Source organism: Rhipicephalus microplus, chromosome X (genome assembly GCF_043290135.1).
Source record: "Rhipicephalus microplus isolate Deutch F79 chromosome X, USDA_Rmic, whole genome shotgun sequence".
NCBI classification, from domain to species: domain Eukaryota; kingdom Metazoa; phylum Arthropoda; class Arachnida; order Ixodida; family Ixodidae; genus Rhipicephalus; species Rhipicephalus microplus.
In genome coordinates this window covers 416,626,596-416,698,684 of record NC_134710.1, presented here as the reverse complement: position 1 = coordinate 416,698,684, position 72,089 = coordinate 416,626,596, and the positions used below count along the sequence as shown (strand labels likewise).

The window sequence follows — 72,089 nt, the reverse complement described above, 5'->3', positions numbered from 1 at the left end:
CGAACGATGTTCGAAGCTTTGTAGGCCTTTGTTCTTACTTTCGTAGATTTGTGCGGAATTTTGCTGACGTCGCAAGACCGCTCACGGAACTACTAAAAAAAATGTGACTTTTGTGTGGGGACCTGAACAAACCAGAGCATTCGTTGAACTGACGAGTAGACTTACGACGCCACCGATACTCGGCCACTTTGATATATGCGCTCCAACGGAAGTGCGTACCGACGCCAGCGGCCACGGCATTGGAGCCGTTTTGGCACAACGACAGCATGGCTGCGAGCGCGTTATTGCATACGCTAGCCGCCTTTTATCACCAGCAGAGCGAAATTACTCCATCACAGAACGCGAATGCCTCGCACTCGTCTGGGCAGTGGCTAAATTTCAGCCGTATTTGTATGGACGCCCGTTCACGGTTGTCACTGATCACCACGCCTTATGCTGGTTGTCGTCCTTAAAAGATCCTACTGGACGTCTCGGCCGGTGGGCTCTACGGCTACAAGAATATTCCTACACGGTTGTCTACAAATCAGGTCGCCACCATGAGGATGCTGATTGCTTGTCGCGTCATCCAGTAGACCCAGCAGACCTTTCTGAGAGCGATGAGTCTACTTGCGTTTTGGCACTTTCCGCGTTTAGCAACATCGGAGATCAGCAACGCCGTGATCCTCACCTCAGAGATATAATCCTTCGGCTTAGTGGTCCCATAACTCCTCCGTCTCTCCGTATGTTCCTGCTCCAAGATGGCGTCTTATATCGCTACAGCATGCATCCTGACGGACCTGAGCTGCTTTTGGTCATACCACAATATATGCGTCAGACTGTCCTTGCACAGTTGCGTGATATTCCGACAGCTGGTCACCTGGGAGTTTCAAGAACTTATGACCGCGTTCGACGTCGCTTCTTTTGGCCCGGTATTTACCGATCCGTCTGCCGTTACGTCGCCTCACGCAAATCCTGTCAACACCGCAAAAAACCAGCAACCCTTAAAGCGGGACGCCTTCAACCCATTCAGATCCCATCCGAACCATTTTATAGGGTAGGTGTTGACTTACTAGGACCGTTTCCTTTATCGGCGAGCGGGAACAAGTGGATAGCAGTCGCCACGGATTACACCACTCGGTATGCCATCACACGGGCTCTTCCTACCAGTTGTGCGACCGACGTCGCTGACTTTCTTTTAGAAGACGTCATATCACACCACGGCGCTCCTCGGGTACTGCTTACCGATCGGGGTCGCTACTTTTTATCACAAGTTATCCAAGATATATTGCACTCTTGCGCTACAAAGCACAAGTTCACAACGGCGTATCATCCTCAAACGAACGGGCTCACGGAGCGGCTAAATAGAACCATCACGAACATGCTCGCCATGTACGTTTCTTCCGACCATCGTGACTGGGACTTCGCCCTTCCATTTGTAACATTTGCTTATATTACGTCTCGGCATGACACTGCAGGTTTCTCGCCATTTTTCCTCCTGTACGGCCGTTGGCCACACGTCAGAATATGCCCGCGATGTGACTTCTAGAGCTCTAGAGGCACGTGAGATTGCTCGCCGGCGTCTGAGCGCTTCGCAGGAACGACAACGACAGGTCTACAACGCGTGCCATCGTGGTGTCCACTTCAGTCAAGGTGGCACAGTCCTTCTCTGGACGCCGTCGCGGCGAGTTGGCCTGTGCGAAAAGCTGCCTTCACCGTACTCGGGTCCGTACCGTGTGGTGCGCCAAGTCACTGACGTGACATATGAAATTGAACCTCTTAACGCCACCAGCGCGCGATCGTGTTCTGACATTGTTCACGTCACTCGGCTGAAACGATTTTACTCAGACCAACCAAGCACCGAGACGGTGCCTTCGCCGCCGGGGGTGATGCTACGGGGCGCCACAAATGAACATTCTAGAAAAGAGGACGATGTTTAGCGCGAGCTCGTGCAGACCGGCCTCCATATTGTATGCCTGCCTGTTTACCAAAAGTAAAGGCATTTTTCAGACGCCTTCTCCCCGTAACAATATGTTAGCACTCTCCTATATTCTCAAAAAACCGAATTAAAGGGCCACCGAGGTGCGAAGAATCGCTCTCATCGCCAAAAGTGTTCTTTCCGGTACCGTCTCTCTCGGGGATCATCTCAACGACCGCCATGTTGGTTGTACCGTCACAAAACCCTCATCGCACCATCAACCTGTTCCCTTATCACTTCCTCTTTCATGGCGCCGCTCTATACGTGTCACGTGTTTGATATCGTGCGAAGACCCGGTTTTCTTATATTCGGAAACCGTCCCCATGTACCGGTTCTGCTTTGCGTAATTTTCCAGCAGGCCTTCATGGCCCTCAGTCCGGTGAGCCATCTATTGGCTTGACTCGAGGAAAACATAATCAGTCCCTCTCCGCCAAGCGCTCGCTCCACGGTGTTCGCTCACCTAAAGAGTTTTTGCACCGTGGCCTGAAAAAAAAAACGTGCTTTTGGCATGTTAAAGCTTTTATATTTTTTTCAGTGTTCAAATGTGCTAGATAATGTAAACATTTTCGATAAGCATGGCTGATAACCAGCTTTTGTTAAGTTATGCGAAAATGTTGGCTATGTGGAGCTAACTGCTGCTTGCTTGTTATGTTGGGTATTGGCCTGTGAGGGGATTATTAACTCACCGTTCAGTAGCGTTCGGTAGTGCTGTCAATCTTGTACACTTCTGAGTAAGGTGCTAAAGGTAATTTATAGTTGGCTAGCCCTGGCTAATGCTCGTTTTTGTTGGTGGATATCAGGAAATTTTTTTACGAGCTTGTTCTGCATCGTAACATGTACCACATGTGCTCAGCTCGGATAGTGATACGTTAGTTTATTGTTGCTAATACCAGAAGGATAGCAGCAAGCGAACAGGGCATGCGTCTCTACTGGATGAGAGTAGGGGGCGCGCGCAAACGTGGCTGTGGAAGCTACGTAGAACCATATCCATCCATCAAGTGACCCAGTGCACTTCGAGCGCGTTTTAAGCTATCATTCTGCCAACTACTCGTTTTGCACGATGTCGTCGATGCTCTGATAGCGCGTTGCAGAACTTGCTGCTATTCAGCAGAAAGAGCTGCTTGTTGCCTCTTGCGCAGGACATCAGTTGCATAGGTGCTTGGGATCTGTGGTGCTATGCAGGATGAGTAGAGCATCTCGGGCAGACGAGTTAACTCCGAGCTCACTCGGTGGTGGCCATGGTATGAAGACAGTGCAAGGCGCGTGATAGTAGCTTTGATTCACTCTACCTTTGTCGTTGGGAACGTTGTGAGGCATTCGCAGCTTTTTAAAAGAAACAACACTTGCGTACACTTCCGCGTCATCACTCAGTCAACATTTTTTTGCCAACAAGTGTGTGCTAGGGAGCGTTTATCCTCTTTCGAACAGGATCTTTCAATCCACCTGCTGTACAGAAATTTCCACAGTCAAAGGCAGTAAGGGTGAAGATGCAGCACTCTCGTGCTGCTCTTTTCGCTTCTATCAAACATTGCGGATAACTATAACAAGTCATCAACAGTCGATCTCGCATCAACCTGGCAACGTGGCTCTGAGTGGATACCTCGTTAGCGCGATGAAATTGAATGCCCCATTAGTCTCCAAAAGGACGAACCACACACCCTTTCTACCTCTTTTGGCTTTAAGCCAAGTGTTACGAGAAGGACCAGCTGTTCTCGTTTTTGTGTAAATAGGGTAGTTGTCCACCTATAGTGGGCTTTAGAGGCTTTTTGGTTACCCAGGGGTTAAACTGTAACTCGTAGTATTCCGTAACACATCATTTACGTTGGAGCAGAGACGTAAGTTTTATGAAAACAAAATACATGAAACAGGGTGATGATATGTCAATATTATACGAAACGTATTAGACGTTCGCGTATTCAAGTGGTGTAAAAAAGCTTGCATATAGCATGTTGAATAGCAGAAGTATATATGTAACCACTATAATTCTTGTAGTAAAGCAGAGCTTACAGTGCTGCCACAATTAACGCTAGCCTGACCCGAGTAACCTAACCCCAGTCATACAATTAGATATTTACGTTTCTTTTCTTGTCAAGAAATTGTATAAACTGCATTGTAAGCACAGTTTGTCATGACATTACATCTGCTTGTGATCGTTTTACAAAGCTGCTTAAACAACGGCTAGCTTCGATCCCGGCCGGTCTCCAGTTTTCCACTTGGTATTCTCCTAGGATTTCGGATTTTCATGATGCTGTCGCATTCAATTGATCAACCTTTATCGGCGTTGGTGTCTAAATATGAACTGTTAATGGCCTGTATATCAAGAAATAGAAACCTCCGCTAAGCAGCTGCATGTTACGGTGCCTCAAGTTTAAATCATACGTGGAATTGAATGTGGGGCTTTGGTTCTATTGTTTCCAAGGTTATATGCAAAGTCCGCAGGCTTTGCGTACAGGCTCCAGCCCTGCTTCTTGCTGGTAAAGCAAGGAAAACTGTCGGTTAGTGGTGTCTGATATTCAAGAGCCTTCGTACTCAGGGGTGAAGTACGTATTTGGCTAAACATCGTGGTTGAGCGTATAATTAGATGACAAATGTCTCCAGCAGCTCCTAAAATGGCTCAACGAACGTGAGGTTGCTGGGGCGTTACGTTTAATGTGTGCTCTTTAAACGCAGCCTGCTCCATTTTCGTCGGTGTCCGTTTGGTCAACACGGTACTAACCAGCAGCCTCGGTAGCCCCGCTTCTCCCGTCTATTTCTGAGCGGAAGTAGCGAGAGAGTTGCGGAATTCGGCGACCCTCAAGCGGAGCAGTGCGTCGCGGTTGGCAACAGCCGTTCGTGCAGCTGTGTCGCCGACGACAGCCGCGTCGTCCAGCAGAAGAACCGGCGCCCGCAGCAGAGGGGCTGAAAACTGTGCCTCGATCCCCAGCCGGAGATCGAGACACAGTTGTCGATCGCAAACTGGTGAAGAAATACGGCTAGTATATTCTGTCAGTATTGAAATATGTGCGAATTTGTTTGTTTCTTGTATGCGTGTAAAATATAAGTACATGATTGGCCAAATATGTTTCACTGTCAACTTACCTTGAAGTCAGTATGTTCACATTATAGATGGGTACGTAAAAGAGAAGAGATGAGCACTGTCTGTTTTAAAGCGTGAACTGCGTACTTTAACGCGTGTGAGTGATTTGTGCTGTCTCTTGCATCCCTAAATTAGAATGAGCCAAGACTAAATTAACAAAAATATGAAGAAGTTGTGAAGATGCGTTAAAAGAAAAGATAGATTGTGGGGAAGGGGTTTTGTTTCACCACATCGTGGCGGTGACAAGAGAGTACTAGCTAAAGAACGGTTGATTTCGAGGTGATAAATGCAGCAAGAATTCTCACGATGACAGCCTTCAGTCTCAACCATTACGTTGTCTTTTTACCATGTAAGACAGATTAGAGAGAAATGTCCTTCTACGCGCTAAACATAGGCAGCAAAGAGACAGCTTTAGGCACCCAAATTTATAAATATAGGTGCAACAAAATTTTGCCTAAAATTCAAAGTTTCGATGAAAGAGCTCTGTCTAGGACAAAAAGCAAAAAAAAATTTAAAGTTTATGATGCCATAAAAGTACCAATGGTTTAACATAGCAAGGCACTGGTATTTTTTTGGTTTTGTAAAGATGATATCTGAAGCTTTATGATTATCAGGAAAAAGAAAAGGTTTTCAATAGCTGCGGAAAACTAAAAGGGAGTGGTATTTCGGTTAGCGACGACTATTCAAAAGAGACACTGAGTAAGCGCAAGCTGCTCTGGAAGTCTGCGTTGAAAGAAAAAAAAAGAAGGCTCGCGCGTGCGCTTGAACCGAGACATGCTTACTGTAGATAACAACAGATACGTATGGGATTATTCTAAAAATAGCCGTGTCAGGATCCGGCAGTTGCCGAAAATCAAAGGTGCGCCGCCAAAGGACACACCAAGAGATAGTGGCCAGTGAAATACCGTCATCCAGGATACCGATTTTCGACTTATAAACGTTATAAAATACGTGACGACTTATAAAATATGTGATGTATGTATGCTCGAAGTCTCGTGAATAAAGTCGGTGATTTAGAATATGTGCTCGCTAGTTATGACCCTCACGTGGTTATTGTTACCGAAACGTGGCTGTGACCAGAAATACAAGATTACGAGTTATTTCCTCCAGGTTTTAAGATAATACGTAATGATAGAGAAAATAGAGGAGGAGGAGTTGCAATCATAATAAAGGAAAATATTGAATTCGTAACCATGAATAGTATCCCTAATCACGAGAGCGCTTGGTGCCAAGTGAAATTAGGAACCAATTTAGTCGTAATAGGAGCAATCTATAGAACCCCTAACACATCAATTGAATACTTAGAGGCGATTCAGCACTATATAGAACAACAGAAGACTCGAAACCAGTGGTTAATAATTGCCGGTTATTTCAACTTGCCTGGGGTTGATTGGAAATCACTTACCATAGAGTCACGGGAACGAGCTGACTGTGAAGTGCTGCTTGACATTGCTTTCGCTAACGATTTAACGCAGTTGGTACAGGAAGGCACTCGCAAAACGGGAACAGCGCAGGCTATATTGGATCTAGTATTTCTTGATGGACGGTTTGAAGATTATCAGGTAGCAGTAGAAAATGGCATATCGGACCATCAACTAGTATTTGTACAAATTAAAGCCGACGTTGCTGCATCAAATGTTAAAGAATGTATTGCGCATGTCCCCAATTTTGATAAAGCTGATGACACGAGCATCATTGACTACTTATCGTTCCATCTAGACAGTCTGAGCTCTGATGATGCCGTCAATTCTTTGTGGACAAAATTCAAAACCATTATTTTTCACTGTGTAAATTCATTCGTACCAATAAGAACAAAGAGAAAAAATAGGCGTAATCCCTGGATAACGCGAGAGATAGTTCGTCTGAAGCGAAAAATAGGACGGCAAAGGAAAGTAAAAAATCATGAAAAGATATCAAACTTATCTTCACAGTTGCGTACAACGCTGAGGCAAGAAAAACAGAAATATTACGAGGAAACACTTACAAACTTCATGGTGTCTTCCCCGCAAAAGTTTTGGCGTCATTTGTCACAAACACCTTAAAGCCAATACAGCATTGTTGTTGACGACGAAATCATAACCGACTGTTCGAAAATTGCGTCTTACCATAATAAGTTCTTCCAGTCTGTCTTTTCAAATGATTCCGAATGTAGTGCTTCAACTACAGCAACATCATTCTCTTATATGTCTGACATGCCAGAAGTACGCATTAGCTATGAAGGAATACTATCGCTCCTGCTAAACATTAAAGAACATAAATCTGTTGGTCAGGATGGGGTTCCAAATGCTTTCTTGCGTAGATACGCTGAATGGGTTGCCCGATACTTGGAAATAATCTTTAATGCCTCCTTGCAACAAAAACGGGTCCCAGCCGACTGGCTTGTAGCAAAAGTGGTCCCGGTACACAAAACCGGAGACAAGCAGAATATCAAAAATTACCGGCCAATCTCCTTAACCTGCGTCTGCTGCAAACTCCTCGAACATGTTATATCCAAAGCTATATATCAGTACCTAGAAAAAACAAAACTACTACATCCTAACCAACACGGCTTCCGACAAAAGCTATCAACCGTAACGCAGCTTCTTGAGACCATCCAAGACTTTTCAAAAGCAATAGATAACGAAAGACAGGCTGATGCAATATGCCTTGATTTCGCAAAAGCCTTCGATAGGGTTCCTCATAACGAATTAAGAAATTGAAGCAGATTGGCATAAATAACAATGCAGTAGAATGCGTCAGGTCATATCTGACATGTAGGACGCAGTATGTGAACATAAACGGATACAAGTCTGATCGTTTACACGTAACAGCCGGAGTCCCTCAAGGGTCCGTACTCGGACCGGTGTTATTTCTCGTTTTTATTAACGATATTTGTTCCGACATTATTCAAAATATTACTGTTAGACTGTTCGCCGATGATTGTTTACTTTATCGAGAAATATGTAACCATAGTGATCAAAAAATACTCAGCGATGCCTTGGCATCTATTGACAAATGGTGCGAAACATGGAAAATGCAAATAATCAAAGAAAAAACGGTTGTTTTGCGAGTTACAAACAAAGTAAAGCACGTCAAAAATTTCGAGTATCAACTAAGTTCCACTGCGTTAGCTACCGTTAACAGATGTAAATACTTAGGAGTAACAATATCTGAAGACCTGAACTGGACCCAACATATCAGTAATATTTGCTCTACTGCTGAAAAGAAGTTATGGTTCTTACGTCGCAAATTAAAACTGGCTCCAGCCCCCGTGAAGTTAACAGCGTACTGAACAATAGTAAGGCCTACACTGGAATACGCAAGCATCATATGGACCCTTATCAAAAAGGATTAATTAAAAACATCGAGCGGGTACAAAAAAGGGCGGCTAGAATTATTCTTTCAAAATATTCTCGTAAAGATTCTGTAACACAGATGCTGCAAGAATTAAATTTACAGCCCCTCGTGAACCGCCGTCGCATAGCCAGACTTAAATTCTTGTTCCTGCTTTCCCAAAATACATTTAACTTTGATACAGAGCAGTACCTAATTCCCCGTCAAGTGCGGAGCCTATGAAGTGACCACCTCAGAAAATATCTAGTTCCTCAATGTCGTGTGAGCACATATGCATACTCTTTTTTCCCTAGAACAATAAAAGACTGGAATGTATTACCCGATGCTATACGTGATTCTCAAACTGCAGAACATTTTGAAAACAATGTTACGAAATATTTTCTAAGTGAATCTTCGTAAATCGTGATTGCTGTTTTTGGTGTGTGTTCCTGTCATCTTTTGACTATGAATTTATTTGCTGTAACTTGTCTCATGTACGTTGTAGGATGTAATATTGGGAAGTGTATTTTGTGATGTATGTGATGTAGCATGTAAATCGTAGAACGTAGTATAGTGACGTATTCCTTTTGTATCGGCTATGCATTTCTTTTTTACGCATGGCATGACGGTTGTTATGTCAGTTTTTTACCCCACCCCTGTGTCACAGAACGAGCGCTAAAAATGGGCGCGCCGCCAAATTCTTGCGGTAACGCGCGAAAGAGACGCCGGGAGGTCAAAAAAGAAAAAAAAAAGAAAACAGACATCCAAGGCTCCCCGGCCGCGCGACTCCCTCTCCCCGCGGAAGCGTGGCTTCGCCGATGAACCTCCTCACCCCACATCGGCGGCCGAGATAGCCCGCGAAAGTTCTAGAACGAAAGGGGCGTGGTCATACCGAGTTGAGTCATCGGCCGCGGAGGGCATTCCAACCGTCTCGCCCTCTTCCCAGCCTTCGCTGCGTATCGCGCCGACGAAATGACGAGAACCGTCTGGAATGTCGCACGCAAGGTATTTAACCGAGCAGCCGAGATGAGAAATCAGGAGAAGACGGAAGTTAACGCCAGAGCGCTTAGGGTATACCGCCGTGTAGTTGGTGAAGGTGTTGTCCGTAGAGACAAAGCAGGAGATGAAGAGGATTTCCACCTGAGGGGTGACGACTCGAGCTACAGGCAAGAGTATGCGTTTACCGCTATCGAGCGAAGACGCGTGGCGACAGCTGCGTGTGTGAAGCCGACGTGTTTCGGCGAAGAAGTTTGAAGCTTGGAGAGTGGCTTATTGAAGACGGGAGGTTTCCTGGAAGAGAAACTTCGAAAGCTGCGGAACGACAACAACGCTGGACTTTGAGTGAGTGATTCTCGGAAGAGTATCATCTAGACTTTGGTTCCAAGAACTTTGGACTGGATAGGTTTTCTATCTCTTTAGTCTTTAAGTGTCTTGGTCGTTCAATGCATGAGACTGCATTGTAGCGCGTATTGTTGTCTGTGTCCGTTGTTTTGAGTGTGGCTGATTGTACTGTGTAGTACGTTGTTTGATTGGTGACGTATTGTATGTAACTATTGTGGAGTGTACATTCTTGTGTATTGTTTTCGATCTGCCATTTTTGAGAATATAATATTTGTTTTGTTTATCAACTCTCGGCTCTGACTTGTTCTTTGGGCCACAGCCGGCGTCCGCTGGCGCGCCAAAAAGGACCACTTCTGATTCAGACTGATTTAGGCAGATACTTTTTCACGCGGCAAGGTTTTATTTGCGAGTTGCGAGACACCATGGATCTCGAAAAGTTAGTCGCCCTTGGTGAGAAGATGGGTCTTTCTGGCGCCGAACTACGGAAGTGGGTAAGCCAGAAGGAGAAAGAGGCAGCTGAGAGAGCCAAGGAAGAAAAAGCAGCTGAGTTGGAACGAGAGAGGTTGGCAGCTGAGAGGGCCAAAGAAGAAAAAGCAGCTGAGTTGGAGAGAGAAAGGCTGGCCGCTGAAAGGGCGAAGGAAAAAAGAGAGCAACAATTGAAGTAGGAGTTGGAGAGAGAGAAGTTGGCAGCCGAAAGGGCGAGAGAAGAAAGAGAAGCGGAGATGGCTGAAAGGGAACGGCAGCGGCAGCACGAGATGGAACTCGAGCGGCTCCGTTTGCAACAGCGAAGTGAGACTCCGGTCCAAGCTAGAGTTGAAAGCAGCGAACGGGAGGATCATGGCTTCCGCTTGAACCCAAGCAAGTTGCTCGTGGCGTTTGATGAAAGGAAGGACGACCTTGACGCGTACCTTCACCGATTTGAGACGATTGCGAAGAGCTAGAATTGGCCGGAACATCAATGGGCAACTGCTTTGAGTACTTGCTTGAGTGGTGAAGCGCTCAGTGTGTACGGTAGGCTGACGCCGACCGATGCAGCCAACTATGCAAAGGTGAAAGCTGCTTTGCTGAAGCGATTTAGATTTACCGTGGAAGGTTTCCGGGACAGATTTCGGACAGGAAAGCCAGCTGATGGTGAGACGGCTACGCAGTATGCCGCCCGACTTTGTCATTATTTCGACAGATGGATTGAACTTTCAGGGACAGCGCAGGAGTACGATGAACTTAGAGAGCTCCTAATTAGAGAACAATTTCTTACTAGTTGCCACCCAAGCCTGTCGCTGTATTTGAAAGAGAGGAAGGCTGAGTCACTTGAAGGAATGCTTGAATTGGCTGATGAATTCTTGGAAGCGCAAGGTGGAACTAATTTGGCAAAGATCAAGAAGGATTGTCCCGATGATTCGTAGAAACTGGCTCCCGAAGAAAAGAAGCGTGCACCTGAGAGCATTCCGCGATGTTTTCTGTGCAACCGAGTGGGTCATCGCGCGAAAAACTGTCGAACGATCTTTACGAGCCCTACGGCAGTAAAATGTTTTAAGTGTGGTCAGACTGGGCACAAAGCAGACGCTTGTGGGAACGGAGTGAGTCAAACTCACCAGGTATCCTGTGTGCAAGTGGCACCGAAATCTGATAATAATGCCGTCACCGATGGATTCGTAGAGTTGGTGAATGGGGAGAAAATTCCTATTGCGGGTGCTGTAATGTCAAAACAGCCAACCGGTGTTACGAAGGGAATGCCAACGCTGCCCGGAAAGGTTGCAGGCAAGAAGATTACGGTTCTAAGAGACACCGGTAGCTCCACGGTTATCGTGCGGAGAAATTTGGTACGGGAAAGTGACTTGACAGGCAGAACGAAACCGGTTTGCCTAATTGACCGTACGGTTCGGATGCTTCCCGAAGCAGAGATTGAGGTGGAAACCCCGTACTTCAGCGGGAAGGTTACTGCTTTATGCATGACGACCCCCCTTTACGACCTTGTCATCGGAAACATCGCCGGGGCGCGAGGACCGAAAGATCCGGAATGTTTGGGAGAAGACCCTAAGATAGAGCCCTCGCCAACCCAGCGACCGCGAGATACAGTGGAGGAGCATCCCGTGACGGATCTCACTAGAGCCCAAGGTGAAGCCGCGGCGCAAGAGACAGCGAATGAGAAGACGATCGTGTTGAATGAGTTCACGCGCTGGGCAGCTGGACGTACGTCGGCACGACCCCAACCGACCGACAGTGTAAAGGAGACGGAGTCGGCCAGCCAGGCCAAATGTAGAGACATGAACAAGCTGGTAAATAAACAGACCGGACCCGTCGAACGTCATGACCCGTTAGCAGGGTCGGAAGTGATAACGATGGCTGAGACGCTGTCTCAGATACCGTCGTTGGAAAAGGCTCACCGAAAAAGAACAAGCAAAAACAAGAAGAGATCGAGCGAGCACCGCAAGAAGGGACGCAAGCGCAGCTCGAAATGCACAGGATAGGTGTTGAGGTCGAATCAGAATGTGTTTGGCAGTGCTGAGGGCCATAAGTTGTGTTAATGTTGTGTTATTCTGTGTCACAAGTGTCGAAGTGTTTGTGCTGTGATGTGATGTATAGTGTTGTATAATTGTTGTAAGGAGAGAACTTAGTACATTTGCATTATTGGGAATGTGTGGTGGAGTGTTGTACTCGTGTACCTGTGGTTATATTTCATGTGTTGTGTAATTGAATTACAATGTACAATTGTATTGAGTGAACTATTGCGAATGTGACGTGTCATAAGCGACGAACTATGTTACAGTCTTTCAGAGTGTGTGGTGACTGTTCGCGCTCGTTTGTGTGGTTCTGAATATTATGAGATAATATTCTTAAACTGGGGGGCAGTGTCACAGAACGAGCGCTAAAAATGGGCGCGCCGCCAAATTCTTGCGGTAACGCGCGAAAGAGACACCGGGAGGTCAAAAAAGAAAAAAAAAGAAAACAGACATCCAAGGCTCCCCGGCCGCGCGACTCCCTCTCCCCGCGGAAGCGTGGCTTCGCCGACGAACCTCCTCACCCCACATCTGCGGCCGAGATAGCCCGCGAAAGTTCAAGAACGAAAGGGGCGTGGTCATACCGAGTTGAGTCATCGGCCGCGGAGGGCATTCCAACCGTCTCGCCCTCTTCCCAGCCTTCGCTGCGTATCGCGCCGACGAAATGACGAGAACCGTCTGGAATGTCGCACGCAAGGTATTTAATCGAGCAGCCGAGATGAGAAATCAGGAGAAGACGGAAGTTAACGCCAGAGCGCGTAGGGTATACCGCCGTGTAGTTGGTGAAGGTGTTGTCCGTAGAGACAAAGCAGGAGATGAAGAGGATTTCCACCTGAGGGGTGACGACTCGAGCTACAGGCAAGAGTGTGTGTTTACCGCTATCGAGCGAAGACACGTGGCGACAGCTGCGTGTGTGAAGCCGACGTGTTTCGGCGAAGAAGTTTGAAGCTTGGAGAGTGGCCTATTGAAGACGGGAGGTTTCCTGGAAGAGAAACTTCGAAAGCTGCGGAACGACAACAACGCTGGACTTTGAGTGAGTGATTCTCGGAAGAGTATCATCTAGACTTTGGTTCCAAGATCTTTCGACTGGATAGGTTTTCTATCTCTTTAGTCTTTAAGTGTCTTGGTCGTTCAATGCATGAGACTGCATTGTAGCGCGTATTGTTGTCTGTGTCCGTTGTTTTGAGTGTGGCTGATTGTACTGTGTAGTACGTTGTTTGATTGGTGACGTATTGTATGTAACTATTGTGGAGTGTACATTCTTGTGTATTGTTTTCGATCTGCCATTTTTGAGAATATAATATTTGTTTTGTTTATCAACTCTCGGCTCTGACTTGTTCTTTGGGCCACAGCCGGCGTCCGCTGGCGCGCCAAAAAGGACCACTTCTAAATTGTCCACGCTTTCGTGGTGCGGTTCGGGGGGCCAATACTTCGGCCCTTTGAATTAGCCCGGCGATCGCCTCCCTAATAAACGGGACATGTGAGACAGCCTGTAACGGCCCAATCGGCCAACAGTACCTGGAAATAAATAAATAAATAAATACTAAAACAAATATCTCCTGTTAAAGTCTACGAATGTGTGTTTAGGCTTTACGAACTAATAAAGATGCTCCTGGGTCTCTTTTTTTTTTCGGTGTAGCGAAGAAGGGCACCACAGTAGCCAGAAAGCCAGAATGGCCTGTTTATCCTCGTTAAAACCGAGTCTAATTGCGCAGGGTAAATTTCTACTCTGTATGTCAACACCGTTAAGGACCACTCACCTGGTTTGGGCATTTGAAGCCGGCTAGTGCCAAGCATGCACTGGGCGCTGAAGATTATTTCTGCCAGATCTGCAACACTGGCCACCCCGTAAAGAAGTGGAATAACAGACTGAACACTACTTGCTTTTCACCTTACAGGTGCGTGGCCCAAAATAAGCAGGTGACGTACAGCAATGTATGGTCCTGCGTACGTCACGGTAGTACGTGACACTGAGAGAATTATTCGAGGTCACCTGGGTTATCTGTGCAATATTTCGATTGGTGAGAAAACTGAAATTGATAGAAATATTAAAACATAATAAAGGAATCTGTGCTTGTTAATAATATGACTAAAGATGTACTTCGAATCGACCGAGATGCGTGATTACTGACTCAGAGACTCGGCCCGAGCTGGTTGGTAAAGTTTCATAATAAAAACGGTAAGTCGGCAGAGACGGGAAAAAGAGGACACACACACATTGCTACTTTCAAAATATATTTATTGGGACAAAACATGCCTTACATGCAGTCTCTTTACTAATGAATTGGCAACTTTGCATGATTGAGAAGTTTCCCTTTTTATTTCAATGCTCTCCGTCTCCCATTTTTGTCCTTTGACTTTGACAATTACAGGCTCATATTCAATTAACTGTTTAGAAAACTGAAGTCTCGCGAAAAAATATTTGTTTCCTGCGATTTGAGATCACGCAATTTGGTACGCATTAATTTCAAATACGTACATGGAACTATCATTAGGCAATTAGAAATGAAACATTACCCAAAAAAGAGTATTTAAAACTGAAATTTTAATTTTTAATATGATTAACTTACACGGAATCTTGACAAAATAAAAATTGTTTGAAGAAAAGAAAACACTGCTGTACGACCACCCCGAACGCACTGCGTTAAAATAAATATTCGGGAATTTTATTGCGAAAACTGCTTTCTATATGAAGCCATATTCAACGAAAAACGAGTATTTGGGCAAAACGTATGCACGAAATAAAGACGAACAAAAGGTGTAATACAAAAGGTGTGAGGACGACCTTATAGTGTCATATTAGTGATTGTCCTGCAGTTCGAAGTGAGGTGCTCTTTCGAATTTTACTATATATAGCTTTAACACAACCATCAACTCAAAAAATTATACTGATTGCTCTTGATGGCATGCTGAAATTACTACAGTACGAAAGCGGATGAATAGAGACGCCTCGTTTGATTTACATCTTGCAAACGTTGTTTAGACACCGGAAAAATTACCGAACAAGATCATTTACTCTAGGTACATGGAACAACAGCCTTAGATTATACCGCATAGATCATTGATGAACTAGTCTGATGTTAATAAAAGGACCCCTCTACAGTTCTTATATTTTCATTATTTGGGAGGGTAGTGCTGAGGCGCACACGCACAGTGACACTTGGTAGACATCACGGCCGATTTGGTGTCTACTGTCCTCGTTTTCCTTAGCGCTTCCACACAAAATGATTGATCATGAACCAGCCAGCCCAAAACAAAGTATTCATAAAGCGAGATTTCCCATAATATTGTGGTAGCAACTATATGGGCACTCTTGGCTGGGATTTGCCGCCGGCATCGGCGTCGCCGTCATTCACCGTATACGTATACGTATCTGTATATTTGAAAACGCAAGAAAAAAACATTCCAGAAAAAAGACTCTGGTGCGCGGAGTCGAAACATGGGACCTTTGATTTGTGTTTGCGAGGCGGTAGCCCCTGAGGCACGAAGAAGCACCTCCTTGGATGCTGAAACGGCAAGCTATTACTATTTTCCACTTACCAGTGGTGATCGGCATCTCCGGGGGAACTATCGTGTGTTCAGCATTACCAGCGAGACGGTGCAATGAGCGCGCGTCCCAACATTGTCACGAGGCGGAGGCACACGCTCTCACCTGCCACGCCTACTTTGCCGCGCGAAGAGGGGGCTGGTTGGATGCTCACGTGTGCGGTTGGTTATCTCGTGGTGGGGACAATTGTGCACTCTGGACTTTCACCTCAACGACCTTGCTGTGGTTGGCGGGGGCACAAAGGTGACTGCAATCGTTTCAGAGTATCCGTTTGCGAAAAGGGTGCACTATACAGGCGCACCGAACTAACAGCTGAGACGCTTATTGACGTTCAGCTCTACCTGTGACTACGTTTCGTGCGTTATTTGTGCATGACAAACACAGGGCATGCTTTCATCTGCTTGCCAGGCTGCGCGTGTACGGTAGCAAATGTACGGTAGCAAAACGAAAATTGAAACCAGCACTGATGATTTTTATATCATGAGAGGCGCGTACTTTGAATATTACGGCGTCATTTCGAATAAATGTCTTGGGTCACTCATGAGCAGCCACATTTGGACCTCTAGGTCGAGTAGTGCTTCTATAAAACATTTTAAACTGTGAGTGAAGGCAAACATGTTGAGGGGTTTCTGACAATACGAAATATATCGACTTCCTTCTCACCAGTACAGAGGCGTAGAGGCGGCTGTTCTGTATGACTTTGGAATGTAGTCACAGTGAAATGGAAGCTTCGAAAGAATCTTCGGCGAGCGCAATTGGCCCAAATATGCTGTCTTATGCGGCGTACTGCGGCGTGACTGAATCATCGAGTGTCACGATTCCTTAGTGCGAATTTCTAGCAGCTTTGATTTCCTGCAGCTTTTTAGATAGGAACCATCTCATGATCGACATTAATCTTGTGGGCGGCGTGACCACACTTACTGCGCATGCACGCTCCCTCCCCCTCAGCTCGGTCTTCTTACGCTGCCCCACCCTCTCTCCTCTCGCAACGCTGACGCTGACAGCATCTGCTAACCTACGGTTTCTCAAGACTATGTCTATCCTCTAGGCATTCCTTCGAGCTGCGCTTACCATCTCATTGTGCACGCGCGTACCGTCTCTTTTCTCGCCTCTCCCCTGCTCGCCCTCTCCCACACCGCAACGCCGGTGCAGGCCGCGTCGTCAGTGCGTTTCCTGAATAAAAAAAAGTGACTGCTCGCGCTGCCCGCCCGTTCACTGGCCACCCGTATATATAGGAACTGGATCTGGACCTCCAAGGTATTGACGACAGGATATTTGTCCAGTGCGTTGTGGAACAATGAAAATTCGCAGCGTGCTTGTTAACTAAAATTGGACTGCGGGTCTCTATGTCGAGTAGGGGTCCTCTGTCCCTCACTGCCCATTAGTAGCGATTGGCATGCTATAGAATTGGAAACACCGATCATCGCTGCCTGCTTCGCACATCCCCAGGTTTCTCTCCTGCGCAACGCCGCGATGAGCGCCAGCGTCAACGTCGCCGCCAGTGTAAGCGGAGCACTTAATGCTTTGCATCTACACATGGTTCTCTTTAGCGGTCACGGTGTAATTATGTTCTGTATTAGGTTTGATCTGACTTACTCAGTCAATGAAAATGCTAATCTTCTTGAAATATATTTTCTATCTTGTTTGACGTACGAATGAAGAGTTGTGGTTCAACTTCTTTCAGCTGGCTCTTTATATTAATCTCAAGTTTTACGGCCTAAAAGCATTGTATGAATATGAGAAGCGCCGTTGTAGAAAAATCTGGCAATTTTGTCCATATGGAGTTCTTTGACGTGCCCTGACATCGCCCAGTACACGGACATTTAACTTAACAGGTCCATAAAACTCGAATTCTCCATCCAGCAATCTTTTTTGGTGGCCCGACCTTCTAGTCAGAGGGAAGGAAAAACATACTATGGCTGTCACAAAGTGGACCGGCTTCAAGATAATTTGATTGACATGTGGGGTTTAACGTCCCAAATCCGCCATATGATTACGAGAGACGCCGCAGTGGAGGGCTCTGGAAATTTCGACCGTCCAAGGTTCTTTAACGTGCACACAAATCGTAGCACACGGGCCTACAACATTTCCACCTCCATCGGAAAGGCAGCTGCCTCAGCCGGGATTCGAAGCCGCGACCTGCAAGTCAGCAGCCGAGTACCTTAGCACTAGACCACCACGGCGGGGCTTCAAGATAATTTGTATAGAAGCTCAGCATAGTTTCAACTACAATGAAAATAGAAAGTTAGGAAAAATGATCTCTTATTGAAGGATTCCAGTAGATCAACTATCACCAGTATTAATTAGGCGTCCAGCATAATTATTTGTTTAGTATTTCATACAGATGAACGCTGACAACGGAATGAAATGCACGACATATGAGTTGGTGTGAAGCGTTGGTATTTAAGCTACATATATATTTGCACCTAAGTATCCAACATAAGTGACGTAAAATATTGAAATCACTTGAAAACCAATTTAGTTTCGTTGCTTATTCGTGGGCATTCGTAAACCACAGGCAGAATTGTTCATCCGGCGTTTTAAAAAAAGAAATTTAATAACTGCGCTCGTTTACTACACTATATTATAAGGCACCCGAGCATGCTTCGATAAAATCAAAGGATGCGCCCATCGTGCTCAAATTACCAGTCTCGGCTCAAGTCTTCAGCTTTCTAGTGCGTCCAACCTTTGTGAAGACTGGAAGCGGCCAGAAAAAGGCTTCCGGTCATATCGCGGTTTCGAGTGATCCTGTACCGTAGTGCATGAGTGTAGACAACTAATCGCAATCATTGCATATTTTGCGAATGTTGTTTGCACGCCTGAAAAAGTCTCGACGCAGAATAGCCACGTGGACAGCTTTGCATAACACAACGTAGCTCCATAAAATGTGAGTCACAGGGCCATTTGATGCCCCCGTTACCAACCTTTATTATTTGGGATTATTTTTAAAGCAAACGAACGCAGAGTAGTGAGGCGAGCAGGGACCATCATTTGATCACCAAACACGTGTAACTGCGCTATTACGGCATCATTTGCGAAAATAGCCGTGATATGTACACGCTCTATACATGCGAATTACTGCTGCAGCAAAACCGTTTCGTCGTCTGGGTGGTTAAAGCACCATTGAAAAAATATTTAAACTGTTGGCTAGGCGAGCAAGATAGTGGCCACCAGTTAATCGTAGCCATGTGATATTTCTTTGCTTTTCGGTACAGGTTCAAGGGCATGGTTGTTCTGTATCAAAATCGTTGTCACATTTATTTTGTTTTAGTCATTGAAAACGAGACTACAATATAGATCTTCGGCTTGGTTTGTTGTCGGAAAAACCTTGCACGACTATTTACTGAACTTCTGTATGTCGCGCCCGTGGCCGCATATGTGAACGATACATCCAACTTGACAGAATGATCTTAATAACGTTGAACATTTGATTAATATGCGCCGTGTTTGTTCTGTTGTTTTTAAATATATAATGAAAAAACTTGACCTAGTCTACGTGTAAGCGAGTTTGCCGGCCAGGCACTGGTCAATGTCGGTGCTGATGTGAAAAATTATAAGGCGCTTCGTAATGAGGTTTGTCCTACTCTATTCAATATGGCGGAATAACGTATATATATATATTGTTACGGGGAGAAAAGGCGTCGTCGAATATATTTACGAGATGTGTCTAAACGCGTAATGCCAGACATACAAGGCATTGCCTAGTCTACGCAGATATCAGCGAGCAGATATCTTTCTCTTCGCAGTCTTCCTCTTAATCTCCAACAGCGCTTTGTAGCATCACCCCGGTTGCGAAGGCACTGGCCTGGTGCTCGAGGGGTCGGAGTGGAATGGCTTTAGTCACGTGATGAGAACAATGTCAGATGAATGCACTGTGGTGGTCTTCAGAGGTTCGATTTCTTACGTGATGTTGGTGACTTGGCTCAAGACTCGGTATTGACCAGAGTATGAAGAAGTCAACTTCTCGCGATGACCAACTCGCCATGACGTTGTACAAAAAAGGACCCTGTCACCAAGATAGAAGTGGACGTGCCGGTGGCACACATCGTAGATTAGTCGTTGCTTTTCTTGCGGAGTGTTAAGCCGAAAGCGGGCAACTTCGCGTGCCTCCTAAGCTCTAGTGATTGCATCATGAGCGTATTATGATGTCGTATCAAGAACGGGTGCTGGCGCATGTCGAAAGGCAGCGTGGGTTCTCCTCCGTACAAGAAAATAAAATGGAGAGAAACCTGCTGAGTCATGCCGTGACGTATTGAACGCAAATGTTACGGACGCCAAAGCTTCGTCCCAGTCATTTTGATGCGGGGAAACATACATGGCGAGCACGTCCGTAAGCGCTCTGTTGATCCGCTACGTTCGGCCGTTGGTTGGCGAGTGATACGCAGTAACGAACTTGTGCTTTTTTAGAGAAAGCATGCAGAACGTCTTGGTTTACCTTTGATAGAGAGTATCGACCCCGGTCTGTAATGAAGGAAGTAAAATAGGAGGAAAAAAACAGCAGGGAGGTTAACCAGCCTATAGGCAGCCGGTTTTCTACGCTGCGCATGAGAGGGGGACGGGGGAGATCAAAGATAGAGAGCGGAGAGGGAAGAGAGATAGGCACAGCACATTCGGCAGCACACGCGCGCACACTCAGTCATTGTTAAGTCTTGTCTTTCGCGGTGTGTGACATTGCTGTTACAGCCACTTGTTCAAGTCCGTGTAGCGTAGGAATTTCAACAGAGCTTTTGTCGCTTTCTGTTGCAATGTCTTGTCTCAGGATCTTGACAGAATGGTGTCCACAGACATTTAGCTGTTGTCGATGCGCGCAAGAACGGATTCCAGTGGCTGTCTCTAATGAGCTGTCGAGGAGCGCCATGACGAAGTATAACGTTGCCCCACAGCATTGCCCCACATAATGTATTTCGAGTGACGTAAAGCGACATAAAGTGGATAACAAAGCTCGGTCCTGAGGTTCCCATCATCTACGTTGTAGCCACGGGCTAATATAAAGCGCTTGTGCTTTCACAATTTTACCGTGTTGTTTTCACAATTTTCATTGTAGATCAACTGTTGAAACTTGTTTTCATTCAAATACACCCATGTTTTCACTATATCAATGATTTTCAAACCACCATGTCTGCGGAGTGAGCTTTGCTGACAAAGCTCTTCCTAATATGGACGTTGAAGTCATCGACAGGGTGTTTTATAGTGGTCGGTAACAGTTATGATTGATGTCAGTCTAGCGTCAATCTTTTTTTGGTCTCTCACGTCCACGAGTTTCCCCGTCAGGGGCGTGACTGACGATAAGAGTAGGCCCTAACTAGTCTCCGCCGTACAAATCTCACAATCTACTGATGCAATTGATTAGGATGACTCCAAGAAAAAATCATCGGGCATTTCCCGGGCATGTTTCTTAGGCTATGTTCAAGTGCTTCAGCTTATATTCTATCCGCATACCATGCTGCCGGCTGATGAACGGAAGCGGAACTGTCAGGCTCTGATGAAAATATTTGAAGGGCCTTCGTTCAGTTGTTTGCCGTGCTCTGCTAAGCCCTGTAGTGGATATAGCTCTTAAGATACTGCATGGTTTAGGGTAGGTCGGGCTCAAGAATATCGCGGTGTGTTTTTGCGCCCTTTGCTCACAGTTGGCGGCTTTGTGCCTGGACGTTGTGTTCTTTCACATAGACGAACGGCCACAGGGCCGCAGTGCTGGTTGTCTCGACTCTTCGACGTGACCCGGAGGGGCACCAGGTGAAGTCTGCTCAAATGAGTGCCCCTCGTTTTGAAACAGGGCTTTCCAGAGAATGGAAACCATCCCAGAAATTGTGCCCATTGTGTTGTACCATCGGCTAGAAACATTACTTTAGTCCACAGCAGTGAGGGCAAATTCAATGCCTTAATCACCAGCTGGAAATCGAGGCAAAATCATTGGTCCTAAAGAAGTGCGAAAATATGCCTAAATCAGCATTATGCTTCATTTGTTCCTTTATGTGTGCAAATAAATGACACAAGGTGATTTTCGAAACCTCTCTACTTTTCTTTCTTTAGTGTCACTGTGTACTCACACACACACAAAAAAAATCCTCTAAGAGGCACTGTGGCTGAAGCCAATGTTTGGACAAGGGGTGGTGTCTTCTTCAAGCCAGTAACTGCCCACATTAGCGCGAGAACGGGTGTGCTTCTAACACTTTCTGTGATGTAACTCAACGATGGTCTATTCGTTATTGTGCTCAAATGCTGACCGAAGTTCGACGGGTGGAATACCGGCCGCTGCGACCGGATTTTGAGAGAGTAGAGGTACGGGTTAAACTGCCCCTGTAGTTAAATTAGGAAGCATGTTTAGGAATTTCAGATGATGAGAAAGTTTTTCAGATGGTCAGAAAGTCACCGCGGCGTCTCTCAATAATATATCATCATCAGCCGACGTGAAACGTCAATAAGTGAAATTGTTATCGATCTAAGTAAAAGAGAAAGAGGAGGCGAAAGCATAAACAGGTGGTCTGTTTGGAAGAGGTGCGAGAAAAACACAGTCAGAACGTGCACACGGCCAGAGGGTCTACGTCCTCACGGGTGTGTAATTACCAGGCTTCATTATTTAATTTTAAAAATGCAAGAGCAGCAGTGAAAGCCTCAATAAAAAAACTATGCGTATAATATAAAAAACGCTGAAAACTTTCGTCCTTTATTGGATAGCTGGTACCACGGTTAATTAAGAAATACGAATATGGCTGAGTTAACTGCTAACGCAGGAAATTTAGTGAAAATTGGTGGGCAGTATAAATGTCATGCTTGTTTATTATTCTCTGTTACCTGCAGCTGTAAAAATTACTTCCTTAATTGTTGTATAACATGTTTAAATCGCGCCCGTATTAAAAACTACTTACAGCAAGCTAATAAAGCCACCATATTCAATATATACATGGTCTCTAGTTATGACTCCGCACAATTTAATAAAAAGAAAAACGTTCTTCCGAGAAGCACACCCAGCTCATGTTGATCCCAGTGTACTGTCGTAGCCACTGTTATCTAAGTTCGTTAATGACGTCGAGGTAAATACTACTAATCCTGAATTTCTTTCATAAGGTAATTTTCTAGTCATCAATATTACAGTGAGGCTAGTGTGGCGAAGGCCTCTTGAATGTCGTCCCTGTATACGCAGAGAATATGAGGTACACGAAGGCAGGTGTGAACAACTTCAAGTGCTTCAAAATATCTTTAAGGGAACTAGACCGTTTTCTTCGCCTTGAATCCACCAATACGACATTTATTAGCAAAAAAATCCCTGTTTGTGACTGCTAAAAATATTTACCTTGGTCCATATTTTAAGCAACTCAGTATGTTGGCTATCATAACTCTTCTTCGCCGTGTTGTCTGTTCTTTGAAGTTTGCAGCCTGATTATAAATTATAAATCGTAGAACTTGTTTAGCAATGCTCTCAAGGCAGCTTCTCTAAGTCTGGAATAACCTGACGAATGCGAGTTTTTTCATCAATACGAAGAGCTTCTTTACGGTCAATATAGATTACACCTTTTCACCTCAACAGTCAATTTATATTCACAATGCTCTTTGATAGAATACCATATATTCATAGCATCATGACCCTAATATTGATCTGACCGTATGAACAAAGCCACTTATAGGAAGTCTTGTATTGCATTCATTCATTCATTCATTCATTCAATTATTTGTTCATTAAATTATTCCCATTAAAAATCCTATACAATGGCAGGGGCCTCGAAAAAAACTGGCCTTGCCCTTCTACTCTGTTCGTATTCGTATTTCTACTTAAATTCAAGTATATATATATAAGTAATCGAGAAGTTGGTCACTGAATTCAACGGGCATACAACCTCGAAAACAATAGAGGGAAATCGTCACCACTTGTACTAAAGATAAAAGTAAAACAGCTTGAGTTGTTTATGCTGCTATTATTGAAATACAGGTAAACCCGAGAAAAAGATTGGTTAAAAAGAGGAGTGGGAGACTTTGTCTTGATAAATGATACTTTTTTCTTGTTTGACGAATTTTACAAGCGCTTACCAATCATATCAGTTTTTAAACCCAAAGGAAAGTGATGTAAGTTAGCATACCAGATATAAATATACTTTTTTTCTCAAGACAAAATTACGCAATCTAGAGGGGTAGAAATGTGAATGCGCTGGGAATTGCGCATTGACAAAGAAAAGTGAAAGATGTACCGGTACAGAATGACGCAAGCTTAAATTTTCCATTCTATATTCTTTACATGGCATCAAGTTTTACCCTAAGAGTGATTTTTCGAATAAATACTGCGAACACACTGTTGAAAAAAGAGAGACTAAACAAAAATTGCAGTAATTATGAATATTCTAAGTATTCTGTTTTCGAAAAAGAAGTTTTTTGATTATTTTTGTAGGCAAAAGCTACGTGGTGAAGAAAAACGAAGACTATAGGAGTAGGCATCGTCATCAGGATCCTGAACGGACAACGCAGTCCAGGCTGGCATCCATGAACGAGCCATGAACGGTGAGTCGGAGGTTCTTTGCTGCTGAGAAGAAGGCGATCGTTCCTGCAGTAGTTGGCGCTTTCGATTGCACGGCTGTGAAAGGGGATTGGCCACACTCATCACCTTTGGTTCTTTATTAGCGGTAGAATTTCTTTTTGCTGATTTTTCAGGAGCCATCAATGCCGGTCTCCGGCCCCGGCCAGGGCTCACCCTGGTCGGCCAGTCGCCCTGCTGAATCGGTACCACTGGAGTGTTTCCTCAAGAACGGCGTAAGCAGTTTGCCTGTCGCGCTTTTGCCCACTGATGGTGGAGCCATTCAGTTGAGTGAAACGGAGGTGTTTCAAGAAGAACTTCGCAACATAAGCGGTCACTTTCTGGACATCTCAGAGGTGAGGCGTTTCGGCAAGACTGGCATACTACGCAGGTCTTCAAATATTCAATGCTTAACAGACTTACTGGCCGCCACGAGATTTGCGTGCATTGCTGTTCGTGCTTTTATCCCCCCTCATCTTGCTTGCGTGAAGGGCATGTTCGTGGTGTTCCAACTAACATTAGTCCTGAGGCATTCTTAAAGATGGTCTCTCCGGCTGGCGTGACATCTGTCTACAGATGCACCAGACCTGTAGGTGATACGCCAGTCCCTACTGAAAGCGTCATCGTTAACTTTGCTGGTCTGACACGCCCCTCTGAACTGAAGGCCTGGCCTTATCTATTCCGTGTAGAGGCATTGACACCTCGCCCACTGCAATGCCGTAACTGCTGGCGATTTCGACATAGCGCTAATGCTTGCAGGTCCTCATTGAGATGTGCGAATTGTGGTGGGGCACATGCCGCATCAAATTGTCAGGTAGACAACTGCAGGTGTTGCCTATGTGATGGAGCACACACAGCCACGGACAATAGCTGCCCTGCTCGAGAACGTGAAACACAAATTCTAGATATAATGGAGAAACGCCGTTGTTCTCAGTCTGAGGCAACTTCCTTCATTAAAGAGCGCGAAGTGGGGTACGCTGCTGCTACGTCACGCCAATTTGGGTCAGTTGAAGCAACGGTCGCTTCCGCAGTGTCGGCAGCGATAGATAAGGCCATGCCGATGATTATGGAACGGCTTTTCAACACCTTTGCTGAAGGTCTGACCGAGATGCCCGCCGCCAGGTTAAACAGCCTTATTCCCTCCTTCGCTGCACACACTGTCACGGTCCAGGGTGAAGCTGAGCACCCCGACAATGAACAAATAATCAGCGTCAAGAAGATGTTACCCCTGAAACGCTCGTCAGCACTCAGTCGCCGACCCCTGTGGGGCCCAGTGGGTCGTTTGGCGACATGAGGCTTGGTAATATCACTCATAAACGACGCAATGCTCCATTGTCTCCAACCAGTTTGTCAATGTCAAAATAAAAAAAAGTTGTTACTGATACCAACAATGAGCAGGACGTTTTGCGTTCTGCAGTAGAGTCAACTATATTAAGTCCATCATAGCGGCTGTAAAAGTTCTTCAGTGGAATTGTCGTTCCGTATCTTCCACTTACACAGATCTTATTTATCTCATACAGCAAACAAATCCTAAAATAATTTTACTTCAAGAGCCTTGGCTTTCAGTAAACCAAACATTTACTCTGAAATATTTTCAAACTTTTAGACTGGATCGGCCAGGTAGAGGAGGTGGATTATTGGTTCTAATATCTTCAAAAATGTGTCATCATGTTACTGTAACTTTTGAACATATTTGTCCGGATTGTGAATTGTTAGGAATAGATTGTTTGTTACCTGACTCCAAAAGGATTACAGTGATTAATGCATACTTTCCGAATGGAGTAAGACGCACAGATCACCTAGATTGCGTTATCAAGAATTCTTCGTCAAATTCAATTTTATTGGCTGGGGATTTTAACTCGCATCACACTTCTTGGGGGCTTAAAACAGATGGCTGTGGCAAAAGATTGCGGAATTGGTTGCAGGATAATAATTTTCGCTGTCATAACTCTGGACAAGTTACCTTTCTACGCGGGATAAGCTCATCAACATTAGATCTAACATTTTCGTGTGGCCAGTTTATGATTTCATCGTGGGAAACGTTTGATAATGGGACGAGTAGTGATCATGTACCAATTACCTATGAAATCATGCTACCACAACTTACCTCTGCTATCCGGCAACAACGGCTCACCAACTATAAAATTTATAAAACTGTTTTAAACTCCGCGCTCTCGTCATTGAGAGGATGCGTCGGACAGCAAAGAGCTGCTTCAGTCATAGAGTGTCTAAGTGAGTCTGTCCAGCCGGCAGAGTTTACTGTTAAGTACGGCAGCACACCGTCAAATTCAGCTTGGTGGAATGAAGATCGTACGCTTGCGTATAGGCGACGTAAGGCTGCTTGGAAACGTTTACTCCACAACCATACTCCGAAAAATTGGGTAGACTATAAATTCCACGCAGCGCTGTTTAAACGTACAGTTGCAATAGCTAAAGATAAACACAATTCTCGCTTACATTCGCGTTTATCAAAACCTGATAAAAAATCTGCCCTGTACAGGTTTCTCCGGAACAAAAAATCGACGCCGGTACCAGCATATTCGCATTCAGTAGTGCTGTCTCCTAAAGAGACAACAGATTTGTTAGAGGGCATCGCGAAAGGACTTCAAGCGCGTTTCGCTTCGTCATTGTCCTGTGACATTAAAAAGCACAACCTCGGACTTTCGGGAGGTCACTATGGCTGAACTGGCAGATGTCATACTAACTGTAAAGCAAGCGGCTCCCGGTCCAGATCAGATTACAAACTCTATGATTAAATTGATATTTATTTCTCATCCCGAGGAGCTTTTGAATATTGTTAACTGCTCCTTACAGCACGCATGGATTCCAAGCGCATGAAAATTGCTAAAGTTGTGTTGCTGCGAAAAAATCCAAGCCTCGGATATGTCCTGGATAACATTCGGCCAATTTCGCTTACTTCAAACCTAGTTAAAATAATTGAAAGAATTCTTCATAGAAGGATCAGTGAATTCATCGCTCGTCAAGACATCCTTTCACCAAGGCAAGTAGGATTTAGACAGGGGTGCTCTATATGGTCGGCTCATGTTGATTTGGAAAGCCGAATTCACCTTGCAAAAGTATCTGGTGAGCTTTCTGCATTAGTCACGTTAGATATCGCAAAAGCCTGCGATAGTGTGGAATACAGTACATTAATTTCAAGATTAGTGGACTGTGAGGTTCCCAAGTACATTATATCTTCGATTCAGGAGTTTCTCTTTGAGAGACAATTCTTTTGTTGCCACGAGGGAATTACTTCGGCTTTATATAAGCAAACAAGAGGTGTTCCGCAAGGATCAGTCCTGTCACCTCTTCTATTTAATATATTATTATCATCTATTCCCGTTCATAAAAATGTTCCTCTTTACGTATACGCCGATGATATTGCTTTTTTCTCGTCATTCCGAGATATCAATAGTTTGTATCAAATTTTACAGTCATATTTGAGTGAGCTTGAGGTATGGCTTGGCGGGCTGTCTTTTTCACTTAATTTTAGCAAATGTGCTCTGCTTGTATTTCCTCTATCCGTTCCCGTATTTCTTTCACTGCATTATCGAAATGATCCGATTCCACAAGTAACAGTGCTAAAATATCTTGGTATTGTTTACGTGGACAATTTAAATTGGCAGCAACAAATAGAATCAAACACCCGTAAAGCAGAAAGCGCCGTAGGATTGCTCCGCCGGTTTTGCAATAGGAAGTCAGGGATGCGCAGGGATACGTTACTTATCATATACAAACTTTACGTACGCCCAATTCTGGAGTTTGGCTGCGTTCTGTTTTCTGGAAGTGCTGAGTACAAATTAAGACCTCTTATATTGCTAGAAAGGCAAGCTCTGCGGCTGTGTCTTGGGCTACCTAAGTGTGTCGCGAATAGCGTGCTTTATTAAAAAGCTAGAATCATTCCACTTGATGCTAGATTTCGACAGCTTACTGTGCAAACATTTTTAAAACTTTACGATGCACCCTTCTTCTGGTCACAGACAGTTTTCATCCAACATCCAGTTTCTTTCTTTCAGCGCCCGTGGTTTCGTTATCAAAGACCCGAAGTCATTTTCGTCGAGTCTCTGTTATCAAATCTTCACGTTTCCCTGCGGCATTTAACCCCCCAAACCCAATGCTCGGTGCCAGTTGACTTAATTTTCAATAATATTTTTCCGAAAAATTCCAAGTTACTTCCAAAGCATGTTCTGGAGGGCCTCCTTCAAGACCATCTCAGTCATTTTCCTAAATACGTAGTAATTTCGACGGACGCAACGCAAAATCTTCAGAAGGCTGGAGTAGGTATTTTTTCTCATCAGCTTAATTGGTCTTTTGCGCTCCGATTGCCTGACTTCACACCAATTTATCTCGCAGAATTCCTGGCTATTACATTGGCTCTTCGAAAACTAAATTATCAGCAATCAAAAGCTATTATTATTTCGGATGCTTTGTCTGTATGTACACATCTCACGTCCGCAAAGAATTCTCCTCTTCTCAGGTTATTTCGGTCTCTCGTGCAGCATAGCTTGATTTGTGGGGTTTAACGTCCCAAAACCACCATATGATTATGAGAGACGCCGTAGTGGAGGGCTCCGGAAATTTTGACCACCTGGGGTTCTTTAACGTGCACCAAAATCTGAGTACACGGGCCTACAACATTTCCGCCTCCATCGGAAATGCAGCCGCCACAGCCGGGATTCGAACCTACGACCTGCGGGTCAGCAGCCGAGTACCTTAGCCACTAGACCACCGTGGCGGGGCCTCGTGCCGCATAGCCTATCGGAAGTTTGGTTTATTTGGGTCCCCGGGCATGCTGGAATTGAACTAAATAAAATTGCTGATTCGCTCGCTTCGGCATCTTTAAATTTCCCGGTGGTGATAGTAGCTCCACAGTTTCCTTTTATTACTGCCGAACGATTAAAACGCCTTAATCTTAAAAATCAACGAAACGTCGCTTCTGCAATCTGAAGAATTTCGCCACTTGCAATTCACATGGAACACCACAAAATGCCTTTCCCGTCAATGTGAGGTGACCCTCACAAGCTTTCGCTGTAGAGTTCCTCTGTTAAATTTCTATCTCAACAAATCAGGATTTTCATTAACTAACCTATGTGTAGTTTGCAATGAACCAGAAACAATAGATCACTTTCTTCTCACATGCCGCCGCTTCGCCTCACTGCGCCGAATAATTCTTGAAAGACCGATTGGTATGCTCGGATTGCCACTCAATACATCCACCCTATTATCGTTTGGAGCCAGTCAGTTGGGTGTGGGCCACAGTGCTATTCTGTCAGCGCTACATAAATTCATTCAGGCAACCGGAAGGATACGCTGCTAGTGGTACTGCCAGATATATCCAATTCTTTCTCGCCCCCTTCCTCATTCTTGTTAATTTGTTTTGTATAATCTGGTTTATCGCATTCTTCTGCAATCTTTCACGTTTTTTCAAAGGAACAATATTATTGTTCCCATCTAATTTCTCTTTATTTTTTTGCGTTGTAAAAAATGATCTATTATGAGGTACAGTGTGGCCAATCCCCCCTGTGGGTATGAGCCAAGATCTCCTAGGAGACAAGACAAGACAAGACAAGACTCGGCTCACGCGCAGCCTGCGAAAAAGTGTTCTAAAACATTAGGCATGTTTCGTTTTCAGTGCTTTTGAGGGTCCTCGGATCGATACGAGGAATCTAAATATTGGGGTTCTCGTCTCCTTCTACAGTGATGATGGGTACACCGTTACCTTGTACTGGCGCCTGTTTCCCTATGGCAGAAAAGGAGCACTACGTCACTTACAGCACGCCTCCGCAGCAAGACCTGGAACTTGGCGCGGGCGCCTTGGGTCAACCTTCGTTCGTTCCTTCACAGATTGTCCACGAACGCACAGCCGATCGATGCAGCATCGCACCAGCACACGGCTACTTAGCCTTCATCGGTGTCCGACACAATGCAAGCCTCTTCATCTGCCATGATGCAGCACGTAATTCCAGCTGAACCCATTCCAAGGACAGACCTGCTGACCAAGGCCCCTCCATTCAGGTTAGTGTCCTTGTACATAGGCGCAGCCTTTCAGACACATAGCACAGTGGGTGTATTTTACAGCGTACTATATCAAGCCACAGTATTAATGATTGTCTTTGCCAATTCGCCTCTACTCAACGTGGCTTTCGGGTCCGTATAGATTTGTTAACAAGATATATCTGTAAGAGAACTTGCATCTCTTACATTTAAGAACAGTGCAACTGAGAATAACCGGGCTGATATGTGCTAACAACTTTTTTTAAGGCGAGAACGTTATTTGGCTCACTGCGCCACTGTTCCGATATTCTTCTTACAGCACCCGTTTCCTTACCTGAAGGTAAAAAGTTATATCACTGCTGTGTGGTCGCGTTTCGGTGGAGGCGAAAGGCTAGAAGCCTGCGCATTGCGCGATATTACCGCACGGTAAATAACAACCAATGGCCTAAATTTCTAGAGTTCACCGCTATGGCATGTCTCGTTGTTAAAAGTGGTTTAGTACGGCAAAGCCTCCAAATAATTGTAATGCATAACTCGAGGTCGCATGGTCACCGTTGAATATCTCTACTGTAGTTGAATAATTGCAATAGAGGTCTCGCCACGGTTCGATAGTTTTGTCATACTTTTATCTAGATATAGACGTTGGTTGCAGACTTCCATTGCGTTCAGTTGTGTTAACTAATGTCTGACATTGTTGATGCCAGACAATCTGCATCGCAGTGAATACTGAGATAATACTGCGAAATTCGTACTGAGTCTCTTATTTAATAATCTTACAACATAATGCCAGGCGTCACGCGCGTTTACGAAGAGCCAGCAATCTGAAGAGCGTACGTGTGGGTCTTACTCACAATTTTGCGCATATTATTCTATCCAACGTGCTACTCAGCATTTATTTACTTATATTATGTTAGCACTCACCTACTTTCTGAAAAAAACCTAAATAAGAGGGCCACAGAATTGCGAACAGACGCAGTCTTTGCCAAAAGTGTTCTTTTCGGTACCGTCTCTCTCGGGGATCATGTCAATGACCAACATGTTGAATTTACGGTCGCCCCACCTAAAGGCTGGGAAAGTCGCGAATAGTCGCCACAACATCCTCGCCGCACCGGCAACCTCCTCCCCTATTATACCCTGTTTCGCATAGCCGCTCTATGCGTCTCGCGTGGTCCATATCGCACGATAACGCGGTTTTCTAAGATTTGTAAACTGTTGCCCAGGTGCCGGTTGTGCTTTGCGGAATTAGCCAGCAGGCCGCCATGGCGCTCAGTCCAGCGAGCCATCTATCGGTATGCCTCAATGAGAACATAACCGGTCCCTCTCCGCCAAGCGCTCGCTTCACAGCGTTCGCTCGCCTAAAGCATTCTTGCACCATGGCCTCAAAAGGAAAACGCGCTTTCGTCATGTTGAAGACTTTATATTTGTTTCAGTGTTCAGTTGTGCTAGATAATGTCAACAACTTTGATAAGCATGGATGATAACCAGCTTTTGTTAAGTTATGCGAAAATGTTGGTTATGCAATGCTGACTGCTGCTTGCTTATTATGTTGGGTATCGGCCTTTGAGGGGAGTATTGACTCACCGTTTTGTAGCGTTCGGTAGTGCTGCCAATCTTGTACACATCAGAGTAAGGTGCTAAAGGCAATTAATAGTTGGCTAGCACGAGCTAATGCTAGTTTTTGTTGGCAGATATAAGAAATTTTTTATAATGAGTTTGTTCTGCATCGTGATATATACTACATGTGCTGAGCTTGGAAGGTGATACGTTAGTTTATTGTTGCTACTACCAGAAGGCTAGCGCCAAGTGAATGGTGCATGCATCACCGCTCGATGAAAGTAACGGGCACGCGTAAACATGGCTGTCGCAATTACGTAGAACCGTATCTATTCATCAAGTGTCCCAGTGGATTTCGCCATCCTGCCAACTACTCGTATTGCACGACATCGTCGATGCTTCTGTAGCACGTGGCTGAACTTTAAAATATTCATCATATGGAACTGCTTGTTGCCTCTTGCGCAGGACATAAGTTCCCTAAGTGTGTGGGATCGGTGGAGCTATGCAGGATTAGCAGAGTTTCTCAGGCAGATGAGTCAGCTCCGTGCTCGCTCTGCGGCGGCCATGGCACAAAGACAGTGCGAGGCGCGTGATAGCAGCGTTGTTTAACTCTAAGTTTGGCGTTGGAAATGCATGTGAGGCATTCGCGGCTTTTTAAAAGAAACACCACGTGCGAACACGTCCGCGGCACCACTCAGTCAACATATTTTTTTTTTTGCCCGGATGTTTGTGTTGGTGAGCGTTTATGCTCTTTCGAACAGGATCTTTCAATCCACCTGCAGCACAGACATTTCCACAATAGAATGCAGTAAGGGTGCAGACGCAGCATTGTCGTGCTGCTCGTTTTGCTCGTATTAAATATTGCAGATAAATATAACGACAAGTCAACAGGCACTCTCGCGTCAAGCTGGCTGCGCAGCTCTGAGTGGATACGTCGTGAGCACGATGAAATTGAATGCCCCATTGTTCCCCAAAAGGACAAATACACACCCCTTTAAAACATGTTTGCATTTGAGTGACTACCTCTTTTGGCTTTAAGCCAAGTGTTACGAGAAGGACCAGGATTTCACGTTTTTATGTAAACGGAGTAGCTGTTGACACAGTGGGCATTCGAGGCTTCATGGTTACCCAGAGGGTTAAACTGTAACTCGTAGTATTTCCTAACAGATCATTTACGTTGAAGGAGAGACGTAAGTTTTATGAAAACATAATACATGATACAGGACGATGATATGTCAATATCATACGTAACGTATCAGCCGTTAGCGTATTCAAGTGGTGTATCAAAGGCTTGCATATAGTTTGTTGAATAATAACAGTATCAATGTATCCTCTAATATGCTGGTGTTGAACCAGAGGTTACAGTGCAGCCACAATTAGTTGTAACTTGGCATAAGTAACCTAACCTGAGTCATAATATTAGATAATTACGTTTCTTACGCTATTAAGAAATTGCATAGACTACACCGTAACCACAGTTGGTTGCATGACATTACGTCTGAATATGATCTTTTTCCAAAGCTGCCTAAAATTGGCTAGCTTCGATACTGGCAGGTCTCCGGTTTTTCATTTCATGTTCTCCTAGTGAAGCAGTCCATGTCGGAGTTTCATGACACTCTCGCATTCCAATGAACGACCTCTGTTATCACCGTTGTTGGGTAAATATGAACTGGTAATGTCCTGTAAATCAACAAATAAAAATACCCGTTAGCAGCTGCATGTGACGGCGCCTTTACATTAATTCATACGTTTCGTTGCATGCGGAGCTTTGGTTGTATTGTTTCCAAGGTTATATTCGAAGGCTTCAGGCTCTGTGTATAGGCTCCAGCCCTGCTGCCAGCTGGTTAATGCAAGGGGAACTGTTGGTCTGTGGTGTCTGAAATTCAACAGCCTTCGTACTCAGGGGTGACGTACGTACTTAGTTTTAACATCGTGGTTGAGCGTATAATTAGATGACAACTGTATCCTGAAGCAGCTGAAATGGCTCAGCGAAAGTGAGGTTGCTTGGGCGTTGCGTTGTATTGTGTGCTCTTTAACCGCAGCCTGCGCCGTTGTTTCGGTGTCCGTCTGGGCGACACGGTAGCAGCCAGCAGCGTCGACGGCCCCGCTTCTCCCGTCTATTCGTGAGCGGAAGGAGCGAGAGAGTTGCGGAATTCGGCGACCCTCATGCGGAGCAGTGCGTCGCGGTGGGCGACAGCCGTTCGTGCAGCTGTGCCGCCGACGACGGCCGCGTCGTCCAGCAGAACAACTGGCGTTCGCAGCAGAGGGGTTGAAAACTGTGCCTCGGTCCCCAGCCGGAGATCGAGACACAGTTGTCGATGGCCAACTGGTGAAGAAATACGGCCAGCGTATTCTGTAATTATTGCGATATCTGTGAATATGTTTATTTGGTGTATGCGTTTAAAATAAAAGTGCATGAATGGCAAAATATGCTTCACTGTCAATCTGCCTTGAAGTAAGTATGTGCACAATATAGACGAGTGCGGAGAAGAGAAGAGATGAGCTCTGTCTGCTTGAAAGGGAGAACTGCCTTCTTTAACGCGTGTGTGTGCTTTGTGCTGTCTCTTGCATCACGAAATTAAAATGCGCCAAGACTAAATAAAAAAACACAGGAAGAGGGTGTGAAGAGGCGTTAGAGGAAATGATAAAAGGAAAGAAAGAGGGTGCATTCCAGCACATCGCGGCGGTAACAAGAGAGTGCTAGCTAAAGAACGGGTAATTTCGAGGTGATAAATACAGCTAGACTTTTCTGGATGAAAGCCTTCGATCTCCTTCTTTCTGTTGTGTTCTTACCCTATCGAACCGATTAGAGAGCTCCCTTTAAAACGTTTATAATAAATACCAGGAGTGCAATAAACTTGTGATTCTTTTATATTATAGGCATATTTTTCGGTTCTTCGATCTACTAAGCTATGTTGAACAAGTTTGGAACAATACATCTGTGAAAAGAAGGACTTGTCGGTGGATTTACTTACAAGCATTCGCTAAGCATTGGAAGCGGCAATTAGGTCGTTAGGTGATCGTTCGGGCTTTAGGAAACTAAGACTCCTCTATTTAGATAAAGGGGCGTTATGGGAAACGCTTTTCTACGGGGCTGTGTGCTTGATAAAATTAGGTAATACTTACGGAAAATAATAAATTTTGAAGCACAGTTGGATTTAGGGGCGTCTCCTCAATGAGGCGTTAAAGAAGTTTTTTGCCGGTTTTCTGGGTCGAAATATGATATGATGATTCTCTTGAGACCTTCAATGCAAACACACAAGCGTTTATGTGTGTGTCAGTTCACCATAGCACTCTATGTTTACTTGATAAGGATACCAAACTGGAGAGCGATGAATCCAAGATAGCGCTGCTTGAGCGCGAGCCGCATATGGTCAATAAATGCTTCAGGCCGGTTGGGCTACACTTATGCGTGTGTTGTTCTAACTAGTGCTGGTAAGGCATAAAAGTTGCGTGATACGTGTTCAGCCTTTTTTAGCGAGACGTGCGGGCAATATTTTTCAAGAAATGTTGTCTTCGTAACACTCAAATTGGTGTGCGTGGTCAATGTTGTCACCAAGTATACGAAGTGCGATTTACTGTTTGTCGGCCCGGCGCTCGTATGGTGACATGTGTTGTGTAGCATGCTGTAGTACGCGGTGGCAACGCTGCTTGTGTAACATCTTGAGCGTTCTCTACCACCAGCAAGAAGTCTTGTTCTTCCAGCGCCTCAATAATTATGATCTGTTATCACCACCAGCGGTAAAGCTAGGCGTAATAAAGGTATAACCACACCTAATAGAAATAGAAAGAGAGGAGTCAAGCGCGAAATAGAAAGAAAGGGAAAAACGGGAAGATAAATTGAAAGAGCAAGAATGAATAGGAAATACGTAAAGTGAGAGGTAGACAAATAGGAATAAAGAGGGGAAACAAAGACAGAAGAAAAGCAGAGATGATTAAAAACAGTGAGAATGAAGAGGGATTGAAAATTGGCCCTGCATCTGCATGTTACACTGCAATTTTCGTCGATAGACGTTTGTGTTGCGTCTGGAGAGAGTGAAATTAACGTTTATTTGATGTTCTGCGCAGGAAAATTGGTGAACGGTATTCTTGAGGCAATGCGTTAGAGTACCTCGAGCGTGCAGTGGAGGCGAGCGAGCGCATCAAGTCACGTCACACGTGAGACATGAGCGCTATCTGGGAGTTATCTTAGAAAACAAAGCGCGCAGAGGGCGCACCCGTCTCGGAGGCGAGGAGGTGTGCGCACACCCTCCCTTATTTCGCCTCTCCTCGGTGCGCCCTCACCCGCCCGGCAACGCCGGCTCAGGCCACGTCGCTAGCGCGTTTCCTGAATGAAAAAAAAAAAAAAAAAACTGACTGTTCGCGCTGCCTGCCCGTTCCCTGGACACCCCGTATATATAGGCACTGGATCTTGACCACCAAAGTATTGACGACAGGAGATTTTCCAGTGCGTTGTTGAACAATGAAAATACGCAGCGTGCGCGTTAACTAAAATTGGACTGCAGGTCTCTATGTCGAATCGGTGTCCTCTGTCTCTCATGTTACTGTCCTTAGTAGTAATTGGCCTGTTATAGAGCAGGAAACACCAGTCCATCGCTGCCTGCGCCTCCTTAGGTTTCTTTCCTCTGCAACGCCGCGATGAGCGCCAGCGTCAACTTCGCCGCCAGTGTAAGTGGAGCTCCCACTGCTTTGCTTCAACACATGGTTCTCTTTAGCGGGACATAGTTTATTTTGTTCTGTATTAGGTTTGATCTTACTCACTCGGAAAATGAAAATAGTATTGTTTTTGGAAGATATTTTCTATCTTGTTTGACGTACGAATGAAGGGTTGTGGTAGCAACTTCTTTCAGCTTGCTCTTTGTAATGAGATCTTGAGTTTTACGGCCTGAATGCATCGTATGATTATGAGAAGCGCCGTTGTAGAAATATCCGGCAATTTTGTCGATATGGTGTTCTTTAACGTGCCCTGACATCACCCAGTACACGGACTTTCAACTTTATAAGTCTATCAAAATTCGAACGCTCCATCCAGCATTCTTTTTCGGTGGCCCGACCTTCCAGTCAGTGGGAAGAAAAAAAAAACATTTCTATGGCTCTGATGAGGCGGAGTGGCTTGAAGAATAATTTGTGTAAAAGCGCAGCATTGTTTCAACTACAACCAAAATAGAAAGTTAAGAAAAAATGATCTGTCATTGAGTCATTCCAGTAGGTCGACTATCAACCATATGCTATTGACGACAGCAGTATTGAGGCGTCCGACATAATTATATGTTCAATATTTCATACACATGAACGCTGGCAACAGAATGAATTGCACGACATATGGTTTGGTGTCAAGCGTTGTTATTTATTCTACATATGAATTTGCACCTGATTGTCTAAAATATGTTAGGCAAAATATTATTATTCACTTTAAAACCAATTTGGTTTCGTTGCTTATTCGTGGCCATTCGGAAACGACAGGCAGATTTGTTCATCCGGTGTTTCGAAAAAAGAAATAAAATAACTGCTCTCGTTTACTAATTTCCTATTTTAAGGCACCCCAGCGTTCTTCTATCAAAGCAATCACCAGTCTCGGCTAATGCGGTCGACTTCCTGTTGCTTCAAATGTTAGTGAAGACTGGACGCGGCCAGAAAAAGGATTCTCGTCATATTGCGGCTGCAAGTGATACTTTACCGTAGTGCAGGAGTGTATACAACCAACCGCAATCATTGCATATTTTGCGAATGATGTTTGCACGCCTGAAGAAGTCTCGACGCAGAATAGGCAAGTGGACAGCTCTGCGTAACACCACATAACTCAATAAAATGATAGTCACAGGTCCATTTGATGCACTCGTTAACAACCTTTATTATTTGGTTTTATTTTTTAAAACAAATGAACGCAGTGTAGGGAAGCGAGCAGGGACCGCCATTCCATCACCAAACGTGTGTAACTGTGCTATTACGGTGTGATTTGCGGAAAGAGCTGTTTTATGTACACGTTCCATCCCTGCGAATTACTGCAACAGCAAAAACATTTCGTCGTTTGGGTGGTTAAAGCACCATACAAGAAATATTTAACCTGTTGGCCAGGCAATAAAAATAGCGGCCGCTTGGTAATCCGAGCCTTGTGATATTTCTTCACCTTCCAGAACAGTTCCAGGGGCGTGATTGTTCTGTATCAAAATTGTTGTCACATTCATTTTTATTCGTCTAAAATGAAACTACATTATTAATCTTTGGCGTGGTCCGTTGTCTGATCAACCTTGCGCAATTATTTACGGAACTTCTGTATGCCACGTCCGTCGCCGCATATCTGAACGATACATCCAAATTGCCATAAAGACCTTAAGTGGACTTTGAACGTTTCATTCACATGTGCGGTGTTTGTTCTGTTGTTTCTAAATATTTATTTAAGCAATTTGGTCTAGTCTACGCGTAAGCCAGTCTGCCGGCTGGGCACTGGGCGATGTCGGCACTGATGTAAAAAATTTAAGGCCCCTCGTAATAACGTTTGTCCTGCTCTATTCAATATTGTGGTATAACGTATGCGTATTCTTACAGCATGCATGCGTCATTGGAAGTGAGGATGAAAATGCATAAAGTCCGTCTGTGCACCCATCTCTCGCAGTTTCCGTCGTTGTGTCACTGTCTACCTGGATGGATGGGCAGCGGCTATCAGTGGTTCTTTCGATGATTTTTCGGCGTTTTGCGGAGTAGCAGAAGCAGGCAACACTGGAGTACAATAGAGCACTATACTTCACAACGCTAACTACCTCAACGAATGCGACCTACTTACCCATTGTATTGTGAGGATTTAGGGGAAGCTTCCTTACGTAAGACGTGATCATACAGTCACAACACGAGGCAATTGATAATCCAACTAAGTCCAGATAGTCCACATACTTGGCTTGTACCTGAAGGCATTTGACAACGTGACGAAAGCAACATTACTGGCCAAACTACAGGAACTCAGCCTCGGCGCACAAACGTAGAACAAAAATCGTGATTTTCTCACAAATAGAGAGGCCATGCTTTCTTTCAGGGAGCTTACTTACGAGCTGCTGGATAGCGCTTGTATACTGAAGTTTTTCGTTAAATCACCCATTTTTTAACCACAGCTCTCTAGGGTTGCCAGCCGAACTGCAAGAAATCGAAGGGTTCACACGCAGCGTTTATGCCGACGAAGTTACGTGGTGTGTTACGTCGAGCTTCGAAGGTCGGATAGAACAGACATTGCAACGTGCGATCGTGATGGTTGAACAAAACTCAAAGAACACCTGCCTGAGCTGCTCTCTGGAAAAAATTTATACCTTTAGCTTGCAAACCCACGCGAAGAGGCCCCAAGGTCATACGACCAATTAAAAGATGAAGATCCCAGTAGGAAAAAAGGACTAACGACGTACGGTGGGTGAGCAGTACCCAGCGTAGATAACATCGGCGTTCTGGGCTTACATATTGTGGCAAAAGGGCACAACGGCTTGACCATAAGAAGACTGGGAGATTGGATCGCTCATACCACCAGCTGACTGATACACAATATCGACCGATACAGTTACATGAAAGAGAACAACATGATCTGGCTTCGCCATATGCTCAGTAACGTACGTGCCCCATACCCCTGCCTGATTTGTTAGGTCGGGGAGAAGACATTGAAGTTATTAAAGGTCTGAGGAGAAAGGCTAACATAAAACAAGTGATAGGCCCACTGATCAACACGGGCACGAGAACGTTACAAAAGCTGTGTATTCAAAAAACTTTGGGGGAATGGACAGAAACACAGAATCAATACAAAACAGTATGAAACCTTTTCTAAGAGCATGACGGGCTGATGAGCAGATAAACGTCGTATGGAAGAAAAAAAATGTTTCTTTCCCGATAGTAATTACCAGAAGGAACATGCTCCACCACTAGACATGACGTCACTACAATCCGGATGAAATTTAACACGCCAAGGATGACAAGGCACCTTTTACAAAGATAGGTCCGCTTATCGAAACGTCGGCGAGCCTTTTTGAGGTACTTAATAGGCTGGCCGAGGTAATGTAATACCCCTCTTAATGTAATTTGAGTGACGTAAAGCGACATAAAGTCGAAAACACAGCTGTTTTGAGGTTCACATTGTCTACGTTGTAGTCACGGACAAGTCTAAAACGTTTTTGCTTTCACGATTTTGCAGTGCTGTTTTGAGAATTTTATTTGTAGCTCATCTGTTGAAACTTGGTTTTATTCAAATACAAACATGTTTCCACAATAACCATGATTTTCTAACCACAATGTCTGCGGAGTGAGCTTTGACGACAAAGCTAGCCTTAATTTGGACGTTGAAGTCATCGACAAGATGGTTTTATAATGATTGGTAAAAATTATGAATAGCGTCAGTCTAGCATCAATCATTTTTTTTTGTCTTTCACGTCCGCGAGATTCGGTTTCGCGCTCTTGCTGGCAGTTTGCGTCGTCGAGCCAGGAAGTTGTGTTCTTCCATCTTTACGAATGGCCCGAGGCCAGCAGTGCTGGCTGCCTTGACCCTTCAGCGTGAGCTCCAGGGGCACAAGGTCAAGACTGCTCATATGAGCGCCACTCGTTTTGGAACAGTGGGTTCCAGAGAACGAAAACCATCCCAGAAACTGTGGCTATTGTGTCGTACCATCGGCTAGAAACATCACTTTAAGCCACAGCAGTGGGGACAAATTCAATGCCTCAATCACCAGCTAGGAGTCGAGGCACAATTATCGGTCGTAAACAAGTGCTAAAATATGCTCACCGTACTGCACTAAATCCACAACATACTTCATTTATTCCTTCATGTGGGCAAATAAATGACACCAAGCGATTTTCTAAACCTCTCTGCTTTGCTTTCTTTAGTGTACTGTGTACTAACAAAACAAAAAAGTCCTCTAGGAGGCACTATGGCTGAAGCCAAGTTTTAGACAAGGGGCGGTGTCTTCTTCAAGCCAGTAACTGCCCAGTTTAGCGCGAGTATGGTTGTGCTTCTAACACTCTCTCCGATCTAACTGCTACGATGGTCTATTTGTTATTGTGCTGGAACACTCAGCGAAGTTCGCCTTGCGGAATACCGGCCGCTGCGACTGGATTTCGAGAGAGCAGAGGTACTAGCTTAACTGCCGCTGTGGATAAATTAAGAAGCATGTTGAAGAAAGTAAGATTGTAAGAAATGTTCGCCGCACTTCATCGCGGTACCTCTCAATATCATATCATAATTAGCCGACGTGAAACGTCCGTTATTGCAATGGTTATCGATTTAAATAGTAGAGGCAGAGGAGGCGAAAGCAAAAACAGCTGGTCTGTTTCGAAGAGGGGCGACAAAAACACAGTCAGAACGTACAGACGGCCAGAAAGTCTACATCCTCACTGGTATGTAAATAACCCGGATTCCTTATACAGTTTTAAAAATGCAAGAACAGCAATGAAAGCCTCAATACAAAAAAAATATGCGCATATTAAGAAAGTTTGAAATTTTTCATCTACTCTCGGACAATGGGTACTACAGTAAGTTAGAAACACGAATATGGCTGAATTACCTAATAACACATGAACTTTAGTTAAATTTGGTGGGTAAAATAAATGTCGAGCTTGTTTATGAACCTCCTTTACCTGCAGCTATAAAAATAATTCCGTAATTATTGTATTTGTTTAAATTGCGCCAGTATTGAAAAAATACTTGCAGGAAGCTAGATTAGCCGCCATATTCAATATATACATGGTCTCCTAGTTATGACTCTACACGACTTAACAAAAAGAGAAACGTACCTACGAGAAGCACACCCAGCTCATGTTGTTCTCAGAGTACTGTCGTAGCCACTGTTATTTAAGTTCGTTAATGACGTCAAGGTAATTACTACTAATCTTGAATTTCTTTCGAAAGGCACTTTCCTAGTAATCAAAATACAGTGAGGGTATGTGGTGAAGACCTCTTCAGTGTCATCACTTTAATAGCAGAGAATATGAGGTACAAAAAGGCTGTCGCGAACAACTTCAAGTGCTTCAAAATATATTTAAGGAAACTAGACCGTTCTCTTCGGCTTGAATCCACCAATACGCCATTTATTAGCAAATAATTCCTGTTTTTGATCACTAAAAATATTTACCTTGTTGCATGTTTTGAAGCCACTCAGTATGTTGGCTATCAAAACTCTTCTTCGCCGTGTTGTCTGTTCTGTGAAGTTTGCAGCCTGATTATAAATTAGAAATCGTACAACTTGTTCAGCATTGATTGCAAACAGTTTTGGACACGCAGCTTCTCTTTGTCTGGAATTACCTGAGGAATCCTGTTTTTTTTGCAAAAGTTAGGAGAGCTTCTTAATGGTCAATTCAGATTACACCTTTACACCTTTACGGTCAAATTATATTCACAATGCTCTTTGATAAATTCCATATATTCGTGGCTTCATGACCCTAATTATGATCTGGCCGTTTGAACAAAGCCTCATATAGGAAGTTTTTCATTGCATTCAATCATTGATTCATTCATTGATTCATTCATTGATTCATTCATTCATTCATTCATTCATTCTTTCTTTCTTTCATTTGTTTACTTCAATTGTAAACTTCCTATACGATAGCTGAGGCCTACAAAAAAAGCCGCTCTGGCTCTTGCACTACATGGTGGAAGCGTATTCATAATCCTCTTCAAATTCAAATTTATATAAGTAATCGAGAAGCTGGTCACTGAATTCAACGGGCATACAACCTCGAAAACAAGAGAGCGATATCGTCACCACTTGTACTTAAAATAAAAGTAAATTAGTTAGAGTCGTTTATGCCGGGCCGATTGAAAGCAGTAAACCTCAGAAAGATATTGGTTAAAGATGAGTAGAAGATTCTGTCTCCATACTTGACAAATTTTTTTTTCGGCCAATTTTACAAGCGCCTACCAATCATATTCGTTTTCAGACCCAATGGAACGTGACGTAAGTTAGCTTACCAGCAATATAATTTTTTCTCAAGAAGAAATTACGCAATCGAGAGGCGTAGAATATGAATATGCTGGATATATTCATTGACAAAAAAAAACTGCAAGGTGGACTGGTACAGAAACAGGCAAAATTAATATTAAAAATTGCAGAAATATGAATATTCTATATATTCTTTGTTTGAAACAAAAGTTTTTCAGTATATTTTTGTAGGCAAACGCTACGTGCTGAAGAAAAACGAAGAAGAGGAGTGGGGATCATCATCAGGAGACTCGGCTCACGCGGAGGCTGCGAAAAACTGTTCTAAAAAATTAGGCAGGATTATTTTTCGGTGCTTTTGAGTGGTTTCGGTTCTATACCTGGAATCTCAACTATGGGGTCATCGTCTCCTTCTACGGTGACGACGGAAATGCCGTTGCCTCGCACCCGTGACTGTTTCCAGATGGCAGAAAAGGAGGGCTACGTCACCTACTGGACGCATCCGCAGCACAAGCGGGAACATGGCGTGGGTGCCTTCGGTCAACCTTCGTTCGTTCCTGCACAGAATGTCCTCGAATGCACAACCGATCGGTGCAGCATCGCACCAGCACTCGGCTACTTATCCTTCATCAGTGTCCGACATGATCCAAGCCTCCTCGTCTCCCATGATGCAGCACGTAATTCCAGCCGATCCCATTCCAAGGACAGACCTGCTGACCAAGACCGCGTCATTCAGGTTAGTGCACTTATACATAGCCGCAGCATTTCCGACACATAGCAGAGTGGGTGTATTTTACAGTGTACTTTATTAAGAACCGTATTAATGATTGTCTTTGCCTATTCGCCTCTACTCTACGTGGCTTTCGGGTCAGGATAGATTTGTTAAAAAGATATAACTAAAGAGAACTTGAATCTCTTTCGTTTAAGAACAGTGCAACTGAGAATAACCAGGCTGATATGTGCTAACAAAGTTTTCTAAGACAAAAAACATTATTTGGCTCATTGCCCCACCATTCCGATATTCTGCTTACGGCGCTCGTTTTTGTACCTGACGGTAACGGGTTAGATCACTGCCGTGCGGTCGCGTTTCGGTGGAGGCAAAAGGCTAGAGGACCTTCCCGTTGCGCGATAACTGCTCGGTAAATAAAACTGATGGTCTCAACTTCTAGAGTCCACCACTATGGCGAGCCACGTAATTAAAACTGGTTTAGTACGAAGAAACCTATAAATCATTCAAATGAATAACTCGGCGTCACCTTGGCCACCATTGAATATCTCGACTTTGGTTGAATAATCGCATAGGGTGCTTGTCACCGTTTGCTAATTTTGCCATATTCTTGCCTAGATCTAGATATTGGTCGCAGACTTCCATTGTGTTCAGTTGGGTTAACTAATGTCTCAGATTGTTGACGCCAAAAATTCTGCAGCGCAGAGTTGGGAACATCATGTCACTTGTGTTTGCTTACTATGTCGATTATATGCGTTTAGAGGGTACGCTTGATTTATTTGTGGGGTTTAACGTCCCAAAACCATCATATGATTATGAGAGACGCCGTAGTGGAGGGCTTTGGAAATTTCGACCGGGTGGGGTTCTTTACGTTCACCTGAATGAGCACACGGGGCTACGACATTTCCGCCTCCATCGGAAATGCAGCCCCTGCAGCCGGGATTTGAGCCCGTGACCTGTGGGTCAGCAGCCGAGTAGATTAGCCATTAGACCACCGAGGCGGGGCTAGGGGGTATGATTGCTCGATGTGTTTTGTATGCTAGCGTTCTCCAAATTTGTAATATTTTGCATAATATTGTCTAGTATTATATGGTGTTTGTTATTTTCACTCATTCTTGCCTTGCTTGAGGTAATACTTTCTGTTCGAAACTATTAGGCAGCGAGCAGTAAAACACTGCAATATATATTCAGTATGGCATGCTGCATTGGTGCTACCATAGATTAGCATTGTTACTACCTGGAGCATTCCACCAAATGAACGCTACTGATAGAAAAACCAGTTTCTTGCACTTGAATGCATTTCTGCTTGACAAAAAAGATGCGCGTTTGCGAGGAGTCAACATAAATTAGGTGACTCAAGCTCTATTCTTCAGACAACCCAGTATATTCAGCGCGTTTGCTAAGATAGGGTCCCGCGAATAGCTCGTTTTGTGTGGTGGCATTGATGGTACTCGTAACACGTGCCTCAAATTAAAGCCATTCACTCGAAGCTTCTACTTGGTATTATTCGAGTTGCAGGAGCCCAGAGTCACAAACGTGTTCTTTTGCCAATCAAATTCTCTAAAGCGCTCATATTTCATATTCTTAAAGTCGTTTTTAGGGGCGAAGCTTTTTAGGGCATGGGCTGTGCGTCCCCTGTAGCCTGTATGTAGCCACCTCTAGTTTAGTTCTTGCAGTGTTCACTAGATGGCGGTACCGTCCCCTGTATGTAGCCACCTCTAGTTTAGTTCTTGTAGTGTTCACTAGATGGCGGTACCGTCTCCTGTATGTAGCCACCTCTCGTTTAGTTCTTGTAGTGTTTACTAGATGGTGGTACTTGTAGCTGATGATGAAAAGATGCAAGATGTTATAAACTAGAAAGCGGTACTTGTAGTTGATGAAAGACGCGAGATCTTATAAAATAGGAATGATGTCACATATGGCGCGTGTCATTGGTTGAAGGCAATCGTTCGATTTAGTGCGGCGACGTACGCTAGGGAGAGCGATGTAATATTTTAAAATAAAAATTGATAGTTCGAGACCAGGAGATATTGAGGGCAGGTATCACATCGAACCATTGCTTGTCTTATAATGAGGGCGCCAAAGCTATCAGGATCACAGAAAAGGATTAATTCATGCTCTTCTAGAAAAGTGCATCGGGTGATTGATATGTGGGGTTTAACGTCCCAAAACCCCCATATGATTATTAGAGACGCCGTAGTAGAGGGCTCCGGGAATGGCGACCACCTGGGGTTCCTTAACGTGTACCCAAATCTGAGCACACGGGAGTAGAACATTTCCGCCTCCATCGGAAATGCCGCCGCTGCCGCCGGGATTCGAACCCTAGACCTGCGGGTCAGCAGCCGAGTACCTTAGCCACTCGACCACCGCGGCGAAGCAAAAGTGTATAAGGAGTTCACACTGTTGCGGCCTCTTTCCGCGCAAATAAAACACACGCACTCTCTTTTGAGCCACGTAAACGAACATCGGAAAACTGACAAATATGAATTGTTAAAAAGGACGTCTTGTATTTGATAGCTGTGTTCGAGGACAAACTTACTTATTAAACAAACTCTCAGCTTAACTATTAAGATAGCCCCTCCACGTTAGTCTAGTGGCTAAGGTTTTTTGCTGCTGATCCGCAGGTCGTGGGCTCGAATCCCGGGAGTGTCAGCTGCATTGTGAATGGAAGTGAAAATGCAGCTGTCCCTTGTGCTCAGATTTGAGTGCACGTTAAAGAACCGCACGTGGTCAAAATTTGCAGAGCCCTGCACTACAGCGTCTCTTATAATCAAATGGTAACTTTGGGACGTTAATCCCCACATATCTATTACCCGTTAAAATGCGCGATGAATATCAGTTTGATTTCATAGAAAGATTGATTGTGATTGCTCCTAGTGGTGCATATATCCACAACTGGTTTTCCTACGTGGTGTCTTCACCCCTTTATAGAAGGCCATATATCGACCTTGACATACAGCACCGTCGTAATGAGAGCTACTTCAAGACAATTTAGGAGAAGAATAGTGCTTTCTTTTTTATTTTCTTTGAGAACTCTATTTTTATAATACTGCTACCCTCCGTTAATCCGCTCCTATGAATTGCAAACGCTTTTAGTCTTTGTACCGAGGCAAAAACATCCTGTATGGACGAGAAACGACAGTAAAAAAGAAATATACAGACGCATGCACAGACTGACAATGAACTAGCTTGAAATCTGTTATTCTGGCACTTTGCAACCGCAGTTCTGAATTTGTTAGTGGTGGGATATGCCAAGTGCTGCCTCCCTGACAGGACAAGCTTGGCTGGAAAGACAGCCTTTTTGCTACCAAGGCACCGTCAGTACATTCTAACCGGAGCCAAAGATTGATTGAAGCACCACTCGATTGCTGGGCCACATATGCGTTAGCAGCGGAGAAAAGCTCGGTAGAAGTTACTGCCACTCCATAAGGTGATTATTTGGCACAAGATATCGCAAAGTAACTAGGACTCTGTATAATATAATGTGTGACAACCGCATTGGCTCGTTAAATACAGCGGCTGACAAGACGGAGATAACGGGGTCTTATAGATGAAGAGGTGTAGTAGTAAAATTAACATGACAGAAACGACCGTGGTCGGCTTATCAGTACGTTTTTGGTGGCTACTTCGAGTTACAGCTGGCATGCAACTGTCAAAATAATGAAAGAAATCAATGAGATTGCGTGCGGCATGCATTAGCCGAAGCCATCCATTGCGGCACAGAAAAATTATTGCCATCATTTTCCCAGCCCGTATATCGTTCCCACATTGACAATACAAAAAGTTTATCTTGTTTCGCTTCCATTCGTTAGATTACGTATGATGTTGAGAATTTCCATTTTTACTCATGCGAAAATCAATAAACAAGCATTAAACTATATTTTATGATTTCGCTGCTGCAGTGTGATTATATTTTTGCGTATTGCCCGGCTCTCATGTTATTACTTGACTCTTAATTAGCCTCCTCCGCGTCAAGTGACACTAGGTGCTTACTGAATCAAACACACGTCTATTTCCGGCTGGCTAAAACCTCATGAATAAGTCTTGTGGCAATTACAGACAAGCTGCGAAATCTTCTTGTTCCTTATTATTGCAAAATTGAGAATGCCTTTGCAACCATGAACTAATCTTTGTTGTTTTATTCATTAGTACTTTCAGAGGAACGCTTCCACCTTATAACTCTTTTTTAGCCCCAATGCAAAATGAAAAATTATTTATTTTTGAGCACGACTTATATATTTTCTCTTTCTCTAGTGTTTATAAAAAACACTTGAACATAGGTAGGGTCTTTAGTCATTGCGTCGACAATTAGTCTTGTGGGAACGTGAAAAAAGACTGAGCAGAAGGCTGACTACCGCAACACCCATGAAACAAGCATTTCTCAAAGCTTGAAGCATACAGCTTCTCAGGAACTTCTCTGATCTGCTGATTGTGTTTAGTGAACTATGGCCTCCTCTTATCAGGTGTTCCAGTTAAGTATTTATGTTTAGAAAACATATAGGTATTGAAGTGAAGTATTTAGTTGGATGAGCAAGCCTGTACGAATATGACCATACACAACGGTTGAATAAAGTGCATTGTCACGCATAACACAGCATGTTTGGAAACGGCAGAAAACTTATTTTTACTGTTCCTCGATTCAGCGAGTTCTTTCGTCATTGCTTCATTTGTGAGTTTCCGGTGCATGAGCAGCCATGCAGGCACTGCGAGATCAGGGAATCATCGAAGCCTATATAAACCTACTGGTAGTTTTCTACAGTGGAAATAACCCCAACATAGCCTTACTTATATAAAGTGGAGTCCGATGTGTGCAAAAATGTGATGCCATGGCAGGTTCTTACCGATATGAACAGGTGACGTGGCCTTAGTCACATCCTGTCTAATTTATATCTTTTAGAAAGCAATTACCTTTAAAATCAGTGCAACATAGAATATCCGTGCTTACATGTGCTATCAGTGTTTGTGAGATAAATTATTACTTGCCTCATTATGCGACCGCAAAGCCAGAAAAAACGCCGCCCGAATCTTCCCACGGGACGAGTTCGAATGAGTGATTAATTGATTGATTGATTGATTAATTGATTTGGTAAGTGCGGTTTAACGTCTCAAAACCACCATTAAATTATTTATTTATTCAGAATACTGTCTATCCCGTGATGGGATTATACAGGAGTGGTGTCACATTGTACATTGTAAAAACAAGCAATACACAGACTAAAATATATGTTGCAAGCTTTTGAAATTTCAAGCAAATATCTCAAACATAGTGCAAAATTTGCCGTAGTGATAGGCAAAGAGTCTTCATGAGTATAAACATCAGATGAATTGCTGGGGCACGCAAAAACATACAAAACGTAATTGTACAGACAGAGTTATAACTTGCGACATCATCGATTCAGGAAATCACGGCTAAATAAAATTCAGCACACATTCACTCGCTCGATTAACAAATTTATGAAATGTCAGCAGTGTCAACATAGTGGGGTGCAGGATATTTCAAGCGCGTATGGCTCGCGGAAAAAGAAACAGTGGCCAAAAACATCGTTCTTGAAGGGATACTTGTGAAGTGTGAGATTATACTTATTTCGTCTTTGGTGCTTACTGTTAACCTTAACATAATTAGCCGGATTTATTTTCAAAGGGTTGTGTAGCACGAGATACAAAAATCTCAGGCTATCAAGCTTGGCACGGCTTGCCAGGGTGGGCAGATCCGCTCTTATCGAAAGAGCAGTAGATGAGTCAGTACGCCTATAACAGTTATCTATAGATAAAACGGACTGCTTTACGTTGTATTTTTTCAAACGCGGCTACATGTTTGTTTGTGAAGGGGAACCAGGCCACACTCGCATATTCGAGGATTGGGCAGATAGGCATGGTATACGCTATAAGTTTTGTTTCGATTTATGAGAGACGCCTTAGTGGAGGGCTCCGGAAATTTCGATAACCTGGGGTTCTTTAACGCTCATCGAAATCTGAGCACATGGGCCTACAGCATTTAAGCCTCCATCGGAAATGCAACCACCACAGCTGGGATTCGATTCTGCGACCTACGGGTCAGCAGCCGAGTACCTTAGCCACTAGACCACTGCGGCGGGACCCGAGCTCGAGTAAATGCGTCACAAGTGTCGGGGTATCTTGTGAATGTTGCGGAATCGGGCATGGCTTAGGAATGATGAACTTGTATTTTGTCTATATTAGTCTTACTTATTGAATGAAGGAGAAGCGTTGCCTTCAGCGAGTAGTGGGACGCTGATGTGCGATTGAAGATCGCCATAGACAGAGTGGCGAGTAAACGAGTGTGCAGCTCGAGCAGCCTATTTTTACTAGCACACGCTGCCTGCGTCGGCCTTTCGGGGCTAGAAAAGAGGAGGGGGGGAACAGTTGGCGGAAGACGGAAGCATGCAGCCGATACACGAGGTGCGAGCATTCGAAGCGGGGGTGTTGACATCGCCGCCAACACACGACGCGTGACATCGTGCCATTGAGAAATGCTCGGAATTTAAAATTGTGTCGGATAAAAGGGACAAACAGTAAGTCATCGCTGAGGTCATGTAGGTTGTCATTTGGAAAATAAAGGTTCACATCTCCGCGTTTTTAGGGGACCATTTACATACGTTTGACTCTTGTGCACTGGAAGCGGAATAATAGAGGAACTGGAGGCGATGCCTACACAGGAAACTGCAGTGAGACTTACTTCTTGCTAGTGCGTGAGAGCCGAATATTCATCTCGTTCACCCGCAGTGAAAGTGATGATGATTATGAAGGTGTTATGATGATGATGAAATACACTTACTTAAGGAAGTGATGTAAAGGGGAGGGTCCGTAAAGGCCCTCCCCATACAAACATTGAGTGGGTTCCCCCTTACGGGAGCTTATTTGCGTCAGCCACGACTCGGGATCGCTCAACCAAGGCCCGTTGGGTCATCAGGTAAGGGCAGCGCGAGCAGGGCGGCCTCCCAGGCCTTCCGGAAAGAATCGGGTAGAAGGGTGAGGTTTAGGGTTCTTTGGCACGCTCATACCATGTGGAAAATATCACAGGAATTCTACTCACAGTGTGCGCACCTCCATGTAGAAGCGAGGTTAAAGTGCTTTGGACACGTATTCAGCAGTGTGTGTAGGCCAGATTTCATGAGTCGATATTGTAGTTGTCTTTTACTTTGTTACTACTTTTGGGCCTTGAGACGTGTCTATAGCGTACAATAATTTGAAGAAATGTTGAGGTATAGCCAAGATTTGTTTGTGAATATGCTCTTTAGGATTTCTGGGCATATTAGAATTTTAGTGATAAGACGAAGATGGATTTGCTCCACCGTATATGTGAATACCTTAAACAGTTTCATATGAATGTGACTTTGAATTCGAAATGTGATGCGATTTTCTGGATGGTGTAGGCGTGATTGGTTTTGAGGTCCGTATCAGTGCGCGGTGGTGGATGGTGCCTGAAGAGTTAGTGCGTGGGCTGCGGAATTGACCGCCTCATTACCACCAACGTCTGTTTCAGCCATATAGACGTCAGACTCTGCCCAGATGGTGCTGCGAAATACGCCGTCATCAGCGCCCTCACCGACCTGCCGGCCATAAATGGGTAGTGCAAAGCCAGCCATCCGCAAATGAACGTGCATAGGCCCTTCTCTTTCGTTGGCCTTGAGGCGCGGTTTCGTGATCAAGGACCTCGAAAGTTTCTTACTTCAATCCAACCTCGCTTCAAAAAATTAGGAAGCTCATCAAACAAACTGTGGGTACAATGCGAAAGTTGCTTTAGGTAATTCGGCGTACTGCGACATGCACTTGCAAGCGAACATCGCATGACATCGAGCTACAGGCAAGTCACCTGTCTGCTGCTGCATGGTGCGCACCGCGGTCAGAGGCTCTGTTAAGCTTCATTATCAAAGTTGCTACGGTTCCCTTTGATACCAAAGCTACTCAAAACAATATCAGGGAGACCTACATTTTCACGTTTTGTCAAAAGAATGGCTGTAGACAACGCTGGTGATTCACTTACACAACACAACAGCCCATGTCCAGTGTTCTCGCCGTTGTGCTTCGCGAACGCTGCCGAAAACAGTAAATAAAGTTCTTAACGTCCGTAACAATTCACAACGCAACTGTAGCGTCGGCTCGGGTCTTTTATTCGTAGAGCATGAATCTGTTTGCGTCTGCTCTTGTCTTCGCCGTCGTTCTGGCGAGTGAACCAGCAAGCACTTCACCATGGTTTGGTGACGCACCTGACTAGCGGAGAAAAGCTGGTAGCTCTTTTTCTAAGAGTCCAATGCTCAAATACACCTAATATTTAGCTAAATTTCGGTAGTTTACGCTGTAGTTGCACCTGGTGGTTCAGCAAACTGTGCAACGGAGTCAGGGTTTGCAACACTAAAAACTTTGTCGACAGGTGGCGCTGCGTGTCCGCAAAATCCTTCTGTAGTACTGCCATGGGGAACCCAACCAGTCTCACCCATTATGTACCACTCAGTCGGGGCGCTGGTCAAGCACCACCTCAATGAGGTATCTGCTTGCCACGCAGATACCTCTTTGAGGCCCAGACACCATGCCCACCCCCGTCACCACCCCCGGATACCTGGAGCCAACGTGGGTTTCCTCAACCTCCATGGGGCAAAGAAGACCATAAATGGAAAGAACTGTACAAAACTATAACAGCCAAGAACATTAGCCTATTTGCAGTTACAGAAACTCATCTCCGGGACCTGGAAGAGCCGCCTACACATCTCGATTGGCAATGGGCTGGCAATAACCGATCCGTAGGAGAACGAAAAGCTGGTGGTATGGATGTGCTATGGCAAAGCAGTATGACATGGAGACGGCTACCAGAGAACTGCCAAGAACACATGTGGATGGCCGGTGAAATCATGAACATCCACGTTCTTGTCGGGTTTGCCTACGTAGGTGTGACTCGAAGACTGAATGACGCCAATTGTCAAATATTACATTGCATCAAAGACGATGTGGCACGCTCGGGAACGGGGAGAGAGGTGCTCCTGATGGGGGACTTCCATGGCCAAAACAGCCTCTCGACGGACACCAGGATTCAAACTGGTCTCTCATGCTACAATTGGCCGAAGATTTATCCCTCGAGGTTTCCAACTTGCGCAGTGACTGTGATGGTGCGTTTACAAGGTGCGTGAGGAACAACAAGTCTACCATCGACTACGTCCTGATGTCACGCAAACTATCCGTGCATACGTCCCGGGTACACGCCGACGAGGCTGGCGACCACAGTTTTGAGAGCGACCGTAATTGCATAAAAATATTGTTCTCAACGTCCGCATTTTGACAACGCAGCTATGCTACGCCAGCCACTAGCGCCCAAACGTACCTACCGGCAACTGCGTACGAGGCTGTTGCACAACAATTTGAAAAAAGCACAGTCTATTTTTGTCTGGCCACGTACGGCGAATATATCTCGGACCACCGTCGGATCATGCAAAAGCATGGAGTCCTCCCAAAGAGGGGGAAAGGGCGACAACACAGGACCTGGAGGAACAATGAAGTGAAGAGGGCTCTCAAAGCACGAGGGACCATCAACAGAGCTCACCGGCGAGCTGTCAAATCTCTCGGTCCCACAGAAGCACAACAGAGCTGGGTCAATTACATTAACTGCAAAAAGGAGATGCAACAGATTGCTCAGCGAAACATCACGGCGAAAAATCAGTGCATTCTGCAGTCACTGATGACCGCCGGAAGAAACTGCATGGGGGAATTCCGGTCATACATGGCATCGCTCGACCGCGAAGCGCCCGTGTGTGAACTTCGGGACGAGAACACGAAAAAAAGGTGGAAAATATTGCGCGACATCTCACCGCCCACATTCGAGGGATATATGACAGCACTCAACCTCACGACTCGCTCACTTCTCCCACAGCATGTGGGACTGCCAATCCCAAAGACAGCCTATGTAAAGTGACATGACTGGCTATTTATCGCACTATTTCCAAAATTAGCTCAAAAACAGAAAGGCTTGGATGGCATTGCGGCAGGACTCGTGGAGTGCCTTGGCAAACGAGCCCGAGAACACCTGGCGACGCTCTACACAGGCATCATTCAAAAAGACCCGATACAAGCTGACTGGCTACAAAGTCGTGTGTGTCTGGTGCCGAAACTAGGAGGAAATGCCAGCTTCCTCGTCGACGACAGACCCATCACAGTAACAAGCGTAATGTACAGGGTATTTGCCTAGGCGCTGAAACGCTGGATGAACGGATGGGTAGAGGCGAATGAGCTTGTCTCTGAGCTTCAAGATGGCTTAAGGGAACGACGACGCCTGGAGGACAACCTGTTTGTCCTCGCACAGTCCATTGAGATCGCAAGAAAAAAAGTCCCGTGGTCTGGTGGCCTGCTTTTTGGATGTGGCGAAAGTGTACGATAGCGTTCCACGCGATCTACTGCTCAGCCGCATGCAAAATATCGACATGCTGCCAACGTGAATCGACCTACTTCAGCGTCTCTACAGCAACAACATGGTAATTGTGGCTTTTCGCCAGACCAGTAAGGAGCCAGTGTCTGTTCGCTGAGGTCTGAAACAAGGTGTCCGCTCTCCCCGCTACTGTACATGCTTTACACTGCGGTGCTAGAGCGGGAACTCATTGGTTCGGGCCTTGCCTTTGCACTACTGTTCCAATATGGCGGGTCGCCACTGGTCTGGACACTACCGGGACTGGTCTTCGTGGATGACCTGGTGCTTTTACCGGAAAACACCGATCAGCCGCAGAACCTCATAGACATATCCGCCCACCACCTGGCGTCACTAAAACTGATGTTTAATGCGAAAAAATTGGTGGTGCTACGTTTTTCCGGGCCAGCGGGCGAACGCGAACTGGTGCTACTGAATGGCCAGCCGATCCCTCGCAGCACCGAGTACCGATACCTCGGGGTGACACTTTGTGATAGAGAGTGCTACGATGCCCGCGAGGCCAAGATGAGGCAGTCGTCACAACGAGCGATCAGTATCCTACGGAAGTGCTACCTTTGGGGTTTCATCATCATCATCATCATCATCATCATCATCATCATCATCATCATCATCATCACCAGCCTGACTACGTCCACTGCAGGACAGAAACCTCTCCCATGTCCCGCCAGTTAACCAGGTTCTGTGCTTGCAGCTGCCAATTTATAAACGCAAACTTTTTAATCTCCTCTGCCCACCTAACCTTCTGTCTCCCTCTAACCCGCTTCTCTTCTCTGGGATTCTGAATAGTTACCCTTAACGACCAGCGGTTATCCTGTCTACGTGCTACATTCCCGGCCCATGTCCATTTCCTCTTCTTCATTTCAACTATGATATCCTTAACCCCCGTTTGTCCCCAAAGCCACTCTGCTCTCTTCTTCTCTCTTAAAGTTACACCTAGCATTTTTCTTTCCATTGCTCGCTGCTTCGTCCTCAATTTAAGCTGAACCCTCTTTGTAAGTCTCCAGGTTTCTGCTCCGTAGCTAAGTACCAGCAAGATACAGCTGTTATATACCTTCCTTTTGAGAGATAGTAGCAATCTACCTGTCATAGTTTAAGAGTGCTTGCCGAATGTGCTCCACCCCATTCTTATTCTTCTAGTTACTTGAATCTCGTGGTTCGGCTCCGCGGTTATTACCTGCCCTAAGTAGACATACTCTTTTACAACTTGAAGTGCACTATTACCTATCTCGTAGCGCTGCTATTTTCCGAGGTTGTTGTACATTACTCTCGTTTTCTGCAGAATCATTTTAAGATTCACCTTTCTGCTCTCCTTGTTTAACTCGGTAATCATGAGTTGCAATTCGTCCCCTGAGTTACTCAGCAATGCAATGTCATCGGCGAAGCGCAGGTTACTAAGGTACTCTCCATTAACTCTTATCCCCAACTGTTCCCATTCTAGGCTTCTGAAAACCTCCTGTAAGCACGCGGTGAAAAGCATTGGGTAGATTGTGTCCCCCTGCCTTACACCCTTCTTGATCGGTATTCTGTTGCTTTCTCTATGAAGCACTATAGCAGCAGTTGATACCCCTGTAGATTTCTTCCAGGATGTTTATACATACTTCATTGACGCCCTGATTCCGTGGTGTCTGCATGACGGCTGATATTTCTACTGAATCAAACGTCTTCTTGTAATCTATGAAGGCTATGTATAGTGGTTGGTTATATTCTGAGCATTTCTCTATTACCTGATTTATAGTATGAATGTGGTCGATTGTTGAGTAGCCTGTTCGAAATTCTGCTTGTTCCTTTAGTTGATTGATTTCTAGTGTTTTCTTTACTCTGTTAGCAATTACCTTTGTAAATAGCTTGTATACTACAGAGAGCAAGCTGATCGGCCTGTAATTCTTCAAGTCCTGGTCATCTCCTTTCTTATGTATTAAGATGATGTTAGCGTTTTTCCAAGGCTCTGGTACTCTTCCCGTCAGGAGACGCATCGTAAACAGGGTGGCTAGTTTTTCCAACACAATCTGCCCTCCATCTTTCAGTAGATCTGATGTTACCTGATTCTCACCAGCATCTTTGCCTCTTTGCATGCTCTACAAAGCTTTTCTGACTTCTCCTATCATTACTGGTGTGGTGTCATCTGGGTTACTGCTAGTTCTTATAGTATCAAAGTAGTGGTTGTTCCGGCTACTGTACAGATCTCTGTAAAACTCCTCCGCTATTTCAACTATCCTATCCATATTGGTCGTTATTTTGCCTTCTTAGTTCTTTCTGCATACATCCGATTTTTGCCTATCCCAAGTTTCCTCTTCATAGCTTTCACGCTTCCTCCGTTTTTCAGAGCGTGTTCAATTCTCTCCATGTTATACCTTCTTACACCGGACACCTTACGCCTATTAATCAACCTTAAATGCTCTGCCAGTTCTATTTTGTCTGTTGTAAATGAGACTTTCATCATTTGACGCTTCTTAATGAGATTCTTCGTTTCCTGGGAAAGCTTGCCAGTGTCGTGTCTAACTACCCTGCCTCCAACTTTCGCTGCACACTCCGTAATGATACTCGTCAGATTATCATTCATTCTATCTATGCTAAGGTTGGTTTCCTCACTAAGAGCCCAGTACCTGTTCTGATGCGAGACTCTGATTTCCTCTACTTTCCTTCTCAGTGGGGTATCAACCAGCATGTAATTGTACACGAGTTATGGAAGGCGGTACGTGTGCCTTGCCTGACTTTCGCAAGCGCGGCCCTGTGCCTATCGACGAGCACCCGCGAAAGGCTTGAGCGTGCGCAGAAAGAGGTGGGCCACATGGCCCTCGGCTGTCATGGAAGGGTGGCCACGGAGGCAGTCCAGGAAGACATCAGCTGGTCATCATTCGATGCCAGGGAGGCGTGCAGCAAAATAGCATTTGAGGCCCTCCTCTGGTGCCTGAGTTACTCGTTATGGGCCAGGCGCATTGTTCAGCACCTCTCCCTCAAGGGTATTCGGACCCAGTGGACGAATAGAGTTCACCGGCTGCGTGGGAAATTCGGCTTCTTCGGTGAAACAGACAGTGGCTCAACCGAAGACCTCACACCACGTTCGGTGCGCACTCAAGTCCGAGAGGTAAAAAGCGCCCAATAGCGATCAGAAGTGCTGCGTAAGTCTACCCTGGAGATGTATGGCAAATACAAGGCTGAACTAGGCAGGGAAAAACTCTATGAAAACAGCGTAGGTAGTTCTCTGCTGTTTGAGGCACGTGCTGGAGCGACGTACGCTGACGTACCGTCGTCGTTTCGATCAGGACCCACAGGTTGAAGCTGCTATCTGTCGCTGCTGTTCCGAAACGAACGAGACGGCTGAGCACCTGATTCTGGATTGCGCCCGTCTTTCTCCACGGCCAGCAGAGGGCACCACTCTGCCTTAAGCGCTTGGATTTCCAGCAGAAGATCATGACGCCAACGACGCCACTGTCGTCGCGACAACAAAGGCTCGTCTACGAATGTGGTGGAAGGCTACGTTGCGATAGGGACTGACAGGACAGACAAGGGCACTTATATAGTGCAAAAAGAATTATGTGAAAAGTGTGTGGCCCGCTGTCTTTTTCGAGACTTTCTATCTCTCGCCTTCTTCTTTCTTCTTTTTTTTCTTTTCTTACCAGCTAGGTCACACTATCTGTAACCACCCGATTAAAAAAGAACAGCCAATTATCATCATCATCATCATCATCGTCGTCGTCGTCGTCATCATCATCAGCACTTCAAAATCGGACGTCTATAAAACTGAGCAGTACACAAACACAAAAAATGCATGGCATGCTTAGTTGGTTTATAAAGTGAAAACTTCACGATTTGTATTTCTGTGTTACTTCCCGTCTCCCTCGGTTTTGCGCTTTAACTTTCAATGCAAAGCGCAATTCTCGCGCTTTCGAATAACATCGTGTATGACATCAGAAATATTTCAGCTAATAAATCTCAGACGTGCACCAGTACAGACAGATATTGCCCTTGCGTTTCAATACCAGCTTTCTTTCAGATGCTATGCTGCTTTGTTACCAACCTAAGGAAGCAAGAGATTTTCGTATATGGAACTATACTTGGGTCATTGAGGAATCAATAGGCTCTCTATGATCCATTTTTTTCTAACAAGACACAATGCCCCTGGTGGGCGTCACATTTGATTTTCTACACGCGAATCGCAGTTTTTATGCAGGAAGAATGGGTATAAATGCCAATAATTAAACCAGCACAATTGTCAGTTATTGTAAACGGAAGCACGTCGTCTCATCCAATTCTTAAGAAAAGTGACAATACCAATCAAATCAAGAGATAGCCACTCATAAAAGCTAGGTGATTCTCATAAAATATTGAAGGATTCTCTGTTACTATGTGACTTATTTTTATTGCTCCTGTACTCCTAATTGAAAAAAGTGAAACCGCTTCTGAATTGTGGAAATGGTTGCCTATTTCTTGCTGAAAAAGCACAGCTATCGAAGTGCTGCTTATACTCAGCTTCCTAACAATTCACTTTATTCGTGTCACTTTCAGGGGCCCGGACGTCGTCGGGAGATGTGGCCATACCACCCGCTGCCCGCCGGGGGAAGGGTATTTCTCTTCTTCCTTTTTTATTCTTCTTGGCAACGAAGGTATTCACTTGAGCAACGTGAAGAACACGGTTCATCAAATTGAGGTAGATAGCGCTTAATAGAGGATATTGATTTCATCGATGACAAATTTACCTCTAGCAAAAAACTGAGTTACGCAATTCACTACAACCATATTTGTGCGTTTTGCCTTATTAATTTGTTCTCTATTTTATACTGACTTTACCTATGTAATAATTGAGCGAGACCCCTTCAAAATGGGAACATTGTTACTGCAAATTTTTGAGTGCAGACAAATGTTCACACGTGTGATGCAAGTAGTCATAACCTAATAAAATTTGTTGTTATGTTGTTTGATTTTTATCATCCTGCAACTACATTTGACCCAAATTCCAAAAGCCTAAAACACTCACAAATACACACACTTTCCCATTCAGGAAACACACAGCTATACACAACCTCCTTTTTGCATTGAGCTTCAATATTCGATACAAGAGTGAAGAGCTGCAGCACCAGAGTGCTTGGTGTGCACGCCTGCTGCCTTCGAGAGTTCGAACTTACATACTTCAGGGGGAACGAAATCGTTTGTTCGAAATAGGCGAACAACGCGCGAATATGTTGATGGGTAGAGCGATGTTCAGTTGCCATTAAAATAGTGAGACATGATCGCTGGCCTTGCAGGAACGCTGATACGTTTGCTGAGTGGTGGCGCTAACGCATTTGCACGCTGTGTTCAGTAGTAAACGTCTTAAACGCCGCTCATTCATTTATTACTCCACGCGTGTTTTTGAAGCGGCTTTTTGCAGCACTGCTTTCTTGCTTTACGCACTGTTTTCCTGTCATGACCGCGCAAGGTGAGCTTGGGGCAATCTTTGGTGTTCGATAATTTCTGACCATTCTACATAGCATTTTTGATAAGGCTGTGTTTTTCGTTTTTATCAGAATAATTAGCCCGCATGCATGTCGACATCAAGTTGGGAGGCTTCAAGTACTTGAAAATTTTGGTTGGAAACGTAGTGCGCATGTTTTCGAATAAGAAGACCCGTTGAAGTGATTGCATGGCACAGTACTAAAGATCGGGTATTTTTGTAGCAGCAAAAGTCAAGTTTTTGTGAACAGCTGCTGCTGTGTTTTCATCTCTACGTTTCAAGTGGCCAACATAAAAGGGATGCATGGAACCTTACTTTGCACATTTCCTTCGCCGTTGGTAGTTGTGTACGTTACTGGATTTGGTTTTACCGGTTTATATTCTCAGTCCTTAGAGTTACGGGAAGACCACGTGAGCTGCAAGGAAGGCCAAGTTGAGATTTGATATTCAGGAAGTGTAAAACTCATGAGTTCAAATAATGCGTGGCACAACTCCTACTTAGAGGTAGAGCATCAGCTTCGCATTCAAGAGGTCGGTGGTTCGAATCAAGCGCTAGATATTTTCAAGCACTTAAAAAGCAAAATCCTGGAGGTGAAGGGATTGCAAGAAAAAAAAACAGCAGGTGTGCCGACTCAATCTCGACAACGGCCGGTAATACACTCCCACACCATAGAAAGACTGGCCACCCTACTTCGCACATAAATACACCAATAATACGTGGCCCTCAGTCTCCAGAACTCCAAAGCACCTCCCCAAAGTGGCAGCCAGACCTGCGACGTAGTGGAGAGCGCAAAGAATTTCTGGGTCCAGAGTAGCCACAATTGTAATCCAAAAAAAGGCCATGGCTAACGCCTTACGTTATCTAGTAGGGCGAGTCTAGCTGCGCTTTTGGGAGAAATAGAGGGTGTACAAAGGGATATACTAGAGCTTAACGGAGGTAGAAGGGCACATGAGGCTTCTACACTGCTGTAGAAGGGACACGACCTATGCAATCGCGGCTTAGATTGGAGAACAGGTTTCGTGGTTCTTTATCTACAAAAATATTGCGATCAACACGGTTGAATGCTAAAGTATTAGTGGGAAGCTGGCAAATAGCGTAATTAACTTTAACAATAGGTAAGCATTTGGTTGAACACTTCCATGTAGACGTAGAGTCGTCAATGAGTGATGTGAAAAGACAGAGCAAACTGTACCGAAAGGAAAGTTTATTGCCAAGCTAGGTAAGATGCACGCTGGATACAATGAAGTGTGGAAAATTGGCATCGGCTTTCAAAATGGCACAAAAATAAACTAATAAATCACAAAAATATGCACTTTCTACCGAAAAGAGGCTAACCTTAAGACGCGGATGATTAGATATTGCGAAAATGAGTTAAAAGATCTTGATTACGTTGGCAGACGCTGACATCGTGAACGATGTAGAAGTAGTGGGGAAGATTCGATGCGGTAACCATAGATTGTGAAGGTTTCGAATTAACGTAAATTTAATAAAAAGAAGACAAAACTGACACGCAAGAAGGCAATTCATATGACCCATCTGAGAGGAAAAGTACTGGAAATATTTTCACTTTACAATATATTCGCAGCTAGATACGAGGAAAGCAACATATAGATCATTACCACATTCAGCGATTATCTGCAAAGTGTAATCAAAGAGTGTGTGATGGAAGTCGAGGTACACTCACTATACAAAAAACTGGCAAGCTATAGTATAAGACGAGAAAGCTCCTAAAGAAAGAGCAGGTGATGGACAGACAAAGTAGAGCTGGTGGAGTTTTCGCTTAGCAAGGCATAGCATGGAGAGATTAGATCATCCTTTAAAAAGCGGAAGGAGCCTAAAAGATGCAAAGGAAAAAATCTGCATAGGCAAAGAGTAGATGTACGGGTACATTATGCGACAAAGAACGCAAAGTCTCTACGGATAAAGATAGGATAGTTGAGATTGCTGTGGATTTTTACGGAGATCTGTACAGCAGCTGAGGCAAATAATGTAAGAAGCAGTAAGAGACAATGTAGGAAGACAATGTAAGAAGTAAGAGACCATAGGAATCTGACACCACACAGGTAAAGACAGGGAAATAAAGAAATTAGTACAGGGAATGTGAGCAGGCAGTGCCGCTGGAGGGGAAAAGGTATCATCAAAGCTATGGATCGATTGAGTTAGAAGAACGGGTGATGCTGTATACCAAGTTTTTCTTGACAAGAAGCGTATCAGGATATTGAAGAATACCTACATCTTAATCCATAAAAAAGAAAATTTCAAGAATTTCTAAAATTCCAGGCTGATCAGCTCCTGGTTCGTTGTCTACCTGCTTTTTACAAAAAATAGCTAATATGTCAAGACTAAACTTTACTTCAATACACCAAAAGGCGAGAAAAGTTTTCTTGAGGTTACTTAACAATATACCATATTCATACATTCAATAAGGTGATAGACGAATGCACGGAATATCACCAACTCTCTACATCGTCTTAAGACATCAGCAGTCATGCAGACACTGTGAGATCAAGGCATCAACGAGGCCTATATAACCAACATAGCCTTTCATAGCCTTTCATAGCCAACATAGCCTTTCATAAATCAAGTGACCAAAAGGAATGAAGGAAGGTTTCGGGAAGAGAGACACGATCATTCTTATGCTAATAACCTCATAGTTAGGACGTTTTAGTGCCCTAGATTAGCAACAGTTAAGAATACGAGGTAATAAAGAGCATCTTCGAAACCTGCGGTTGGCAGATAATATTGCACTGACGAGTAACCCACAGACGAAATGAAGCTCCTGATATAAGAACTGCAGGAATAACACAACAGGAAGTCAGAAATTTGACATGCATAGAGCTAATGCGTGGAAAAGTAAAATAATTGCTGAAACATTTAGGTTGGTGCAGTGTTGAATAGGGAATTTTTTCCGGGCATATGGCAGAGTGCTTGTACCTATCTGTCATAGATCTGCTGCTTCTGATTGTTCTACTGCTTTTTCTTCAGAACTCAACTGCACTTTTCCGTTTTAAAATTTAGTAATCTAATTTTTGATATAAACCTAAGAGAAGCAGAACGTCCACTGATTAGTAATACAACCAATAATGACACACTACGACGAGATGCTAGGTAAGAGTATCGTGAAGTTATACATGTGCAGTGTCACGGATCCAAGGGATTTTTTGAGGGAAAGGGGGCGGTCGCTTGAAGTAACGCTGGAGGTGAGGAGCTGGTTCCTGCGTTTCTCATTTTTAGTTGCAAGATAACCTCACCATAGCGTAAATACTGTTAATGTGTGCTCACAGCAGTCCCACTGAAATGTTCTAATTGGTGATAGGAGGTGGATTTAAAGCGCTGAAGACGTGGTTAGCTGAGGTGAAAAAGGCCTCGAATGGGCCGATTGTCTCTATCCCCCCCCCCTCTATATTCTCCATGGTGGCACACTCTCCACAGTTCCCGTTACCGGTCATGGGAGTTTGAGCCAACAAATCAGTGTGGAATTCTGGTCCCAGGGAAGCCACATTTTGACGAACTACTGGCACTCTGCTTAATGATTGGCGGTGATAGATGCGTAATCAAGATGAAATATTTGCATTCTGGTTACAATGCTCGGCTGTCGACATTGAGGTATTTGGCAAGATACAGGCCACAGCGGTCACATTTTAATGGATGCGACATTCTAAAGAAGCCTGGACTGAGGGATGCCTTTGCTCGTCAGGTAGTCGTTGATGGTGTGCCTAAAACACGGTGCAAGAATACTTTCAGTGAGCGAACTCTTCACTATCTACTGCCCGATAATGTTCTGCTTGCAAGGTGGCCTAGAGATGGCGCTACAAACTTTGCCCAGCTTCCTCCTTCGTTTCAGTGTAGGAAAGCCCTGTGACTTAGGATAGCAGCCGCAACGCAATCATTTATCGTCGGTAGTGGCTATAAATCTTTCTAGCCACTATTCACAGCTTCAAGGTAGCGTGGCGGCGGGAAGCTTTGTTGAGATGATTGAAGTGTTGGACTTGCTTCAAACAGCAGATGTTGCTGCTTGTTTTCCGGCCTTTGTGGTCATTTTTGAAGGTTGTGAATGACTTCAATTATACCGTAAACTTTTGAGTTTTTCAAGTTGAAGAAAAAGTAGAAAAAAATTCTTGCTGATATCACTGCTAGCCTTGACGCTCACAGCCTCTATACACCGGAAGGAGACGTGAGCCTCCCGTTTAAATTAGAGTCACAAAAACCCATGAGTGGTTGAGAGGGTTAAATATAGCAGGAAAGTAACAAAGGCGCCGGAAAGTACGCAGCACCTATTTTGCGTACGAGTACAGCAGGTTCAAGGTTTGCAGTTTTCGCGCTCAGTTCTTCTGCTCGATGTGGTCGCTGTGGGAACCAACGTTACTTGCCTAGTAACGTTGGTGGAAACGGTACCAGAAATAAAATAGGAATGCGTTCCGCCTCTAGAATAGAATGAAAGGGCTGGTTTCAAAACGTTCATCACGTCATTACACATCATAGGCGTCTGCAAAGTGCTTCCAAAACCTTCACGTCTGCAGCAACTTGTGTTCGATCTCACTTGCTGATGGCGCTTTTTTTTCATTTATTCCATGCACCATGGGACCTTTTGTACTTCTTTAACACCTAAACATTGACTACTAGCGCTATAGTCCTCTCTTAAACGAAAAAAATTGCTCTGGTTTAGTTCGATAGTTGCCGACATTATTCTCTTGACATTCTGTTGCTGTTTTCTTTATTCAAGAAAGCACCACAAATCATATTGCTGGCATTATGACAAGCCTCAGCCGGTGCTTGTGGTTCGATATTGAAAAACTATTTTTTGTCTGCTTATTATACTTAGGCTTCTAGGTGAGCTGAACAAATAGGTTCCGCGCAAAATGCAATGCAAGCATAACTGTAAAAGCACGCCCTTAAAAATATTTCTGACATTACTGAGAAATTCGTACTGAGGCTTCTATAATAATACTTTTACAACATGACGCCAGGCGTAACGCGCAATTACGCACAGACAACAATGGGGAGTTTTAGAATACTAGGGAGTTTTAGAATAGCGTTTGCAAGCGCTGTGGGCGTTGCGGACGTAGCGGGTGCCATACGTGTTTTAGAATAGCGTTTGCCCTGCTGCGAACCACAACGCACAGTCGCAGCGACACCGTAGCCTCGAAACCAGCGTTTGCGGGCCACATGCGGGCCGCCATCACCACACGCAATTTTGGATTTTCTGCGTTCTTTCCGCGAACGCGAACGCCGACTCGCGTTACGACGCATGCGCAGTGGCAGCGACCGCATTGCAAGGGCTCGCGGTGCGCTGTTCGAAAACTCCCTAATGTGAACAGCGTACGTGTGAGCCTTACTTACATTTTTGCGGATATTAACTTATGCAATGTGCTACTCGGCATTTATCTACTTATAATATGTTAGCGCGCTCTTACTTTCTCGAAAAGATAAATCGAAGGGCCACCGAAGCGCGAAGAATCGCACTCTTCGCCAAAAGTGTTCTTTCCGCTACAGTCTCTTTCGGGGATCAACTCAACGATCACCAAGTTGGATCTACAGTTTCGCCACCCACAGATAGTGAAAGTTTCGAATGGTAGCCACAACACCCTCGCCACACCGTAAACCTCCTCTCTTATCACCCCCTCTTTTGCGGTGCTGCTGTATACGTGTCACGTGGTCTATATCTTGCGATAACCCGGTTTTCTCATACTCGGAAACCATCGCCCACGTACCAGTTCTGCTTTGTGGAATTTGCCAGCAGCTCGCCATGGCCATCAGTCCGGCGAGCTATCCATCGGCATGCCCCAAGGAGAACACATTCGGTCCCTCTCCGCCAAGCACTCGCTTCGCGGGGTTCGCACACCCAAATTATTCTTGCATCGTGGTCTCAAAAGGAAAACGTGCTTTTCGTATGTTAGAGCCTTTATCTTTCTTTCAGTGTTCAGTTGTACTAAATAGTGTCAACATTTTCGATAATAAGGGTTTATAAACAGCTTTCGTTAAGTTATGCAAAATGTAGGCAATATGATCCTGACTGCTGCTTGCTTGTCATGTTGGGTATTGGCCTGTGAGATGGGTATTGACTCACAGTTTTGTAGCGTTGGCTATTTCTGCATATGTTGTACGCTTTTGAGTAAGGTCCTAAAGGTAAATAATAGTTGGCTAGCACTGGCTAATGCTAGTTGGCGACTATCGGGCAATGTTCCTTATTAGTTTGTTCCACATCATGGTATGTACTACTTGTGCTCAGCTCAAAAGGCGATACGTTAGTTTATTGTTTCTGCTACCAGAAGGCTAGCGCCAAGCGAATGGTCTCTATTCGATGAAAGTAAGGGGCACGCGCGAACGTGGCTGTCGAAGTTGTGTAGAACCGCATCCATCCATCAAGCGTCCCGGTGTATTTCGCGTGCGTTTTAAACTATCATTCTGCCAACTACTCCTTTTGCACGATGTCGTCGATGCTCCTGTAGCATGGGGCAGAACTTGCAGCTATTCAGCATAGAGAGCTGCTTGTTGCCTCTTGTGCAGGACATCAGTTCCATGAGTGCATGGGATCTATGGTGCTATGCAGGATGAGCAGAGCTTCTCGGGCAAACGAGTTGGCTCCGTGCTCGCTCTGCGGCGGCCATGGCACAAAGACAGTACGAAGCGCGTGATAGCAGCTTTCATTCACTCTACTTTGGCGTTGGGAAAGCATATGAGGCGTTGGCGGCTTTTTAGAAGAAACACCACGTGCGAACCCGTATGAGCCGCCACTGAGTCAACATTTTTTTGCCAACATGCGTGTGTTGGTGAGCGTTTATCCTCTTTTGGACAGGTTCCTTCTATCCACCTGATGCACGGAAATTTCCCCAATGGATGGCAGTAAGGGTGTAGACGCACCACTGTTGTACTGCTCATTTCGCTTGTACTAATTACTGCAGATAAATATAAGGACCAGTCGTCAACAGGCGATCTTGCATCAAACCGGCAACGCGGCTCTAAGTGGATCCGTCATGAGCGCGATGGAATTGAATGCCCCATTAGTCCACAAAAGAACGAATCGCACACCCTTTTAACACCCTTTTGCCTTTCAGTGATTACATTTTTTGGCTTTAAGCCAAGTGTACGAGAAGAACCAGCATCCAGCATTTCTCGTTTTATGTAAATGAAGTAGCTGTCCACATATAATGGGCTTTCGAGGCTTTTTGGTTACCCAGGGGGTTAAACTGTAACTCGTACTATTCCGTAACACATCATTTACGTTGGAGCAGAGACGTAAGTTTTATAAAAACATAATACTTGATACAGGACGATGATGTGTCAATATCATACGTAAAGTATCAGCCGTTAGCGTATTCAAGTGGTGTATAAAAGGCTTGCATATAGTTTGTTGAATATTAGAAATATAAATGTTACCACTAGTATGCTGCTGGTAAAGTAGAGCTTACACTGTCACCACGATTAACGGTAAGCTGACAGAAGTAACCTAACCTGAGTCATAGGATTAGATTTTTACGTTTGTTATGTTGTCAAGAAATTGCATAGACTGCACTGTAATCACAGTTCTTCCATGACATTACGTCTGCATGTGATCTTTCTCCTAAGCTGCGTTAACAATGGCTAGCTTTGATCCTGGGAGGTCTCCTGTTTCTAACTTTGTATTGCCATTCATGTGGTATTTTCATGACGCTGTAACATTCAAATGAATAACCTCTGTTATAACCGTTGTTGGGAAATTATGAACTGTTAATGGCCTCTAAATCAACAAATACAAGCCCCTGTTATGAGTCGCATATGACGGTGCCTTTACACTAATTCATACGTTTAATTGATCGTGGGGCTTTGGTTGTATTGTTTGCAAGGTTACACTCAAAGGGAGGAGGCTCTGTGTATAGGGTGCTGCCAGCTGGTTAATGCAAGGGAACTGTCGGTCAGTCGTGTCTCATATTCAAGAGCCTTCGTACTCAGGTGGGACGTACGTACTTGGCCAAACTTCGTGGTGGAGCTTATAATTAGATGACAACTGTCTCCTGCAGCAGCTAAAATGGCTCAATGATCGTGAGGTTGCTGGGGCGTTACGTTGAACTTTTGCTCTTTAACCGCAGCCTGCACCGTTGTGTCGGTGTCCGTCTGGGCGACACGGTAGCAGCCAGCAGCGTCGACTGCCCCACTTTTCCCGTGTATTTGTGAGCAGGAGGAACGAGACAGTTGCGGAATTCGGTGACCCTCTGGCGGAGCAGTGCGTCCCGGTGGGCGACAGCCGTTCGTGCAGCTGTGTCGCCGACAACAGCGGCGTCGTCCAGCAGAACAACCGGCGTTCGCAGCAGAAAGGCTGAAAACTGTGCCTCGGTCCCCAATCTGAGATCGAGACACAGTTGTCCATGGCCAACTGGGGAAGAAATACGGCCAGTGTATTCTGCCAGTATTGAAATATGTGCGAACATGTTTATTTGTTGTATGCATTTAAAATAAAACTACATTATTGGCCAAATATTTTTCACTGTCTACTTGCCTTGAAGTCAGTATGTGCAAATTATAGACGATTGCGTAGTAGAGAAGAGAAGAGCTCTGTCTGTTTGTAAGCGTAAACTGCTTACTTTAACGCATGTGTGTTCTTTGGGCTGTCTCTTGCATCACGAAATCAGAATGAGCCAAGACTAATTAAAAATAACATGAAGAGTGTGTGAAGAGGCCTTAGAAAAATTGACAGAAGGGAGGAAAGGGGGTGTATTCCACCACATCGTGGCGGTAACTACAGAGCACTAACTAAAAAACGGCCAAGTTTGAGATGATAAATGAAGCTAAATTTTTCACGATGAAAGCCTTCAATCTCAATCGTTTCCTTGATTTCATACCATATCGGACAGATTCGGAAGCTGCCTTCAAAAGGTTTTTATCATATGGCAGGTGTGCAAAAAACGCTTGAACATTTGATATATAGACAGATTCATCAGTTCTTCCAACTACAAAGACATCTTGAAGAAGTTTGGAACAATTACATCTGTTAAAAGTACTTGTCGGTGGATTTATTTTACAAGCATTCGCTTAGCTTTCAAAGCTGCCGTTAGGTTGGTAGGTGACCTTTCGTCATTTAGGAAACTAAGGCTCCTCTATATGGATAAAGTGGCTTTGTGTGAAATGCTTTTCAACAGTGCTGGGTGCTTGATATTATTTAGTAATACTAACGAAAAATGATAAGTTTGGGAGCACAGTTAAAATTTTGGGCGCCTTCATTATGATGCGTTAAACGAGTGTTTCCCGGTTTTCTGGGTCATAATATGAAACCATAATTGTCATAAGACGTTAAAATCAAAGAATCGAGCGTTTTCGTGCGTGCTAGTTCTCCGTAGCACTTTTTGTTTCCTTGATAAGGATACCGAACTGGATAGTTATGAATTCAAGATAGCGCTGCTTGATCGCCAGCCGCATGAGATCAGTGATTGCTTCAGGCCGGTTGGGCCACACTTATGCGCGTGTTGTTATAGCTAGTGCTGGTGAGGCATAAAAGTTGCGTGATACGTCTTCAGCCTTTTTTAGCACGAAGTGTGGGCAATTTCATTCAAGTATTGTTGTCTTCGTAACACTCAAGGTGGTGTGCGTGGTCAAAGTTGCCGCCACGCATACTAAGTGCGGATCACTGTATGTGGGCCCCGCGTTCGTATGGTGACATGTCGTGTGTAACATGCTGTAGTAAGCGGTGGCAACGCTCTCTGTTTAACTCGTTGACCGTTCTCTTCCGCCAGCGAGAAGACTTGTTCTTCGAATGGCTGAATAATTATGATCTCTTATGACAATCATAGGAGAACAAGGCGTAAAGAAGGCACAACTACACTAATTAGAAATAGAAATAGAAGAAATTGAAAAACGGGAAGATGAATTGAAAGAGCAAGAATGAGTAAGAAATACGTAAAGTGAGAGGTAGACAAATAGGAATAAAGAAGGGAAAGAAAGACAGACTAAAAGCAGAGAATTATAAAAACAGTGAGAATGAGGAGGGATAAAAAATTGGCCTCGTATCAGCATGTTACACTGCAAATGTCGTCGAAAGACGTTATTCTTGCGTCTGGACAGAGAGATCAAAACGTTTTTATTATGTTCTGCGCAAGAAAATTGGTGAATGGCATTCTTGAGGCGCTGTGTTCGAGTGCCTAGAGCGTGCAGTGGAGGAGAGCGAGTGCATCAAGTCACGTCACACGTGAGACATTAGCGGTATCTGGCATTTGTCTTGAAAAACGAAGCGCGTGGCGTGCGCGCCCGTCTCGGAGGCGAGAAGGTGTAAAATGCAAGGCGACGGGCAGGCGCCACCACCATGTTGTCTTAGCGACACCTTGGAAACCCTTGCCTTTTCTTGCAAGCGTTTCATCGTTAGTGCAGAATAATAAGCGCTACGGTCTTTAGAATTACTTTAGAATTACTTATGTATGCTTTTTCTAGTGAGAAGTCTTTTCCAGTAAAACTTTATAGTTTATGATGGCATAACGGTACCAACTGTTTAAAACAGCAAAGCAGTTGTTAAAGTCCACATATCAATCAATCAATTTTGTGAGGTTTTGTGAAGATGGCCTCTTCTGTAAAAGTGGAACAATGTGAGTTAATTAATGCTTTACCAAATAATAAAGAAGATCCTTGATCTCTTTTTTTTCTGTATGGCCAAGAAGGGCAGCACAAACGCCAAAATGCTAAAACAGTTTTTCTAACCTCATAAAAACCGGGTTTGATTGCGCAGGGTAGATTTCTCCTCAGTCTGTGAACACCTTTAGAGACCGCTCACAACGTTAGAGTATTTCGGGTTAGATAGTGTAATGCACGCACTGGGCGCTGAACATTACTTCTGCGGAGAGTTTCAACATTGGCCGCCCCGGAGAGAAGTGAAATCCCAGACTCAACACCGCTTGCCCTTCATCTCACATTTGCGTGCACCGAAATATGGAGGTACTGTGTAAGTCATAGTAGCACGTGACACTGATAAAAAAATTCGAGGTCACATGCGTTATCTGTGCAATCTTTTGATTGAAGAGAAAACTAAAACGAATCGAAGCACTGAAACAAACAAGAACGAAATCTGGTAATTACCGAGATGCGTAATTACCGATTCAGAGACTTGGCCCGAACTGGTTGGTAAAGTTTCGTAATCAAACCGGTAAGTCGACAGAAACGGAGAAAAAGAGGACACGCAGATTGCTACTGCCACAATGTATTTAATGGCACGAAAAGATGTCATACATTTAGCCTCTTTCCTCATGGAATGGCAACTTTGCATGATTGAGAAGTTTCCCTTTTGTTTCAATGCTCTCTCCTCACTGTCAATTTTTTTGTCTTGTGACGCTGACAATTACAGGCTCATCCCAAATTACTTCGTTTGAAAACTGAAGTCTCCCGAAAATTATTTCTTTCCTGCGAGGCGAGATCACGCAATCTAGTACGCCGAAATTTCGAATGCGTACAAGAAATTATCAATAGGCTAAATTGAACATTACCCGGAAAGAGCAGTATTTAAGGCTTAAATTTTACTTTCTGATATAAATATTTTACACAAAATCTTGGCCGAATGCCGCATTTTTCAAGAAAAATACACTGGCGTTCAGCCACCCTGAAAGCACCGCGTTATAAGAAATATTTGCGAATTTTATAGTTAAAACTGCTTTCTCTTGGAAGCCACAATAACTAAAGAACGATTACATAAGCAAAGACTATGTACGAGAGAAAGACGAGCAAAAGGTATGGAGCTCAGAGGGAATCGTCATCAAGACACATAGTCCGAGCACTGCCAGCGTAGCAGCATTCGAGAAGAGAGCCTCTGCAAGCCACCCAGGATGCTCTTCAAGGCTTTCGTTGTTCTATTTGAGAGCGTGGAAATGCATACCAGGCGAATTAGGAGACTGTTCATAACCTGCCAAACAGAAAAGGTGTAGCTATCGGTACTTTTCACGGGTGACAGCCTGCCAACGACAAACGGAGAGGCATACGACGGTTCAACCACGCCCATGCAGCAACAACTGGAACATAGTGTGAGCACGATCATTACCTGAGCTTCGTTCCTGCAGTGGATTTCCATGAACACATCGACACTCGAAGTAGCGCAGCAGCGGCACCAGCGTACAAGGCATTTATCACTGTCCATCGGGGTCCAGGCCTCGTTTTTCGGCATGATGCAGCATTCAAGTCTAACCTACCAAACCCTCAGGTCACAGCTGCTGAACATTGCCAAAACACTGAGGCAGAGTTACAAATAGGCGCAGCCATCCCAGTACAAGGTAGAGTGCGTGTACCTAATATTATAATAGAAGTCATAGTTGTGATAGTCCTGCAGTTCGAAGAGAGGCTGACTAGCAGTCATACTCGCTCTTTAGAGTTTCTACTATATATAGCTTTAAAACAACCATAAGCTCAAAAAATTATGTGATTGCTCTTGATGACACGCTAAAATGACACACTGCAGTACGGCAGCGCATTAATACTCACATCTTGCAAGCGTTCTTTATTCACCGGAAAAATCATCGCACCAAATATTTCACTCTAGGTACGTGAAACAGCCTTAGATTATACCGCATAGATCACTAAAGCATTATTCTGATGTTCATTGAAGGACTCCTTCACAATTCTTATATTTTGAACTTTAGCGAGGGCAGTGTTAAGGCGCACATAGACAGTGACACATGGTAGACATCAATGCCACTTTGGTGTCTACTGTCCTAGTGTTCTTTAGCGCTGCCATGTAAAAAGATTGATCATGAACCAGCTCGCTCAAAACAAACTTCTCCTAGAGCGAAATTTCCCATATTATTGCGATGGAAACTATAAGGGTACTCTCAGCTGGGATTTGCCGCTAGCATTGGTGTCGCCGTCATTCACCGTATATGTATACGTATCAAT

At 44.5% G+C, this 72,089-nt stretch overlaps 1 protein-coding gene across 1 annotated transcript; it reads left to right on the top strand.

Moving 5' to 3' along the window:
- Window positions 1-42,978: 42,978 nt before the first annotated feature.
- LOC119185773 (uncharacterized) lies at window positions 42,979-67,552 on the top strand. The gene is made up of 3 exons (XM_075876878.1): window positions 42,979-43,407; window positions 58,331-58,387; window positions 67,411-67,552. Exons 1-3 carry the CDS (start codon window positions 43,193-43,195, stop codon window positions 67,550-67,552), a joined length of 414 nt encoding a protein of 137 aa, XP_075732993.1. The 5' UTR covers window positions 42,979-43,192.
- The last annotated feature ends 4,537 nt before the right edge of the window (window positions 67,553-72,089 follow it).

Bases quoted from the DNA above. Each gene is read 5' to 3' on its own strand.
- LOC119185773 (XM_075876878.1), top strand. From the start codon at position 43,193: ATGGCGTGGGTGCCTTCGGTCAACCTTCGTTCGTTCCTGCACAGAATG. The intron at 43,408-58,330 runs GTTAGTGCACTT...TGTCACTTTCAG, and splicing joins ACCAAGACCGCGTCATTCAG to GGGCCCGGACGTCGTCGGGA. The intron at 58,388-67,410 runs GTATTTCTCTTC...ATTTGTGAGCAG, and splicing joins CGCTGCCCGCCGGGGGAAGG to GAGGAACGAGACAGTTGCGG.